The sequence below is a fragment of the Herpailurus yagouaroundi genome, unplaced genomic scaffold (genome assembly GCF_014898765.1).
Source record: "Herpailurus yagouaroundi ecotype Mexico unplaced genomic scaffold, PumYag 160, whole genome shotgun sequence".
In the NCBI taxonomy this organism is placed as follows: Eukaryota; Metazoa; Chordata; class Mammalia; order Carnivora; family Felidae; genus Herpailurus; species Herpailurus yagouaroundi.
The window spans coordinates 20,207,690-20,272,611 of NW_024412401.1; the positions used below are offsets into that span (position 1 = coordinate 20,207,690).

General features: G+C 44.4%; 2 protein-coding genes, 1 long non-coding RNA gene and 1 other non-coding gene across 11 annotated transcripts; 2 read left to right on the forward strand and 2 right to left on the reverse strand.

The window, feature by feature from the left end:
- The first annotated feature begins 17,600 nt into the window (after positions 1-17,600).
- PHF24 (PHD finger protein 24) lies at positions 17,601-43,265 on the forward strand. Of its 2 annotated transcripts, none has more exons than XM_040481561.1 (8): positions 17,601-17,801; positions 32,162-32,543; positions 33,207-33,392; positions 36,744-36,822; positions 37,137-37,342; positions 37,690-37,850; positions 38,365-38,460; positions 38,781-43,265. In XM_040481561.1, the coding sequence occupies exons 2-8, from the start codon at positions 32,166-32,168 to the stop codon at positions 38,875-38,877; spliced, it is 1,203 nt and encodes a 400-aa protein (XP_040337495.1). In that variant the 5' UTR covers positions 17,601-17,801; positions 32,162-32,165; the 3' UTR covers positions 38,878-43,265. The 2 variants fall into 2 exon arrangements, with proteins under 2 accessions (XP_040337495.1, XP_040337494.1); XM_040481560.1 differs by lacking the exon at positions 17,601-17,801 and adding an exon at positions 18,331-18,487.
- On the reverse strand, positions 34,105-35,604 carry LOC121034618 (uncharacterized). Its single transcript, XR_005792533.1, has 2 exons — positions 34,624-35,604; positions 34,105-34,233 (listed from the first exon to the last, which is right to left on the reverse strand). It is a non-coding gene; the product is annotated as an uncharacterized LOC121034618 (long non-coding RNA).
- A 2,251-nt stretch (positions 43,266-45,516) lies between the features above and the next one.
- LOC121035195 (U6 spliceosomal RNA) lies at positions 45,517-45,626 on the reverse strand. Its single transcript, XR_005792783.1, has one exon. It is a non-coding gene; the product is annotated as a U6 spliceosomal RNA (small nuclear RNA).
- Positions 45,627-50,619: 4,993 nt separating this feature from the next.
- DNAJB5 (DnaJ heat shock protein family (Hsp40) member B5) lies at positions 50,620-59,346 on the forward strand. 7 transcript variants are annotated; one of them, XM_040481554.1, is made up of 5 exons: positions 50,620-50,741; positions 51,613-51,754; positions 54,100-54,344; positions 57,201-57,802; positions 57,941-59,346. In XM_040481554.1, the coding sequence occupies exons 2-5, from the start codon at positions 51,687-51,689 to the stop codon at positions 58,172-58,174; spliced, it is 1,149 nt and encodes a 382-aa protein (XP_040337488.1). In that variant the 5' UTR covers positions 50,620-50,741; positions 51,613-51,686; the 3' UTR covers positions 58,175-59,346. The 7 variants fall into 7 exon arrangements, with proteins under 7 accessions (XP_040337488.1, XP_040337487.1, XP_040337491.1 ...); XM_040481553.1 differs by having other exon boundaries at positions 50,631-50,741; positions 51,610-51,754; XM_040481558.1 differs by lacking the exon at positions 51,613-51,754 and adding an exon at positions 51,299-51,553 and having other exon boundaries at positions 50,637-50,741.
- The last annotated feature ends 5,576 nt before the right edge of the window (positions 59,347-64,922 follow it).

Consider the following 64,922-nt stretch of genomic DNA (forward strand, 5'->3'; position numbering starts at 1 on the left):
CCTCAGCTGTAGCAATCTCTTACTCGACACATCCCCAAAGGCAAGGGAATTAAAAGCAAAAATGAACTACTGGGACCTCACGAAGATAAAAATCTTCTGCACAGCAAAGGAAACAACCAACAAAACTAAAAGACAACCAATGGAATGGGAAAGATATTTGCAAATGACCTATCAGACAAAGGGCTAGTATCCAAAATCTATAAAGAGCTCACCAAACTCCACACCCGAAAAACAAATAACCCAGTGAAGAAATGGGCAGAAAACATGAATAGACACTTCTCTCAAGAAGACATCCGGATGGCCAACAGGCACATGAAAAGATGCTCAACATCACTCCTCATCAGGGAAATACAAATCAAAACCACATTCAGATATCACCTCATGCCAGTCAGAGTGGCCAAAATGAACAAATCAGGAGACTATAGATGCTGGAGAGGATGTGGAGAAACGGGAACCCTCTTGCACTGTTGGTGGGAATGCAAATTGGTGCAGCCGCTCTGGAAAGCAGTGTGGAGGTTCCTCAGAAAATTAAAAATAGACCTACCCTATGACCCAGCAATAGCACTGCTAGGAATTTACCCAAGGGATACAGGAGTACTGATGCATAGGGGCACTTGTACCCCAATGTTTATAGCAGCACTCTCAACAATAGCCAAATTGTGGAAAGAGCCTAAATGTCCATCAACTGATGAATAAAGAAATTGTGGTTTATATACACAATGGAGTACTACATGGCAATGAGAAAGAACGAAATATGGCCCTTTGTAGCAACGTGGATGGAACTGGAGAGTGTGATGCTAAGTGAAATAACCCATACAGAGAAAGACAGATACCATATGTTTTCACTCTTATGTGGATCCTGAGAAACTTAACAGAAGCCCATGGGGGAGGGGAAGGAAAAAAAAAAGAGGTTAGAGTGGGAGAGAGCCAAAGCATAAGAGACTCTTAAAAACCAAGAACACTCTCTGTCCCCAAAATGAATAAACGTTGAAAAAAAAATTAAAAAAAAAAGGGGGGGGCGCCTGGGTGGCGCAGTCGGTTAGGCGTCTGACTTCAGCCAGGTCACGATCTCGCTGTCCGTGAGTTTGAGCCCCGCATCAGGCTCTAGGCTGATGGCTCAGAGCCTGGAGCCTGTTTCCGATTCTGTGTCTCCCTCTCTCTCTGCCCCTCGCCCGTTCATGCTCTGTCTCTCTCTGTCCCAAAAATGAATAAACGTTGAAAAAAAAAATTAAAAAAAAAAACAAAAAAACAAGAACAAACTGAGGATTGATGAGGGTTGATGGGGGATGGTTGATGGGTATTGAGGAGGGCACCTTTTGGGATGAGCACTGGGTGTTGTATGGAAACCAATTTGACAATAAATTTCATATATTTGAAAAAAAAAGAATATGTAATAACAATCTTTAACAAACCTTTCTGAAAACAGTAGAGGAAGGATCACTTCCCAACTTATTCTTTTAGGTAAATATTACCATGACATAAATACTGGACAAAGACATCAAAAGAATATAAACCATTTCCTTCATGAATATAGACACACAAAAGTGCTCAGAAAAATAATAGAAAGCTGAACCTAGCAAAATATAAAATGGATTAAGCAATATGATCAAGTGGAATTTATCCCAGGAATATGTCTGATTTAACATATAAAAATCAATTAATGTAATACACTATGGTAATAGAAAAAAGGACAGAAACTACATGGTCACCTTAATAGATGCAGAAAAAACATTCAACAGGCTCCAACAGCAATTTGTGGGGAAAAATCCTTTTTTTTTTAAATTAGAGTTTACTAAGCACATAAAAATAGTTTGCAACTGGGAGCTCTCAAACTAACAGTGGAGTGAGGGTCAAAGGTATATTGTTATAAGACAGCTTATATAGTGAGAATGCAGAGGTTGTTTATTATTTTTAATGACTGGTTATATCATTAGAGTTTTCCTAATTATTTAAAATTGGTTAAAAGTGAACATCTCAGGATGCAAAGGTGGCTCAGTTGGTTAAGCATCTGACGATCTCAGCTCAGGTCTTGAGATCAGGGTTCTGCACTGGGTATGAAGCCTTTTTTTTTTTTTTTTTTTTTTTAATTTTTTAAGTGAGCACCTCATGCCAATTTGGGCAAACGGCTTGAATTGCATCTATGAATTTTTTTAATGTTTTTATTTTTTGAGAGAGAGAGAGAGAGATAACATGTATGCAAGCATGGGGGAGGGGCAGCAAGAAAACAAAGGAGAGAGAATCCCAAGCAGGCTCTAATCTCAGCACACAGCCCAACATGGGGCTCGATCTCATGACCATAGGATGATGACCTGGGCTAAAATCAAGTCAGACACTTAACCAAATGAGCCACTCAGGTGCCCCTCATCTAGGACTTTCAAAGGCATATCCAAGAAGTGGTCCAAGTGAAAATTATCACCTGTTTTGCAGAATAAGATAAGTTTGGGTTCAGTAATTTTCCTAATAGCATAATCAAAAGTATCACTGCCATAATCTATTTCAAAATCTGTGTTATTATATGTAGAAGTCCAATCTTCATCATATGAGTCAAACCAAAGTGTATGATTACAGAGTGAGTTTAGAACATGCCCTATATTAGGTCCAGCACCATTAGGCTTTCTATGCATTGGGACAAATTGCCAACAATGAAGTTTGCAGGGGTTATGGGCCATCCTTTGGCTTCCAAACTTCGCCCAGTACCAGATTAACTGGCCATAAGTATTAGCTGAATGGCCAAGGGATGGACATCAAATCTTTTTGTAAAGCCATTTTCCTATCATCCAAGCACATATAGGAGCTGGTTCTAATATTTTCTAATTAAAAAAATTAACGTTTATTTATTTTTGAGAGACAGAGTGTGAGTGAGGGACGGGCAGACGGAGAGGGAGACACAGAATCCAAAGCAAGCTCCAGGCTCTGAGCTGTCAGCACAGAGCTCCATTCAGGGCTCAAGCTCATGAACTATTAGACCATGACCTGAGCCAAAGTCTTACCCTTAGCCAACTGAGCCAGGAACCCTCAAGCTGGTTCTAATATTAACTGAGAGTCTTCCTGAGCATTTAAGTGGCTACATAACCAATAATCATTTTGATTAGTAAAGGAGGGTATGCATTGAATAGGTCTTAGTGAGTAGATAAAATCTCTAACAGAAAAAGGAACATGAGTATGAATGTTTTGTGCTAGTTTGTAAAGCAGTAATATCATAATAATTGTTATAAAAATCAGTTCTAGTAAAAGACAGGGGATCTAGCAGAATTTTGTTCTGTGGTCTTGGGTGGAAGCTATCTACTTTGCCTTGTTGTCTGCTTCAAGGGAGTGTTGTTGTTTTTTTTTTTTGTTTTTGTTTTTGTTTTTTTCCTTTCCTGGAAATCCTCAATTTTAACTTAGTCATAGGTTGACAAGTACAAGATTTGAGGGCCAGGGGGATTCTCTTTAATTGACAGACATGACCCAAGGTTCAATAACCTGTAATTTAACTGCTGTGTGACAAAAATAGAACCTGATAAGAGCCCTGCTGTTGTGAAAAAAATTTCAAACAACTAGGAAGACAAGAGAATTTTCTCAACCTGATAAATGACATTTATGAAAAATCCATAGTTAACATCATACTTATGGAGATTGTGAAATATGGGGTGATTTCCCCCTAAAATTAAGAGCAAGGCAATGATGTCTGCTCCCACCACTGATATGTAACTTGTACTGAAGATTCTAGTCAGCAGAACTAGGCAAGAAAAGGAAATAAAAGGACATCCATATTGGAAGGGAAGAAGTAAAACTATCTTTATTCATAGATAATACGATCCTGTGTGTAAAACAACAACAACTAAGGAATAAAAAACAAACAAACAAGAAACTAGTAAAACTAATGAATGAATTCAGTAAGGTCATGAGATTGAAGATCAATGCAAAACTACATTCCTAAATACCACCAATGAGTGACCAAAAATCAAATTAAGAAAACAACTCTTAGAAATTAACAAAAAAATAAATAAAAACTATATACAGGAAACTCTGAACCATTGCTAAGAGAAAGTGCTAAATAGATTGAGAGAGATTTCATTTTCATAGATTAGAAAATATTATTAAATAGCAATTCTCTCCAAATCTATCTATAGATCCAGTGCAATCCCTATTAAAATAAAAGCTGTCATTGTTGCAGAAACTGACAAGCTGACTACTAAATTTCATGTGAAAATTCAAAGAACCCAAAATAGAAAAAAATGATTTTGAAGAACAAACTTGTATTTTCTGATTTCAAAACTATTTTGAAGCTATAGTAATCAAGATAGCATAATACTAGTAGAAGGACAGCCATATAGATCAATAAGCAGAACTGAGACTCCAGAAATAAATGGCCAAATAGCCAAAAACTTCATGAATTAATCCAAATGTCTATCCACTGGTGAATGGATAAACAAAAAACATGACATCCATACAATGGACTACTAGGAGGCAATAAAAAGGAAAGAAGTGATACATGCTACAACACAGATGGAACTCAGAAACATGTTAAAGTTGAAATTCCAAATGCAGGGATGCCTGGGTGGCTCAGTCAGCTGGCTGTGATCTCTTGATTTTGGCTCAGGTCATGATCCCAGCATCATGGGATCAAGCCCTGTGACATGCTCCTCACTGAGCATTGAGCCTGCTTGAGATCCATTCTCTCTCTCTCTCTCTTTCTATCTCTCTCTCCCTTCTCCTCCCCTCTCCCTTTCTCCCCCATTCACGCTCTTTCTCTCTCTAAAAGAAAAAATAAAAATTAAATTAAAAAATAAAAATCCAGATGCAAAAGGCCATATATTATACAACTCTATTTATATCAAATGTCCAGAAAAAGCAAATCTACACAGACAGAAAGTAGATTTATGGTTGACGGGGGTTAGGAACAAGGAGTAGCTGTATATAGCAAGAAGGATCTTTTAGTGATGGTAAAACTATTCTAAGACTGAAGAATTGTGGTGATGGTCACACAACTCTAGAAATGTACTCAAAATCACTGAATTGTTAAGTCAGGCAGAGAAAGACAGGTATCATTTGTTTTCACCCATATATAGTGAGATCTATGAAACTCAACAGAAGACCATGAGGCCGAGGAGAAGGGGTAAAAAAAAAAAAGTTACAGAGAGGGAAGGAGGCAAACCATAAGAGACTCTTAAATACTGAGAATAAACTGAGGGTTGATGGGGGGTCGGGGGGGGAAGTGGGTGATGGGCATTGAGGAGGGCACCTGTTGGGATGAGCACTGGGTGTTATATGGAAACCAATTTGACAATAAATTTCATATTTAAAAAAATCATTAAATTGTACACTTGAGTGGATTCTATGGTATGTAAATTATCAATAAAGATGTTAAAAATAATTGCTGAATCAATGAATAAGCAACATGAAGAGGAAGAGAGCTAAATCCATGAATCAATAACTATGCTAAATATAAATAGCATAAACACACGAATTAAACAATAGACATTGTTGGGGCACCTGGATGCTCAGTCAGTTAAGTGTCTGACTTCGGCTCAGGTTATGATCTCACAGCTTGTGAGTCTGAGCCCTGCATCAGGCTCTTTGCTGACAACTTGGAACCTGGAGCCTGCTTTGGATTCTAAGTCTCTGTCTCTCTCTGCTCCTCCCCCACTCGCACTCTGCCTCTCTCTCTCTCTCAAAAATAAATAATAAAACATTTAAAAAGTAATAGACATTGTCAGACTGAATAAAAATAATAATAACCAACTGTATACTATCTACAGGAAGTCCACCTTAAATAACAAAACATACATAAAGACTTAAAAGATGGAAAAAATAAGTACCAGTGGAAACTAATCAAAATAAATCTGGAGTGCCTACATTAAAATCAAAGTAGACTTCAGAGGGCCACCTGGGTGGCTCAGTTGGTTGACTGTTCAACTCTTGATTGTGACTCAGGGCATGATCCCAGGATCAAGCCCCACATTGGGCTCTGTGCTAGGGGTTGAGCCTACTTGGGATTCTCTCTTTCTCTCTCTCTCCCTCTGCCCCTCTTTTCTGCTCTCTCTCTCTCTCTCTCTCTCTCTATCTCTAAAATAAAAAAACCCCAACAACAAAAGTAAAAAAACAGCAAAAAACAAAGTAGACTTTAGAACAAGGACCATTACCGGGAAAAAGAGCCACATTATGTAATGATAAAAGGGTTAATTCACAAAGATAGCATCACAATCTTAAAGGTGTATGTACCTAATAACAGATGCTCAAAATACACAGAGCAAGAACTAGTATTACTACAAGTCAAATTCATAAGTATACTTGAAGGCTTAAACACCACTCTCTCAGTAATCAACAGAACAAGTAAATAGAAACTCAGTAAGGATATAGAAGACCTGAAGAGCACTATCAACCAACTTGACCCAATTGACATTTAGGGAGTACTCCAGCTAACAAAATTCTTTTAAAATAGTGGGTTTTTAAAAAATGTTTATTTTGATAGAGAGAGAGAGAGAGAGAGAGAGAGAAAGAGAGCGTGCGCGTGCGCGCACAGGGGAATGGGAGGGGCAGAGAGAGAAGGAGAGAGAGAGAGGGAGAGAGAAAATCCCAAGCAGGCTCCATGCTCAGAGAAGAGCCTGACTTGGGACTTAATCTCACAACCATGAAATCATGACCTGGGCCAAAAATCAAGAGTCGAAGGCTTAACTGACTGAGCCACCCAGATGCTCTCCTAACAAAATTATTTTAAAGAGCACTTGTTGGGGCTCCTGGATGGCTCAGTCAGTTAAGCCTCTGACTTCAGCTCAGGTCATGATTTCATGGTTCACAAGTTCAAGCCCCACATCAGACTCTGTGCTAACAGCTCAGAGCCTGGAGCCTGCTTTGGAATTCTGTGTCTCCCTCTTTTCTCTTCCCTTCCCTTGCTCACTCACTCTCTCTCTCTCAAAAATAAATTAAAACATTTAAAGTTTTTAAAAATAAATAAATAGCACTTGAAAGACTCACCAAGATAGACATATTTAATATTTCTAGGCCACAAAATAAACCATAATGAATTTAAAAGAACTGAAATCATACAGAGTCTGTTCTTGGACCATAATGAAATAAATGGAAATCAATGACAGAAAAGCATCTGGGAAAATCCTAAAATTGTACATTAAACTAGACACTACAAGTAACCAATGCACAGAGCATAAATCTCAAGGGAAACAAGAAAATATTTTTTAATTGAAGAAAATGAAAATACAACATATTAAAATTTGTATATATTTATATTAATAAGGAAGAATGTTCTGAAATTAAATACTGGTCACCAATGCACAACACTGTGAATATACTAATACTATTGAACTGCACTTTTTACAGGTGGGTTTTACGGTATACAGATTATATCTCAATTTAAAATCATAAAAGAAGGAAGAAATGTCTCAGAACAAAAATCTAAGCTTCCACCTTAAACTAAAAAAACAGAAGAGCATATTAAACCCAAAGAAAGCAAAAGAAAATAATAAAGAGCAATTTTATAATAAAATTACAAATAGAAAAATAGAGAAAAAACAATGAAAACAAAAGCTGATCTTTGAAATGATCAATAAAATTGACAAACCTCTAACCAGACTGACCAGGGTGGGGGAAAAGATACAAATTAATAATATCTGAAATAAAATAAGGGACACCATTACAGATCCTACAGATGTTAAAAGGATAATGAAGAAAAATTATTAACAAGTACGTGCCCATTGTATTAGTTTTCTACTGCTGCTTAAAAAACTACCGCAACCATAGTGGCTTAAAACAACACATTCATTACACATCTATTACCTCACACTTTCTGTGGGTGAAGAATTCATGCTTGGTTTAGCTGGATGCCATTCAGAGTCTCAAAAAGTTGCAATCAAGGTGTTGGCTGGGCTGTGTTCTCATGAGGGTTTGACTGGTGTGGTAGGCAGAATAATGGTTCTCCAAAGATGCCAACACCCTAGTCCCCAGAAACTCTGAATATGCTACCTTATATAGCAAATGGGCTTTATAGACATGACTTAATTAAAGTTATTATTACTTTTTTTTTTAGAGTGACAGAGATAGCAGGAGTAGGCCAGAGGGGCAGAGGGAGAAAGAATCCTAAGCAAGCTCCACATCCAGCACAGAACCCAATGCAGGGATTGATCCCATGACCCTGGGATCACAACCAAGGCCGAAATCAAGAGTCGGACGCCCAACTGACTGAGCCATAGAGGCTTAGATTAAGATTCTTTTTTTTTTAATTGTTTTAACGTTTATTTATTTTTGAGAGACAGAGAGAAACAGAGCATGAGCGGGGGAGGGGCAGAGAGGGAGACACAGAATTGGAAGCAGGCTCCAGGCTCTGAGCTATCAGCACAGAGCCCGACACGGGGGCTCAAACCCAAGAACTGTGAGATCATGACCTGAGCTGAAGTCAGAGGCTTAACCGATTGAGCCATCCAGGTGCCCCTTAGATTAAGATTCTTAAAAATTAAGATTCTTAAAATGGGGAGATTAGTCTGGATTATCTATGTGAGCCCAATGTAACTACAAGGATCCTTATAAGATAAACAGGCAGGCAGGCAAGTTAGAGAAAGAAATGTGACAATGGAAGAAGTCAAGGTGATATGATGTGAGAAAGATATGACCAGCCATTTCTGGCTTGGAAGACAGAGGAAGGGGCCACAAACCAGAGAATACAATGGCCTATAGAATCTGGAAAAAGCAACGAATGGACTCTTCCCCAGAACCTCCAGAAGGAATATAGCCTTGCTGCCACCTTGATGTTTAGTTCCCTAAGACTTATTTAGGGCTTCTGATCCTCAAAATTATGAAATAATAAATTTGTGTTGTTTAAGTTTGTGGGAATTTGTTACAGCAGCAATAGGAAATTAATATCATTAAGAAAGAATAAGCTTCCAAACTCACTCAGATGGTTGGCAGAATTATTTCCTGTGGCTAGAAAATTGAAGGCCCTAGATTCTTGCTGGCTATTGTTGGAGGCCATCCTCAGCCACTGTGGCCTCCCTGAAACTGAGAGAGAACTTTTATTTAAAAAAAACCTACAGCTAACATAACTTAATGTTGAAAACATGAATGCTTTTCCTGTAAGATTGGATGTCTGAGCTTACCACCCTTATTCAACATCATCCTAAAATCCTAGCCAGTACAATAATAAAAGAAAAAAAATTAAAAGCATACAGATTGAAAAGTAATACATAAAACTGTTTCTGTTCACAGACAATAAGATTGTCTACATGAAAAACCTCAAGGAATCTACAAAAAAATTCCTAGAAGGGCACCTGGGTGGCTCAGTCAGTTAAGCATCTGACTTCGGCTCAGGTCATGAACTCACAGTTCATGGGTTTGAGCCCTGCATCGGGTTCTGTGCTGACAGCTCAGAGCCTGGAGCCTGCTACAGATTCTGTGTGTGTGTCTCTCTCTCTGCCATTCCCCTTCTGGTACTCTGTCTCTCTCTCAAAAATAAATAAAAACATTTAAAAAAAAGTCCCTAGAACATATGAGTTTATCAAGGTCAGAGGATACAGAAACAATAAAAACCAATTGTATGTCCCTATGCTAGCAATGAGTAATCAAAAATTAAAATTCTGAAAACTGCACAAGAAATATGAAATATGTAAGTATAACAAATATGTGCAGGATCTATATATTGAAAACACAAAACACGAATAAAAGAAATCAGAGGAAACCTAAATAAATTAAGAGATATACCATGTTAATAGGTTTGTAAGAGTTAATGTTCACAATTTTCCCCAAACTGATCTAAAGATTTAACACAATTACATTTAAAATTCCAACAGTATTTTTTTTGTACAAATCAATAAGCTGACTCTAAAATGTATACAGAAAGGCAAAGGAACTAGAATATCCAAACCCATTTTGAAAAAGAATAAAGTTGGGGACTCACACTACCTGACTTTTAAGACTTACTATAAAGTTATACTAATAAAGATGACAACATGCTAAAGACAAAAGGATGAAGACATAGATCGATAAGGGAGAAGAGAGGGGCACCTGGGTGGCTCAGTCAGTTAAGCATCTGACTTCAGCTCAGGTCGTGATCTCACTGTTCCCGATTCCCAAGTTCAAGCCCCATGTTGGGCTCTGTGCTGGCAGCTCAGAGCCTGGAGCCTATTTCAGATTCTGTGTCTCCCTCTCTGTCTCTGCCTCTCCCCTATTCATGCTCTGTATCTCTCTCAAAAATAAATAAACACTTTAAAAATTTTTTTTAACTTTTTTTATAAATTTTTTTAATGTTTATTTATTTTTGAGAGAGATACAGAGCATGAGCAGGGGAGGAGAAGAGAGAGAGGGAGACACAGAATCTGAAGCAGGCTCCAGGCTCTGAGCTGTCAGCACAGATCCTGATGCAGGGCTTGAATTCACAGACCGCGAGATCATGACCTGAGCTGAAGTTGGACGCTTAACTGACTGAGCCACTCAGGCACCCCTAAAAATTTTTTTTAAATAAAAAATAAAGCAGAATAGAGAGTCCAGAAATTGACCCACATAAAAATGGCCAATTGAGTTCTGACAAAGTGAAAAGGTAATTCAAAGAAGAAAGCCTTTTCTATACAGGGTGCCAGAACAGTTAGACATCCATATATAAATGAATGAATGTCAAACCATTCCACATACGTTATACAAAAATTAATTCAAAATGGATGACAGACCTAAATGTAATCATAAAACTATAAACTTCTTTTCTTTCTTTCCTGTAAAACACAGGACAAACTCTTTTGTGATCTTGGGTTAGGCAAAAAGTTCTGAGATATGGCACCAAGAGTATACCTATAAAAGATAAAATTGATAAATTGGATTTTATCAAATTAAAAATTCTGCTCTGCAAAATACACTGTTGAGATAATGAAAGGATGAGCTATCAATTGGGAGATAATTTTTGTAAATCATTAACTAAAAAAGAACTTGTATCCAAAATATATAAAGAACTCTTGAAACTCAAACATAAGAAGACAACCCAATTTTTAAAACAGTCAAAAGACTTAAGCAGACACCTCATCAAAAATATTAAATGGATGGCAAATAAGCATAGGAAAAAAAACTCAGCATCACTAGTCAATGAGATACAGATACAAACTTATTATAATGGCCAAAAACAAAACAAAAAACTGACAATACCAAGTACTGGAGAGGATGTAGAACAACTGTAACACTCATACATTGCTGATGGGAATGCAAAAAGATATATCCGTTTTGGAAAACACTTTGTAAGTTCCTTATCAAGTCAAACATACACTTACCATAACACCCAGCAATCATACACCTAGGTATTTACCCAGGTGAAATGAAAACTTACTACAGAAAAACCTGTATGTAAATGTTTATAGTGACTTTATTCGTAGTCACCAAAAACTGGAAATAGCCAAACTGTTTTGGCTAGAAGCATGAGGAAAAGAAATGGAAAGAGAAGAACCAACATGCAGGAAGAGCAGGGACTGACCAACATAGCCCTGGGGCCCCAGCAGCAACAGTGGGTGAGTCTTCTCTTCAGGATGCCCACTAACTCTAGCAATTCCCAAGCTCTGTGCTGCATGGTTCTTTTGCTTTGTTTTTTGTTTTTGTTTTGTTTAATTGAGAGGAAATTCACATAACACAAATTTAAACATTTTAAGAGAACAATTCAGTGATTTACAGTATATTCACAATCTACAGAATGAGGCACGCCTGGGTGGCTAAGTCAGTTAAGCGACCAACTTCAGCTCAGGGCATGATCTCACAGTTCGTGAGTTGGGGCCCCATGTAGGGTTCTGTGCTGACAGCTCAGAGCCTGGAACCTGCTTTGGATTCTGCGTCTCCCTCTCTCTCTGCCCCTCCCCTCTCTCTCTCTCAAAAATAAACATTAAAAATTTTTTAAAAAAACAATCTACAGATTGAGAGAAATATTTACAAATCAAATGTATGATAACAATCTAGTATCCAGAATACATAAAGAGTTCTTAGAACTCATCAACAACAAAAAGCAAACAAAAACTGGGCAAATGACTTAAACAGGCATTTCTCTAAAGACAACATAAGAATAGCCAACAAGCACATGAAAAGATGCTCAGCACTACTTGTCATGAGGGAGATCAAAACCACCATGAGGCACCACTTATATCCACTACAATGTCTATAACAAGAAAAAAAAGATAGAAAAATAATAGGTGTTGTTAAGGGTATAGAAAAAAAGGGAATTCTCATACAATTCCAGTGGGAATGTAAAATGGTTCAGCCATTGTGGAAAACAGTTTGACAGTTCCTCAAAAAGTTAAACATAGAATTACCATGTGTTGCTTGGTTCTGAGTTTCAAATTCCTAGGATAGACTATAACAGCACCAAATTTAAGTTGGGTGTCTACTTCTGGATCAATTGGCAGCAGCAAGGTGATGAGGTGCCTAAGTCTGAAAAGGTGACTGGGATCTTATCTTTGTGTACTACAGGCACTCACAGCAAAGGGGAACTGTGTGCTAGGTAGTTGCCCCCAACAGATGTGTATTGTAAGCAAAAAGGGTGCACTGATTATCTTCCACTGGAGGTCACCCACCAGAATATGAAAAGGACAAAATAGGATTCAGTGGCATTCTGATTACTTCCCACCCCCCATAGTCTCCTCAATATCCCAACAGGGAGTTGTCTAAGGCCTAAGAGAAAATACACTCATTCTCATATTTATATTTTAAAATTTTGTTTGGGGGCGCCTGGGTGGCACAGTCGGTTAAGCGTCCGACTTCAGCCAGGTCACGATCTCGCGGTCCGTGAGTTCGAGCCCCACGTTAGGCTCTGGGCTGATGGCTCAGAGCCTGGAGCCTGTTTCCGATTCTGTGTCTCCCTCTCTCTCTGCCCCTCCCCCGTTCATGCTCTGTCTCTCTCTGTCCCAAAAATAAATAAACGTTGAAAAAAAAATTTTTTTTTAAATAAAATTTTGTTTGAACAGACAGAAAATCATATGCACTTTCATTCAGTCCTTTATCTAAAAGATAACACTTCTAAGTGTTTACGGTAGACTTCAACATACAACTACCTACCTGCTCAAAAACTTGAATGGGCTCCCTATCACCTACCCTATTAATACATCTAAGTATTTAGAGTTCTTTATCAAATAGCCTTTCTCTGCCTTTCCAAACTCCTTATTAAACATTTGTTGAATAGACAATGCTTTCTACTCTCCAGACACTAACATGGATATGCTGACCATTATTTGTCAATCTTACTGACAGGAACTTACGGGCATAATGGCATCTAATTTCTTTTTTTTTTTTTTTAACGTTTATTTATTTTTGAGACAGAGAGAGACAGAGCACGAACGGGGGAGGGGCAGAGAGAGAGGGAGGCACAGAATCGGAAGCAGGCTCCAGGCTCCGAGCCATCAGCCCAGAGCCCAACGCGGGGCCCGAACTCGTGGACCGCGAGATCGTGACCTGAGCTGAAGTCGGACACTTAACCGACTGAGCCAACCAGGCGCCCCAATGGCATCTAATTTCTAAACACAGACCATCCCAGAATATTTGTGGCATATGTTCGTCATAATTAAAAGATGAAGTAAAAAACAGCTGAAAACACAATCTCTATCTTGCAAGAGCAGTTCTGTGTTACAGGCCACTCTCCAGCAAACTTTGACTCTGTCTAGTCAGAGTCCTGGCTGCCCCCAGACTTACATTGTTCACTTCCACCCTGCTTTTTCTTTTTTAAAAATATATACTTATTACTGAAGTACTGTTGACATACAATGCTGTATTACCTTCAGGTGTACAATATAGTGATTTGACAATTGTATACATTATTCAATGCTCACCACAGTAAGTGTAGTCACCATCTGTCACCATATAATGTAATCACAATATTACTGACTATATTCCCCATGCTATAATTTTAATCTCCATGATTTATTTTATTACTGGAAGTGTGTACCTCTTAATCCTCTTCACCTATTTTACCATCTGCCCACCCACCTACCCCTCTGGTAACCACCAGTTTGTTCACTTCATTTACAAGTCTGTTATTTGTTTGTTTGTTGTTTATTCACTTATTTTGTTTTTTAGATTCCACATATAAGTGAAATCATATGGCATTTGTCTTTATCTGACTTATTTCACTTAGCATAATACCCTCTAGGTATATCCATGCTGTCTGTCACAAATGACAAGATTACATTCTTTTCTATGGCTGAGTAATACTGTAGTGTGTGCATATATGTGTGCGTGTGTGTGTGTGTATACACACACTACATCTTCTTTATCCATTCATCTACCAATGGGCACTTGGATTGCTTTCATATCTTGGCTATTATAAATAATGCTGCAATAAACATAGGTGTGCATATATCTTTTCAAATTAATGTTTTTGCTTTCTTTGGGTAAATACCTAGTAGTGGAATTACTGAATCATGTGGTATTTCTATTTTTAATTTTTTGAGGAGGCTCCATGCTGTTTTCCACAGTGGTTACACCAACACACATTCCCACTAACAATTTATTCAGGGTTCCCTTTTCTCTACATCCTTGCCAACACTTGTTGTTTCTTGTCTTTTGAATACTAGTCATTTTAAACCAATTTGACAATAAATTTCATATTAAAAAAAATTTTTTTTAATGAATACTAGTCATTTTAACCAGTCTGAGGTGCTATTTCAAAGAATGAAACTGGACCACTTTCTTGCACCATACACAAAACCAAATGCAAAATGTACTAAAGACCTAAATGTAAGACCTGAAACTATAAAAGTCCTAAAATAAAACATAGGGAGTAATCTCTGGGACATCGGTCTTAGCAACATACTTATGGATAAGTCTTCTCAGGCAAGGGAAACAAAGGCAAAAGTAAACTATTGGGACTATACCAAAATAAAAGTTTCTTCACAGAAAGGGATCCATCAACAAAATAAAAAGACAACCTACTGAATAGGAGAAGATATTTGCAAATGATATATCTAAAGGGGTTAATATCCAAAATATATAAAGAACTTATACAATCAACACCAAAGACAAACAAACAAGTAATCCAACTAAAAATGGCTAGAGTGCTGTGCCTGGCTGGCTCAGTCAGTAGAGCATGCAACTCTTGATCTCAGGTAGTGAGTTCAAGCCCTATGTTGGGTGTGGAGACCACTTAAAAATGGGCACAGGGGCGCCTGGGTGGCGCAGTCGGTTAAGCGTCCGACTTCAGCCAGGTCACGATCTCGTGGTCCGTGAGTTCGAGCCCCGCGTTTGGCTCTGAGCTGATGGCTCAGAGCCTGGAGCCTGTTTCCGATTCTGTGTCTCCCTCTCTCTCTGCCCCTCCCCCGTTCATGCTCTGTCTCTCTCTGTCCCAAAAATAAATAAACGTTGAAAAAAAAAATTTAAAAAAAAATGGGCAGAGGACCTGAACGGACATTTTTCCAAGGAAGACATACAGATGGCTGACATATGAAGTATTCATATGAAAAGATGTTTTAAAATCACTAATTGTCAGGGAAATGCAAACTACTTGCTGCTTCTTTTGCTATTCCATTGACCTTGAAATTTATCTTGTGCACCATAATTCTATTCTGTCCTCCTCACTAGAGGAGATAAGGCAAACCATCTTCAAAAAGTTTGCACTGACTGGGGGTGCCTGGGTGGCTCAGTAGGTTAAGTGGTGGACTCTTGGTTTCGGTTCAGATCATGATCTCATGGTTAGTGAGTTCAAGGCCCTCATTGGGCTGTGCACTGGAAGTACAGAGCCTGCTTAGAACTCTCTCTCTCTCTCTCTCTCTCTTTCCCTCTCTCTCTCTCTGATCCTCCCCTGATTGTGCTCTCATTCTCTCTCAAAATAAACTTAAAAAATAAAAAGTTTGCACTAACCTCTCCATACTCAAAACAATCCTTATAGTAAAAAGCTCTTTTCTGAAAATGAGAACCCTGCATGTAATTTTTAAAAAAATAAAGGAATTTAGGAGCGCCTGTGTAGCTCAGTGGCTTGAGCTTCTGACTGGCTGAGGTCATGATCTCACAGTTCAAGCTGTCAGTTCTGCGCTGAGAGCTCAGAGCCTGGAGCCTGTTTCAGATTCTGTGTCTCCCTCCCTCTCTCTCTCTCTGCCCCTCCCCAGCTTGTGCTCTCTCAAACATAAATAAACATTTAAAAGAAGAAATAAAGGAATTTGATAAATTTTTATCCTGTTTGTAATACTTAAATATCAACAATAAATTAAATGACAATCGTGTGGGGTACCTGGGTGGCTCAGTTGGGTGGTTAAGTGACCGACTCTTGATACCGGCTCAGGTCATGATCTCAGTTTGTGAAACTGAGTCCCGTGTTGGGCTCTGCACTAACAACATGGAGCCTGCTTAGGATTCTCTCTCTCCCTCGCTCTCTGCCCCTCCCCCACTCGCATGCTCTTTCTCTCTTTCAAAATAGATAAAAACTTTTAAAAATAAATGACAATCATGTGTTTTCCCTAACCCAAGCTCCTCCCTTCATGAAGTAATCGGTCTCCCTCTTCCTTGGAACTCCCATTGCATTTCATTCCTCTACTGAGCACAACTCATTCTGTTTTATATTATGGTTTTCTGTCAATGCTTGCTTCCTCTGTGAGATTACAACTTCTTGAAGGAACGTACTGTGTCTTAATCTTATTTGCACCCCTTCCGGTTCTCAGCTCAATGCCCGACATACTGTAGGAGCACAAAATACATTTTTTTGAATGAAGGAATTAACCACCAGACATTTCTATGGTGATATTATTACAGCCTCTTCTTCCATATAAGCCTGTCAAACAGCCTGGAAATAAAAGTTACTGAAAACAGTTCAGACAACCATATATGCGAAACTGTTAGTACGATGTAATTCTAAAGAAGGTTTGGGGCTTCCAGACTATATGGAAAGCTGTTTGTTCTTTTGTGTTACTTTCACAAGCAAAAAAGAATACTGGTTCCCCAGAAATAAGTACTAATTTTAGAATTCCATACATTAATGATTAGTATCCTTTCCCTTCTCATTGGCAGTACAGTAAAATAGTTAGAAACTTGGGGTCTGAAGTCAGAATTTAGAGACTTCAGTCTCATCTCCACTATATATAAGCTATGTGACCTTAGGCAAATTGTTTAATTTCTCTGTGCCTTATTCTCATCACCGGCAAAATGCAGAAACAACGTACAGTCCCTCAAAGGAATGGAATAAAAATTAATGACTTAATATAAAGTTTTTAGAATAGCATCTGGCACTTTGTTTAAAAGTGACAGCAATATATTGTACTTTATCGACCTTATATTCCCTTTTGGTAAGTGCCATGATCTTAAGGACAAAACGAGTCCCCCCCCCCTTTTTTTTAAATCCCCTATAGCACCTAGTACAGTGTAGGACAAATACTAGATGCTCAGAAAATGTGAATTGTATTTGAGATAGTATTTGAATGCACAAGAAAATGAAGGTATGTTAAAAATGTAAATGATGTTGGGATGAGCACTGGGTGTTGTATGGAAGCCAATTTGACAATAAAGTATATTTTTAAAAATGTAAATGAAATTACAGAGGGTTTTTGGCATATCATTTGCATAACTTCAATTATTTCTTTATAATTTGTTGCTAAGTGCTTTATGACTTGATCTTTTTCTTGCCCTCTTCAGAGTATACAGTTTGTTTGGTGTAATGCGTGTTATAGCTCTCAGGACTTCTGGCCTCCTGACAAGCTGGCTATTCTGATAGTCTGAGGGATGAGGCTTCTGCAGCAAAAAGTGGGTTACATTACAGTACTGCCTGCTGCTGGAGATGGAAGACCAATAACCTCTGAAAGCAGCACGCAGGAAGAGTGGGGGCAGCAGGGCGCTTTGTGAAGGCTCATTTAGACACTCCGCAGTGGGGTACTGCGAAGGTGAGTGCCCTAACGCGCGGGTCGTCCCCCCGGAGGCCTGACTGGGCAGCTGGGCTTGGCGAGAGAGGAGAGGGCCCCCGGCCGAGGCCGCTTGGATGAGTCATTCTCACCTCCCCAGGCAGGTGCGGGCTGCAGGACGCTTCGCCTCGGCGGGCGGGCAGGAGCCACGAGCCGCCGCGGAGCCCCCTTCCGAGACGCCTCCTCGGGCCGGCACTGACCTTGCCGTCGGCTGCCCGGCTGCCGAAGACCCGGCGCCGCAGAGCGGGGAGCTGGTCGGGGGCGCCCACTGGCACCCGGACCCACAGGTCGTCGGAGCCGGGCGCCGCCTTCCTGCGGTCCCTCAGCGCCTCATTCCTGCGCGAGGTCGCCAAGCTAAGCTGCGAGGGCCGCGCCTCGAGGCGCGGGAGGGCGGAGCGCGACGCGCGCCCACCGGCCCGCGGAGGTCTTCTGGCGCGGGCGCACGCGCCGCAGCGCATGGGGCGGGAGACAGGGAGGGTGGGTGTGCTTGGGGAGCGCGCGCCGCCGCCGCCGCCGCCGCCGCCGCCTCAGCCTGCTGCTCCGCCTGCGCCGCCTGCTCCCGGCGCTCGGCCCCAGCACGCCGGCTCCCGAGTGGCCATGGGCGGCGCGGGGTCCGCGGTGTAGAGTCCGCCGGCCCCGGACCCGCGTCCCGCACCCTGACGGTCCCGGTAAGCGGGGGCGGGGGCGGCGGGGACACGGCAGGCACCCTACGGGACGGGTCTGCGGGCCGCGGACAACCCTCCGGGGACTCTGAGGTGTTGTGTGGGAGCCGCCCCTAAGGGAGTCCCTGTGTAAGTAGATAACCCCCCGAGTGTCCCTGCCTCTGCCCCTTGGGAAAGTTCCGGAGGCGTGCAGGGAGCCGCCCCCATGGAGGACCCCTGTGTGAACGGAGACTCCCAGGGCTGTCTCTGCATTTGCTGCCATGGGGAGGCACAGCGTGGAGGCACTGTCTACCCACAGAGACCTTCTGTATAACTACCGGAGGGCAAGGGTGGTCTCTGGTGGTGTCTCAGTGGAAGACCGTTTGAGAAGACAGGGGAGCCTCAGGAGCCTGCGCGGTGGGGATGGACCCCACAGAGGACCGCTGTATAAAGGAATACCTTAGACTGTGCCCTGGAACTGCCTGGAATGAACCTCTGACTGGAAGGAGAGGACCCTGCTGCGGGATCTAGGCCAGGAGTAACTTCCCATATGCCCAAAGGACTTTAGCCTTGACCTTTTTAGGGCTCAGTGTGCCCTAAATTGTGCCCCTCCAAGGTGATCGAGAGGCTGGGGCCCTGTGGGGCTGCTGCCTTTGTCCATTCCTTCCCCGACCCCATTAGAAAATGTATTTTCCGTGGTAGCCCAGGTTGTCTCGAGGCTGGATATTTGTGGAGGCAGGAACTTCTATTAGAGCAAAGGACATAAGGGAAGGGAGGACAAGTGAGCCCTCTGAAGCTAAGATAGGAGACTTGGGGCCCTGGGCTTGACTATCCATAAGCAAGCAGTAAGATAGGTGGAATAATTGATGCTGGCAGGTCCTGGAAGAGAAAGTCCTTTGAAGGAAGGAAGAAAAGATATGTAGGATTATTGAGCACCCATATACCAAGTACAATGCCAGAGGTGTTTAACATCTCATATAATCCTTACAACAGCATTATGCAATTATCCCCTTTTCAACGTTAGGCACTTTAGACTCAGAGAGGTTTAGCAATTTGCCCAAGGTCACAAAGCTTGGAATCCTGAGATCGGTTTTCGAAATTTATTTGGGAAAAAGTGTCAAAGAGAGGCAGAGGCAAGAATGTATATTTGTTAAGTTGCATTAAGATACCAGGCATAGTATATGGTATATGCAATAGTAAAAAAAAAAAAAATATGCAATAGTATATGCAATATATATGCAATAGTACATGGTCAGTAAATGTGATGCCTAAATAAGTGAATGAGGAGTGTTTAATTGGGGATGAGACTGCTGCAGGAACTGATTTCCCCAGATTTCAGGGTGTGGCTTCCTTCACTGGCAACCCCACTGTAAGGAGGCCTCTGGTTGTCTCCGGACTTAATTGAGGCTGGGAAGAAGCCTCTGGGTGTGGTCTTTGATAGGATTTGGCTGGGGAACAAGAGGAATGCTTCAGAGGATGGTGTTCTAAGACTACCCTCCCAGCTTGCAGAATCCTTGGGGGAGAGGTGGGAGAGACAGGGTCACTTTTAGGAAACATGATTCATAGTGGCTTTGTGGCCCTCTGACTACATGCACCAACAGACTTTGGTCCACAGATAACATGCAGGACACTTTTTTCCCCAAAGTGCTTCTGCATGATGAGGAGGAGGGCAGAAAAGGTGCAGAGCCAAGCAAGGTTTATTGGGAGTCCATTTTCTGGGGAGGACAAAGGGTCTGCACCTAACACAGTGATGCATCCTCATCTCACCCCTTTGGCTGTGTTAGTGCTTTCATTCCACCTGAATCCTAAGGGTGCAAATTTGGGACCAAGGATAGAGTCTGGTTTCTTGTCCAAAAATGGGGTAGTGAGGGAAGTAAGCAATGTATTCATCAGAGAACCATTCTGAAAGAGTTTTCCTGTTCCCCTATTATCCTTCTTCCACATAGCCAAACCTAGTGACATCCTCCCTTAATAGAAGTGGCTGTCTTCGGCTCCTGGGGTTACTTAGGAAAGATCAGGCTTGTGAGAAAACAAAACAAGCTGATTTGCCAATTGTTAGCTTTTCTTTTTAAACTCAGTGGTTGCCTGATGCATGGGTGTGGCACCTCAGGCACAGCTCCCTCAATGGAGTAAATTCTGACAAAGGTTTACATTGGTTCATCACTTCTCCATTACAAAGTGTTTAAAATCCCCACTTCAGTTTACACCCCTCTCATCAGTTTAACACACCAAAATAAATAGGGTTGTGTGTGTGTGTGTGTGTGTGTGTGTATTTTTTTAATATTTATTTATTTTGGGGAGAGTGCAAGCTGGGGAGGGGGAGATAGAGGGGGACAGAGGATCCAAAGCTGGCTCAGAGCTGACAGCAGTGAGCCCGATGTGGGGCTTGAACTCATAAACTGTGAGATCAGGACCTGAGGTGAAGTCAGACACTCAACTGACTGACCCACCCAGATGCCCCATTTTTTTTTTTTAAGGAAAATCAGAAGGAGGGGCGCCTGGGTGGCTCATTCAGTTAAGCATCTGACTCTTGATTTCGGCCCAGGTCATGATCTCATTGTTCGTGAGTTCAAGGCCCTCATTGAGCTCTGCACTGATGGTGCTTGGGATTCTCTTTCCTCTCTCTGCCCTCCCCACATTCTCTTTCAAAATAAATACACTTAAAAAAAGAAGAAGAAGAGAAAGGAGCAAGCCTGCAAATCTGGAAATATGACCTTTGCTCTAATTCAGAATATGTCATTGGGTTTTTTTTCCTTACATTCTTCTTGGTATCACACCCTCTCATGTCCCTGGAAAAATTGCTATGTGGCTTCAGGTGCTCCCCAAATATTGCACTTTGAATATCATCTCCCTGATGTCCAGCATTGGGTAAACATAAAGATTACAAAAATCCTAAGAGTACTAACTCTCCGCTAAACACAACATGAGTAAAATCATTCCAGAATGGATGTGAAGGATGTCACCTGGTGGCCTTAATCTACTCATTAAAAAAATAAAAAAAAAAAAAAAAAAGCTCTCTCCAAAGGGAAATAAAATGGGAGAGAACTTCACGTGCATGTACTGATATACCTGGGTTTTACTTATGGACTTTAATCTTCCACATCTTCTCTGATCATATTCTTAGCCTTTAATCTTCCACATCTTCTCTGATCATGTTCTTAGTTTTCTTCTTCCTACATTTGCCATATTTTTGACAGTGCTTCCTTTTCCTCAAACATGAATGGGACTTTCCTCAGCCCATTTCCCATACCCCCTCTATTTTTTCCAGTACACCTGTTCCTAAGTGGATCATATTTATGCAAATAATTTCATTTGTCTTTAGTTACAGAATCTTTATCTTCTAGTCCCACCTGCTTTTCTCCAACAATGCTCTTGGTTTCTGCTGTCTTCATTTCCCAGATTGATTTATTCATTCCTGATGGGAATATCATTATCCATTCCACCCTGAGTCTTAATGACCAAGTTCTGACAGGAATTGCTTACCAGCTTTGGACCAAGAAACCAAGACCGTCAGTTTATAGATGGAGACATGATTACTTTTTCCATTATAACATCCCTCTCCAATTCCCTCAGAGATTCATATATATTTACTAAGTGCAACCTACTTGCCAGGCACTATGCTAGATATGTATGACAGTTGCTTGCCCTTGAGGAGTTACATAGAATCAGTCTGCATGTCTCTAATCATTTACTATAGAGTAAGAAAAGTAAGGGGAAATTATAGCTTTACAGAGTACCTATAGGTTATGTGCCTCCTCTGGCAGCTACACTGTTAACCCCCCTGACATTACCCTCCCCAAATTACTTTTGCCCATACGCTTTGAGTGAACTTCCCACACTCTTAGCTTCTTATGATAATGACAATACCTTATATTTGGATAACTTGTTATAGTTAGAGCCCTTTTACATACATGATTCTATTTGTTTTTGAGGAATGTTTCATCTTCCTGGGGTCTTCTTACTAAAGCAACAGTGTGTGGGGTGCCTGGCTCACTTTCTCTTTTTCCTGTTTGTTTTTTTTTTCCTTTTTGGAGTCTCCTAATCAAATTTATGGGTCTCCCAGAGGGAAAGCGCCAGTGATTCACTACAGTCACCACCTACCAGCTCTTAGGCTATGGAGAAGAGTTTCCTGATGGGTCCAAAAGCCAAGCAACATGCTCGCTGGTCAGTTCTGCAACTTAGCAGGGCTATCCTACCACCTGACCTCAGAAAATTAAATTATCTGGGTTTTTTGCCTCCTGAAATCCAAATACATATTCCCTTCTAAACAAATATTTTAAGCATACTGTCTCAAACAAGTTTTGTGGGGCTGATTCATATGTGAAGGCAGTTTTGCTTGCCTATTTCTATCCAGCAACCAGCTGGCTTCATACCTCCTGAGCTATGATGGAGTCCCCATATAGCAATCCATGCCTTGGCATGTGCTTTTACCTCTTCCTGGAATTCTTTTTTTTTTTTTTTTCCTTAGCCACTCGGGTAACTCCCACTCATATTTCAAAATTTAGCTCAAGCAACACCTTTTTTTTAAATCCTACACTCATGCCCCCTACACACACATATACACTGCATTCTCACAGGCTGAGTGAGATTCCGTTTGTTCATTCTACCAACAGTTATTAAGTGCCTGATTTGTGCCTGACACATACTAGGCTGCACTCAGCAAATATTTGTAGAATCGATAAACAAGTAAATATAATTAAGGTGTAATAAGTTTATTAAATGGGGTTGAATCTGTGCTTCAGGGGCCTACAGCAGAGAACAGGAGTTCCTCTCCATCTTGCTGAAAAGCTCTGCTTGCTAAGTGCAGTCACACCAGCCAGTCACTAATGATGTGCTATTTCTTAACTATTGCTCTGCTTCTGTGGGAAGCCAGCACTGTAGCTTTTCATGAAGACTCATCCCAAGCCCCCAGAGGCTAAGGATCATGCCATAATTGTGTTCTCATGTATATTAGAGCTTTGATGGCTTTTAGTAAATATTAAAAACAGGACCTCCTTCATGTATCACTCTCTTGAGCAGAGTTCAGGGAGACAGTTTTTATTCATTCTTTAGCCCTTCTGCTGCTCGGAAACCCCAAAGGAGCCCTGTGCAGTTGAGGCTGACTATGTCTCTCTGGACTGACTGAAGCCAGTGCTGCTGTGCTGGATAAATAGAATGAAAGAAGAGAGGGAGGTACCAGGTAGACCCTTTCAGAGTCTGCAGATATGAAAACTAAAAGTAATCTGTAAATTACCGCTAGTCAACAGGAATGGTTGATTATGAACAGGCTCCCAGAGCACTGTCATGAGACACTGCATTCCTAAAGCAAAACTCTTTGATGGCTTTTGTTTAAAGTCTTGAGATTGATGTTGATGTCTGCAGTGAGCTTAGAGTCTGTGCTGTGCATTTTGCATTTTTTTAGACCCTGGTTCTGCTGATTTTCCATACCCTTGTGGCTAATTACCTTCTACGTTAAGTATGTGACTTTCCCTGAGGCTCTCAATCCTTTAGGCACATGCTTCCTGGAACCAACTGTCAACCACCTTGAAATTTTTCACTCTCGGGACGCCTGGGTGGCGCAGTCGGTTAAGCGTCCGACTTCAGCCAGGTCACGATCTCGCGGTCCGTGAGTTCGAGCCCCGCGTCGGGCTCTGGGCTGATGGCTCAGAGCCTGGAGCCTGTTTCCGATTCTGTGTCTCCCTCTCTCTCTGCCCCTCGCCCGTTCATGCTCTGTCTCTCTCTGTCCCAAAAATAAATAAACGTTGGGAAAAAAAAATTAAAAAAAAAAAAAAAAAGAAATTTTTCACTCTCATGTGCAGATGCTGCACATGCTAAATTTCTCCAGCCCAAACCCAGTGGGGAAGATATAGATTTTCAAGCTTCCTACTTGTGCCCTTAGGGCAACAGCCCTGTGGGCCAGGCCACAGTGCCACAGGACACACCATAAATGCAGGAGACCATGATCTTGATAATATTCTCTCTTTTCTTACTGTGGTTATACAAACTGGCTAAATTCCAGAATTCTATAGCTATCCCCTGTGGTCAGAGAAATTACCCATAACTACTATATGGTTACTTGTTCTCATCCCTGCTAGCCCTGAACCACCACCATTCAGGGTCCACCTCTGGAGAAGCAGAGTAGATATGATGAGATGAGCGGATGACTCTGTAGTTTTTAGAACTGAGTTCTGAAGATTTAGTTGTCTCTCTGGACAATGTTGAGGAAGAGAAAGGGTACTGACACCATGATCTCAAATAAATTTCTTATGTTGTTCAGTCATCTCTGCAACATTTATTTAACAAAGATTTATAGAACCCATGCTCTGTGGAAGACCATGGGAAGCATATAAATTTTTTTCTCTTTTGATGTCACTGGAAACCTGAAATTCCTTTTTCCACCTGTTCAACCCACTTTCTGGTTATTTTCCTTTGTCCCTCCACTCAGAGGTTTTCTTTGCCTTGTTGCAACCTAGGAAAGCCCTCGTAACCTCTAAGCAATCACTTTTAGATGCTTTTGAGCCTTTTTCAAACAGTTGCCAGCCCTATATCAAGAATCAGATGAAAGAAATAAAAAGCATCCAGATTGGTAAAGAAGTAAAACTTTCAGTATTTGCACATGACATGATATTATATGTAGAAAACCCTGAAGAATCCACCAAAAAACTACAATAACTGATAAATGAATTCAGTAAAGTCACAGGATACAAAATTAATTTTAAAAAAAGAATCAGGGGCCCCTGGGTGGCTCAGTGGGTTAAGCGGCCGACTTCAGCTCAGGTCATGATCTCATGGTCTGTGAGTTCGAGCCCTGGATCGGGGCTTTGTGCTGACAGCTCACATCCTGGAGCCTGCTTCCAATTCTGTGTCTCCCTCTCTCTCTGCCCCTCCCCTGCGTGCGTGCTCTCTCTCTTTCCCTCTCTCAAAAATAATAAACATTAAAAAATTTTTCATAAAAATAAAAAAAGAATCCGATGAAAGCAAGTACAGTAAATGTACCTTACAGTTAGCATGCCAAATGAGGAGACTCCTGCCTGTTAGGAGGGCTATTTCCCAGTCTTCTCATAGGTACAAATCTTTATAGAGAGCTTGGGAAGAGGTTCCCTAGCTGCCTTCCCCTTCCTTACTTCTCCACCAGCTCCTTCTATGAAGCAACCCTTCCTCCTCTTACTCCCACTACTTTGCCCTTATAAATATTATCACTGTGTTCTAAGCATGTACTCTGCAGAGAATGGGTGTGTCTTGTACACACACCAAGCTCCTCACATATGTCTTACTGCCTGACAAATACATCTAGACCAACTTCTCTTACCCAAAGAAGGATTTTGGTTTTGTCATCTGTTTTCATTTCCTCCAGATCATATAGCCAAACAGCTCTATTCTACCTTCTTGTCCCTGTTATTCACCACCCCCCCTGCTCCTGCCCTCTGAGGTTATTTTCCAAGCCTTCCTTAGATACCACAAATTCTCTGGCAGTAACATCATTCTTGAGACAATGTCTTTTTATTTTTCTTTCATCTTTGTTAAGGAGGTGGAAAACCCAATTCCACCCATCAGCCAAAGAAGTAATCATTAGTTACCATTTGCGGAATCTTTACAACTTGATTTCCTTTTAACTCACTCTTCTTCCTAGGACTTCTTCCAGCACAGGAAGGGCCAGGTTTTTCTCAGCAGGCATTTGTTTTTACCCATCACTAATCACTACCACTTGTTTCTCTAGAAATTAGAGCTGATTTTGTTAATTTCTCAAACACCCAGGTGCACATCATGGATATTTCAACACACTTGCTTTTAATCAAGGTGTCTTTTGTATACAGGTTTGGTCCTCTCTGTTAAGCATTAAGGGTTTAAACCTCACTCTTTGAAGCCTACTTCTATTGTGTCCTCACAGTTTACTCTTAAAATCAAAGTCATGTTTATTCAAAATGACTTTGGGCCTTGTTTGGATTTTGGCAGTTTCTTTTTAATGGTTCTGCTCTACATTTTCCGCCCTTATGGACATAAAGTGGCCTAGAAAACTGAACCATCTCAGGTAAAAGCAATAGAAGTACTCCAGGATCCTGTGGTCAGGGATGGAAAGTGGTTTTTAATTTGTTTTTATGTTTGTTTTGCTGGTGGATGTCATCTTCAGTCTTCATTGAAGTTCCTTTAAAGATAAACTCCCCAAACCACTGCAGTGACATCATTAACAGTTGAGATAGCTTAATAGTGATTCTTGTTATCCTTACAGAGAATAATGGGTTGTAGCAGGACTGCAACATGTTGGGAGATGCCTGTGGTTAATTTGCTGATACACTATTAATGAGTCAGTTCACTTATAGAGCAACCCTCTTCATTGGCTGGCCTTTGTTGAGAACTCTTACTGCATTATCTGAAAAAGCCAGTGGGAACCAAATACATACCATTGATTTTCCTCCAATGAATCATTCTTAAAAAAATGACTTTCGTATAGTTATTTTAGGTCTCCAAATAAGCATTTCTCAACTTTGTTTCAACCTATACTTTCTTGCTAAGAAACTTAAATGTCTTGTAACTAATCCCTAAAATTTATAATACAACTTCTGGAAGGAGGCTGCCCCCAATAGTACTTTTTGTATCTCCCGAAGAACCAAGAGGACACTGTCAAGCTCTGCTGTTTTGTAGTCTATTTAAAAAAAAAAAAAAAAAAAAAAAAGTGATGACTTTAATATTTGCTTTACAGATATAAATATGTATTATAATTTATTCACTTCTTCTATCTTCTTTCCTCTTGGAGTTCAAATATATATCCCCCACCTGCCCCCAGGATCCAGCCAGTGAGAATCATTGCTCTGATCTTTGTGTTCCTATTGGATTAAATCAGTTTTTTCTCTTTATTTATGGCATGAATATATCACAGGTTTTTTAATAATCCTCCTATTGACATTATTTCCACCTTTTTATAATTGTAAAAAATTAGCCGGTAAATATTCTTTTACCTTTATGCACAAGTCAAAGAGAATCAGCCTCTCAGTAGGGTCTTCTTCAGTCAAAGATGTTAGTAGCTGTCCATCTCTGTTAGAACCACAGACTCTTTTATATCATTTTATTTTAACTCTAGTATACCAAACATAGTATTATATTAGTTTCAGGTGAACAATATAGTGATTTAACAATTCCATGCATCACCCAGTGCCCATCATGACATGTGCACTCTTTAATCCCCATCACCTATTTTGCCCATTTCCTCATCCACCTTCCCTCTGGCAACCATCAGTTTTAGAACCACAGACTTTTTTTTAAATAGGCTCCACACCCAATGTGGGGCTCAAACAACCCCGAGATCAAGAGTTGCATGCTCCACCAACTGAGCCAGCCAGGCACCCCCTAGAACCACAGACTCTTATGACAAGCTTGAGAATTCTGTTCTTGTACCACAGCAGTCACGGGGAAAGCTTACTACTCCACAATGTTGTCCTTGTCTTTTAGAAGTAACCATCTTTAAATCAAAAGACAAAAATGTGGTTCTCTAATCAAAAATGTAAAATTATTCAAAGGCTGTATTTTTCAAATCGCAGGTCCAGACTCATTGCGAAGTCATGAAATCATTTGGGAGAGTCACTATCAGGATTGTTTTAATGAAATAGGATAGAAAGGATAGAAAATATCAGGGGGCATCACATGTAGTATAAGTAGGATTGTTTCACAAAACTACAGGTTCAGTTCTAGATTTATGAATACATGTTTATAACCATATGTCTACAGAGTCACATCATAAACTATATTTCTTACTATGGGTCACAGTCAAAACTTTTGAAAAACATACCATGAAAGTTTTCTGAGGAAAACCCGGTAGCCTTGGAAATAATTGATTGTGAAGAAGGTCTGCAGTAAAGGGTTGTGTGTCAGTTTTACATTCTTCCTCTTGGTGTGGTGTGTCTGTACCTCTTGCTCTAAGTGGGAGACTTGCTTCCTACCTATCCATAGCACAGCTGGTGCTCTTGAGGCATGTGAACAGTGTCTGGAGACCATAGACCCAGCCTCTTCAAGAATACTCTGGATCCATAGCCTCAGCAAAAGCACTAACATACACACATTCTCCTCTCTACTCCTAGGCCCACCCAGACTAGATTCCTGTTTGGGTTACTTGTAAAAGAATATGATAAAAGAACATGAACATTATAAATGTTTAAGACTACATAATACAAACATGATCATTAACAGAGAGCTAAAGCCCAAGGCAGTAAAGGAAGGTGTCCTGGATCACAGCAGATCCAGAACTAGAACAAGTTATTTTGTTTCTTAAATTCCACTAGTTAGTTGATTTCAAACTGCCCTGTCAGTAAAAAACAAAAACAGAAAAACAAACAAACCCTCCTGCCCTCTCAGTAAATCAGTCAGAGAAAAGCTGAATAAAATACTGTATGATTTCACATACAGGGAATGTAAAAACACAGAATTCCTTGAACTCAGGGCACCTGAGTACAGTTGGTTAAGCATCCAACTCTTTTTTTTTTTTTTTTTTTTTTGCCAACTTAGCTAACATACAGTATGGTCTACTTCAGTAGTTTTCCATAACTAATCACTTACATACAACACCCAGTGCTCATCCCAACAAGTGCCCTCCTCAAGCCCATCACCCATTTTCCCTGTCCCCCCAACCGCCCACCCCCATCAACCCTCAGTTCTCTATATTTAAGAATCTCTTATGGTTTGCCTCCCTCTCTGTTTGTATCTTATTTTTCCTTCCATTCCCCTATGTTCATCTATTGTGTTTCTCAAATTTCACATATGAGTGAAATCATATGATATCTGTCTTTCTCTGACAGACTTATTTCCTTTAGGATAATACCCTCTAGTTCCATCCATGTTGTTGCAAAGATTTCATTCTTTTTCATCACCAAGTAGTATTCCATTGTATATGTATACCACATCTTCTTTATCCATTCAGTTGATGGATATTTGAGCTCTTTCCATAATTTGGCTATTGTTGATAGTGCCTCTATAAACATTCAGGTGCATGTGTCCCTTTGAATCAACATTCCTATATCCTTTGGATAAATTCCTAGTAGTGCAATTGCTGGATCTTAGGGTAATTCTATTTTTAATTTTTTGAGGAACCTCTATACTGTTTTCCAGAGTGGCTGCACCAGTTTGCATTCCCACCAGCAGTCAAGAGGGTTCCCCTTTCTCTACATCCTCGCCAACATCTGCTGTTTCCCAAGTTGTTAATTTTAGCCACTCTGACCAGTGTGAGGTGGTATCCCAATGTGGTTTTGATTTGCATTTCCCTGATGATGAGCAATGTTGAGCATCTTTTCATGTGTCTGTTTGCCATCTAAGCATCCGACTCTTGATTTCAGCTTAGGTCATGATATTGAGGTTCATGAGTTCAAACCCCACATCAGGCTCCATGCTAACAGTACAGAGCCTGCTTGAGATTCTCTCTCTCTCCCTCTCTCTCTCTCTCTGCCCCTCTCCTTCCCTCTCTGCCCCCCAAAATAAATAAATAAAACTTTAAAAATATTGAACTCATAGAAACAGAGTACAATTATGGTTGCCAAAGGCTGAGAATAGGGGGAAATGGGGAAACACTGGTCAAAGGGTACAAACATTCAGTTATAAAATAAGTAAGTTCTGGGGATCTCAGGTACAGCAAGGTGACCATAGTCAATACTATTTTGTATATTTGAAAGATGCTACAAGAGTAGAGCTATAATGTTCTTAATATAAGAATGACAAAATGGTAATTATGTGAGGTAAAGGATGTGTTAACTAGCCTTATTGTAAACATTTTTGCGATATATAAGTATCAAATCATCACGTTGTACACTTTAAATTCATATCGTGTTGTATGTCAATGATATCTCAATAAAGCTGGGAAATAAATGAACATAAAACTGTCCTCTCTCCCTTTACCCTTTATCTAGTCAGTTACCAATTTCTCTAATTTTGTTTCCAGGGTATCAAATAGACTCCGTCAGCATTATTCTTGCTGTCATCATTTCAGTTTAAATCCTCTACATCTTTCCTGGACTATTATAGTAGCCTTCTAATTGGCCCTAAACTTTCCTCCTACCCTTTGCCACCTCTTCACCCACACAAACTGAAAATAGCTTCCTACCCGTTCTTCAGGGTCCACTTTGACTCCCAGTAGTGTAGTCTTAACCTCCCTTTAGGCATTTCCAGTACTTTGTCTCACTCTTCTTTGAGTTCTGATATTAAGTAGCTTTAGTGGTGAGACTGTTCTCCTGTCTTCTATGTCTTATGATGAGTAGTTAGTGCTTTGCACATTGTGCTGTTCAATAAGCCTTGATTATTATGGATTGAGAAAAAGGCTAAAATGGACTCTCTTCTTCACTTTACTTAGAAGAAGCATTCCCCAGCTGAATTCCACTAAGACCTTTCAGGCTAGGAAATAGCAAACCAGCTTTGCAATGTGCCATGTCATGCCCTCACTTAACAGTGCTGTACCCTGGTACTGCAAAGGAAGAGCAGGGATAATGTTACTTCTTAATCTGTAAAGGTGTTATTGAACAGTTCAGTTCATTAAAAAAAAATAACACTAGGGGCCCCTGGGTGGCGTAGTCGGTTAAGCGTCCGACTTCAGCCAGGTCACGATCTCGCGGTCCGTGAGTTCGAGCCCTGCGTCAGGCTCTGGGCTGATGGCTCGGAGCCTGGAGCCTGTTTCCGATTCTGTGTCTCCCTCTCTCTCTGCCCCTCCCCCGTTCATGCTCTGTCTCTCTCTGTCCCAAAAATAAATAAACGTTGGAAAAAAAAAATTTTTTTTAAATAATAATAACACTAGTGGGGTGCCTGGGTGGCTCAATCGGTTCAAACCGGTCGGTTCAAATAGGTTCTAAGTGTCTGATGGGCTTAGATCTCGTGGTTTGTGGGTTCGAGCCCCGCATTGGGCTCTGTCCTAACAGCTTGGAGCCTGGACCCTGCGTCAGATTCTGTGTCTCCTTTTCTTTCTGCCCCTCCCCCACTCGTGCTCTGTCTCTCTTTCAAAAATAAACATTAAATTAAAAAAAAAACATTAGTGAAGTTTTAAAAATGTGAGCAGCACCTTAGGTCAGGTTGTCTATGAAAGAGAAACACACCCACAAAGAAGCATAGGTACCAATTAGAGGGGGCAAAGGATTGTTTGTGACCTTAACCATACGGATTGGGTGGTAGAGTTTCCTATCTAATTAGGAGTCCCCTAAAAATAGGAGATCATTCACTGTGACTGAAAAAATGAGCATTTTATGTGGATTATCCCTGGATGCACTGTGCACAGCACTTATTGGAGGAGTGTTTCTTGTCAGAAGTCTGAAATGTATTGCTGCAGTCTTGCTTTAAGCCTTGGGTCGTCTCATGGGGCAGAGGAAAGACTTGGGCTCTGAAGTTTCTAACTTTCTTAACAAAGGCGTGGGACCCCTAGACCTAATTGGCTTTGGGACACCAAGAAAGACAGAGATACAATTTCACATTTGTAGAATACTTCCCAGTCTACTAAGCACTTTTTAAGCTCATTTTTTAATGTTATCCTCATGACAGCCCTGTGAAGTGCACTGGGCAGATAGCTTCCATTTTTATAAACGAGAAAAACAAACTCACAGAGCTAGTTAAAAATAGCAGTCTTTTGACTCCTTAACAAGTGTTCTCTCCACCTCACCATGCCACTAAGCTCCAGAAAATCTTGCCATTTAGGTGAATGGTTGAAACTGATTGGCCCAACATGGCCATTGGTTGAGTCTGGGCCCCTCTGCTTTTGGTCCACAGAGCCATGGGGGTGTTGATGTCCAAGCGGCAGACAGTGGAGCAGGTGCAGAAGGTGAGCTTGGCTGTGTCTGCCTTCAAGGATGGGCTACGGGACAGGCCTTCCATCCGACGCACTGGTGAGCTTCCAGGGTCCCGCCGTGGCACCGTAGAGGGCTCTGTCCAGGAGGTACAGGAGGAGAAAGAAGCAGAGGCAAGCACTCCAGTGCTCCAAGAAGAGAGCAGTGTCAACCGTGCAGCCTGGGAGAGGCTCCGAGATGGGCGTGGAGTGGAGCCTGAGGAGTTTGACAGGACTAATCGTTTCACACCCCCTGCGTTCATCCGCCCTACCCGGAAGCTGGATGATGACAAGCCTCCTGATATCTGCTTGGAGCCCAGAGAACATGTGAGTATCCAGTTAAGGCACAATCCTCAAGTCTTAGACTTTCTGAGAATCAGAGAGCAGGATAGGACAGCCTGAGTATAGTTAAAATGAGACTCAAAAACAAAAGAACTCCAGAAAGGTGCAGTTGAGTCCAGAACAATCTTAAAGAATTTCTTCTACAAGAATAAAAATGTTACATCCTGGATTGGTTTTGTGAGAGACATGAGGCAGTGGTGATAAGGAATGACATGATAGCAGGGATAGTAGTATTCCCTGTAGGAGGCATTTAGAAATTTGTGGGCATTCAAGAAGGTCACAGTGAGTGGGAATTGCTACTGGTTTTTGATGCCAAGAAAACCAGGGATGCTATGTCCTGCATCCTGCAATTGCAGTGTCCTGCAATGCTTGGGACAGTCTTTCAGAACAGATTTTTTTCCCCAAAAATCCTAGTAGCATCCCTCTTCAGAAACATGATCACAGAAGCCTGAGCATATGGAAAAGCTTACTGATTCTTGTCTCTCCAAGAGAAAGCTCCATCACCTCAACACTGCCTTCAGTTGGAGCTGTTTCTCTGGGCTTCTCCAGGGACACTCAGCCCCGTGTAGGTAGCTCTGTGTTTGGTGGTCATAGGATCTTGCTGCCTACACTGGAATGAATACACTCCCTATTTATTCCTTTCCTCAGGTTGTCAATGATGAGATGTGTGATGTCTGTGAGGTCTGGACAGCTGAGAGCCTCTTCCCATGCAGGATCTGCACCAGGGTTTTCCATGATGGCTGCCTGCGCCGCATGGGCTACATCCAAGGAGATAGTGCAGCGGAGGTGACCGAGACAGCCCACACAGAAACCGGCTGGAGCTGCCACTACTGTGTGAGCCTGGACTACAGGGACAGTAGGCTGCCTCACTGCAGGGAACTTGGCACTTTTACTAGAGACCCAGTCTTGGAACACTGGTTTCTAGGCAGTGACCTAAAGAGGTTTCCAATAGTAGACACATGGATCCTCAAGCTTTCTCTTGAGGACAGGCTTTCTCTACCTCAGCATTATGACATTTTTGGACATAATTTTTTGTTGTGGGGAGTGTATACATTGTAGAATATTTAGCAGCATCCCTGGCCTCTACCCCCATTAGATGTCAGTGGCACCCAACCCCAGTTGTAACAACCAAAAATGTTTCCAGATACTCCCAAATGTGTCCTAGGGGAGAAAACTTATCCCCAGTTGAGAACCACTGAGCTAAAAGAATCAATGGGTAGGATGAGGCTTAATTACTAAAAAGTCTTTTGTTTGGAACATTGCTTTCTCTCTAAGTCTGTGGTTGTCATTCATTGTACTCATCTGAAAAACCAACCTGAAATCCTAACCAGCTTGCCTCCAATAGGTGTAGGCTCTAACATAGGAACACTTACTTCTTAGTCCTAAGATTGTCATTTGGTCTACCACCTAATTCTTAGGAGCATTTGTTCTTTATCTCTAATGTGATCATTATGTAAATTAAATAACAACGGTCTATTGATTCAGAACTTTGCAAATTCTATATAAATGCCTTCTAACTTTTAAAAAGACAAAAGCCAGATTCATATCCATTTCTCAGCACATCTGAATAGAGTTTAACTCTTGCTTTATTGATCTGTTATCCTGCAGGTGTCTTCATTATTCACGGATTTCAGAATAAGGAGCATCAGCAGATCCCCCCTCTTCTTCCTACTGCCTAGAATAAAGCAAAATTGAAGTATAGGACAGTTATTTCCAGCCACTTACACATCTTTTCCCCAGCTGAAGTATGTCATGGTAGACCCTGCTCTACACACCATCTTCTCTAGTCACCACCCCTCCAAACACCAGCCTTTTCACTCCCAGCAACTCTGCTCTGCAGTATTCTGATGTGGGACCAGGTTGAAGGTGTCTCTGTCCTAACCCCCACCCCCACCCCAGAATATATGGCCCCCTTCTTGGCTTTCTGTCATGGTCCTACCATCATTACTAACACTTTCCAGACTTTTTACAAAGGCTTCTTCCAAGCTCTTCCCCTTTATTTCCTTCCCTTCATAGCCAGGCTTCTTGAAAAGACTCCATTAGCTCCTTGTGGCTACTCACCCACCTATAATTCAGCTTCTGCATCCATCATTCTGCTGAATTGTTTCTTTCTTAAGTCACCAGTGACCTAACTGTCAAGTCTAGTGACTTTTTCTCAGGTATCTTCTTACTTGACCTCTCTGGGGTATGTAGCACTTCCTTATTGCCTCTTCTCTGTTGGAGGGATTTGAGTATTTATGAGAGTTATTATGTAAAATATGGAAACTAGAGAAAATAGAAAATCAGTAAAGTCCTATCATATTTGTATAACCACTGTTAATATAACCTTCTACATTGTGCAACTCTCTTTTCTTGGCTTCTCGTATCCTCTACTGATACTCTTCCTATCTTCTCTGACCATTCTGAATGACTTTAGTTAATTTCTTGCTGTAGTCCTAAATGCTTTCTTGGGGTTCTGTTGTTACATTTATCTTTTCTCATTGTACACACTCTCTGCCTGGGTTACTTCATCCACTTCAGTGGCTACAGCTACTGTCTAAACACTAATGATTCCCAAACCTGTGTGTCCAGACCTGAATTTCTTATCTCTTGGATTTACATCCATCTTGTTGCCTCACAGGTACTTCACATTCAGCATGCCCCAAAATGAACTCCCCTTTTCCCCAAAACCTGTTCTCCATCCATTTATTGTCTCTGTCAATAGTAATACCACCACCACCACTCCCCAGGTACCAACACCAACTCATTTCTCTCTTTCATCCTTCACATCCAGTAAGTGATTCTGTCTTCTAATACCTCCAATCTCTCCTCTCTTCTCCATCCTCAAGTCTTAGTTTAGCCACTCATCTTTTTTTACCTGCACTATAGTGACAGCCAACTAACTTCTCCATGCATCTAGACTTTGCCCCTCTAATTCATTCTCCATATAGCAAAGAGTTGACCATGGCACTCTGCCCTTAAAAACCATTTGGTGGGGCCCCTGGGTGGCTCAGTCGGTTAGGTGTCCGACTTCAGATCAGTCATTATCTCATGGTTTGTGAGTTCAAGCCCCACATCAGGCTCTCGGCTATCAGTGCAGAGCCTACTTTGGATCCTCTGTCCCCCTATCTCTGCCCCTTCCCTGCTTGTTCTCTGTCTCTTTCTCTCTAAAAAGTAAATGAACATTAAAAAAAAAAAAAAAAAACATTTGGTGACTCCTCTTTGCCCCAAAATAAAGGCTCATTTGAATAAAGGCTCAGAAATAAAGGGAATTTGAGGCCCTTAAATAAAGGGCATTTGAGGCACTTCACAGTCAGGCTTTGGCCTACCTGTCCCTTATCTTTTATCATTCCTCTTTATTTTCCTTACACACACACACATACACACACACCCTACACTCCTGCCCCACTGAACATCTCACAGTGTTACACCACATTTATTGAAAGAATTGTTTGAGTTCTTTATGAAATCCACAAATGAATACTCATGATATGTCTGTTCCTGTTCTTTGCTGGCATTTTAGGAGAGAAATAACCTACTATAGAGAATCTTTGATAATTTAAAGACTATAAAACTGTATATAAGTGTTAACAAAATAACATATCAGTGCTGTTTTAGAATTAAAGCTTCTATGGCACCACAAAAAAACTCATTTGGTTTTAGGGACTTTGTCATTATGTCATCTCTTTTAAAACCATTATGTATTATTTAAAGTAATACAGCCTACTAGGATCAGTTAGAATTAAACTTCTTTTTTAACTGAAATCCTCTTTGAGCACAGTCTAACACAGAAGCCAGGTACATAAAATGAATAAAGATGGAGCTGCTGCGGTTGATGGAGTTGGGGATTCACACCTTGCCCACTTACTAGTCCCCTTTTCCCTTGAAGCAGCTTCCTAAGGCACTTCCAAGGAATCCCTAGGGTATCTCAGAATAATTTTTAAACTCCTGTCTTCGTAAAAGGGACTCAGGTCTAGAATCAGGATACCAGGCTTCTGGGGAAGATTCTGCCACAGAGTTGGTCAACTCTGAGCAAGTCCTTTCCCCTTTCTAGAAACTCAGTCTCCTTGATTCTGATTAGAGGCTGGGATTAGATGATCCCAGAATTGCCTTCAAATTGAAATACCATTTCCATCCTTCTTGATCCTTGGCTTTTCTTTCTTGCTGGTCTATATGGCCACTGACTCAGCTCTTCTCTTTTTTCAGGACAACCTCAACTTGCTGCTAACTGAGGAGGAAATGTACAGCCTCACAGAGACCTTTCAGCAGTGTAAAGTCATCCCTGGTAAGGCTGCACAGGGCTGTCAGATGCAGAGGGGCTGGCACATTTTTCCTCCATACTTTCTAGGATGAACCATAAAAGGAGTATTCTGGAATTTGGAGGGTAGGGGTAAATAGGTCCCTGTTGGCCAGCAGGGGCACCCACACACCTACCCATTCCCCCCACCCACCACAGCCTCAGTTATCCTGGCTGTGGGAGAAAAAGACTCCACAAAAGCTATGGATGTAGGGGCTCTGGAGGGTAGCCTAGGGGTGAATGCAGATGCCCCAGAGGCTGAGGAAAGGGTGGGCATGGCTAGCATGGGGTGCCTCCCACAGATTGCTCCCTGACACTGGAGGACTTCCTGCGCTACCGCCACCAAGCAGCAAAGCGGGGGGACAGTGACAGGGCTCTAAGCGAGGAGCAAGAAGAGCAGGCAGCCCGCCAGTTTGCAGCCCTGGACCCTGAACATCGAGGACACATAGAGTGGCCTGACTTCTTGTCCCATGAGTCCCTCCTGCTTCTGCAGCAATTGCGTCCCCAGGTGAGGGCAGCTGGGGTGAATGTTGATGGGATACTGGGTGACAGAGACCTGGGAAGCATGCCAGGTAGGTTGGGGGAGCACTAGGTACTGTCTTAGCAGGGACCAGTACCAGGAAAGGGCTCACCTTCTACCCAGTAACAGGTGGTCCAGTGCCTAAGCTGGGGAAACTGCCCAAGGAAGATTGATTTGCATTGAACCCAACTGCAAATGTTAATGCTACCAGAAAGCCTCTGGGCAGCTTCAAAGGGAGGCTGCCAAGGTGGTAATGGAGGTAGGATTCTCTATGGCTTGACATTTTACAAAATATTTTCAGCTCCCAAGATCTTAACTTGTGTCTTCTTCCCCAGAACTCTCTGTTAAGGCTTCTGACAGTCAAGGAGCGGGAGCGAGCCCGGGCCATCTTCCTGGCACGGGGCAGTGGGAACACTATCAGTGAGGCAGAATGCCGCGGAGCCCAGCATTCTTGGTTCTGCAAACGCCTTGCAGAGGCTCCATCCTGCAGTGTCAGGTTTGCTCCCTGCCAATCCCTGCCCCCACTCACATGCCCTTATCCTTTTTCCATGCCAAATGGCCCTTGGCATAAAAGGTACCTCTCTGTTTCTTCTGTCAACGGATAGGAGAGGATCCTCCTGTGCATTAGACAGTGACTCCTGTTGGGCCAAGGCATAGGGCATCCCCTCCTCCAAACTGTGGCCCCATATCAGAAAAGCCTGGGGGCTCAAGCATCCGACTTGGGCTTAGGTCATGATCTCACTGTTTGTGAGTTCAAGCCCCACGTCCGACTCTGTGCTGACAGCTCAGAGCCTGGAGCCTGCTTCAGATTCTGTGGTCTCCCTCTCTCTGCCCCTCCCCCATTCATGCTGTCTGTCTGTCTCTCTCTGTCTCTCTCTCTTTCAAAACTAAATAAACATTAGAAAAGCCTGGACATGCATGTCCAGAGCCATGGATGGGTTCACCAGAGTTTGGGAGGAGCCAGACCTTTCACTTTCCCACTGCTAACCACATATCATTGTGTCCAACAGTATCAGCCATGTGGGTCCCATAGCAGATAGTAGCCCAGCCAGCAGCAGCAGCAAGAGTCAGGACAAGGCTCTGCTGCCAACAGAACAGGAGTCCAGGTGAGTAGAACCTCCTTAAGGGGCTGTCTGCACCCCTACCCTTTAACACACATAAGTGGGCATTACTAACTGCCACCCCAAAACAGCAAGTGCCTATCCCAGAAACCAGGCTCCAAGAATATACATTTGACTACAGATATATAGGATCAGTTGGCTGGTCTGTCAACTTGGAAGCACAGCCAGTCATACCTATGTCAGCCAAAAGCCAGGGCTTCTCTGAGTTTTGCTCAGCTCAAGCTGTACTGCCACTGGGACCAGGTCTCACGAGCCTTCAGGCTCTACAGCCAATCTCACAAACCTGTTCTTTGCTCCCACTCCAGATTTGTGGATTGGCCTACCTTCCTGCAGGAAAATGTTGTCTACATCTTGGCCGCTCGCCCCAACAGTGCAGCAATTCATCTGAAACCCCCAGGATAGCATGGAGCAGAGAAGCTGGGGGACAGTGATGTTCTCTCCCTCCTTTCCTTTTGCCCTTTCCCCCTTCCCCCCCACCATCCTCTGCCTGAGACTTACGGGGATGGAGCACTGCCAGCATCTCAATTTGCCACTAAGCTTTATGGAACTGAAATCACTCTTCCCCTCACAACAGAGGCAGTAAATGCATTGCCACCAGGAAAAGCCCTGGGAGCTGTGGCAGTATCCGCTCCTGGACCCACCCCCCTACCCTCACATCACAGACTGGACCTGCCACTGCACACATATGTGCATACACACACATATACCCATGCCTAGCTGTCCATGCCTTCAGAGACCTGGTTCTTCTTCATTGAAAAAGGATCAAAATTCCTTTGTGAAGCTCCTGGTTATAGATTGGAGGGTGGGGGGTCTCTGTTTACTCCTTCTATTGGCCGGTTCTGATTTCCTATAGACAAGTCTCTGGCCAAGTGATTCTTGATAATAGGGCACATCAGACTCACGTGTTGTCCTGGAGATGCTGACAGGTTCCCTCTTCCCCAAATGAAAATCCCTTCTGTGGTGAGCCACTGTTCTGGTAGGTGTGTGCTATGTCCCTCAGGTATGTTGGGGTGACAAAATTATTGAAAACCACCACTGGCACTTCAGCCCTTTATTTATTTCAATTCTAATTTCTAGAGACAGAGAAGGTAACTAGTCTTTGGAGTCCTAATTAGAAGAGGGGAAGGCAGCCCTTCCCAAGAACCCAGAATTCTAGGAACCTCTCACCACATCTTTCAAGTCCAAAAGTCTTTAGAACAGTTAAAAACCAAGATGAGCCACACTGGCCCCTGCTTTGCACATGGGAACACATGGCCTAGAGCCCAGGGGGCCTGAATAGAACAAGTATGATGGCAAGAACCACAGGCCTCTGTATTAGAGGCCTCATCCAAGTTGGCTACCACAGAGACCCGAAGCTTGATCTCCAGTGAGGACAAGGTCTGGATGGAAAAAGAAAAGAGAAGCCTTGTGCTTTTCCATCTTTCCACCTCAACTCACCTGTAGACCTGGAAAAAAAAAGTGTGCCATTGCATAAAGAACAAGAGCCAGCCTCTCCCACAGCCCAAGAAAGAGCAGTTCCACAGAAGCCCTCAGTGAGGACTCCTTTCAACCACCCTGACAATGAGGGTAAGAAGCTGGAGCTAAGAAGAAGATTTGCATCTCAGCTCTTGATCAGAGAAAGTCTGAGCAAGGCCTCACAGAAGAAGATTCATTCTTCTCCCCATCACTGAGATAGGGCCTGAGTTGCTGCTTCTCCCTACATTTCTGAGCCCCAGCTGTCCTTACTAAGTTCTCATTAAGTTCTCAAGTCACTGTATGTTGTGGGTCAGCCCTGGCCCTGGAGTCCAGGTTCTGTTTCCAGCCTGACAACTTAGGTTTAGCCAAATTTGAATACTAGAGAGGGGGTTGGCTTGATCATGTAGAAGCTAACATATCTCCATTGCTCAAGGCACTTGTACTAAATTGGGTGCTTACAGAAGAAGTAGCATACAGCTCAGTGTGGAGATGCTCAGAAAAAAGTGGGGACCTGCAACCAGGGTCATGGTAAGAGTACTATATGCTCTCCTGTAGAAACTGCCTGACCCAGAATCAGGGTGAGAAACTTCAAGGGTTGGATAATTCAGTACTGAAATGAAGGAGACAGAAGATCAATTTGGATTCATGTATATGGCTCTGAACATTTTAAAACCCACAACTTTTTGTAAATACTTCTTAGGCATACTCCCAAGATTGATCAGTTAGGAGGGGCCATTATTTAGTTTAGCCAGAAAAAATAAAAAGCAAAAGCACAGGACTCTTGGGTCCAAGGACTGCCTCTGAAGCAGCCAGACCTGGGGTTTTACACTGAGAAGATTAAAACACATTCAGCACAGGGACTCTTGCTTGCTGGTAAATCACCTTGTATGCCAATGGCCTTGGGCTGCTGGATTACAGACAGGGAATTTTGAGTAGAGACAAGCTCTGGGCTTTGAGAGTTGAACCGCTTTTTTCTCCTGCCTCAGCATCAGTTATAGAGACTGGAAATATATCTTCTTGTTCCCTGATCCTTCACAGACAAGGTGATGCCTACCTCTGTGGAACTGCAGCTTCTAGCTTTCTGTGGGTGAGTGGTGAAAGACCATGGTCATATCAGGCCAGGTACATCCCAGGGCCTAGCAAAGCAGGCCCTGAATTTCTTCCACAGTAGGATCAGGCCCATTTGGGACTATCTCTCTCCCTGTTCCAAGACAGCAAGTTTTCTTGGTAGGTGCATGCTATAGAGGGCCCAGAGGACCCCAGCATAGAGTTCCCAGTCCACAAGAGTCCTAAGAAGCAAAACATGGAGGAATAACTAGCCTCCTCTCCATTAGGCATGTAGCTTTTTACTAATGAAGAGGTTCCTTTGTTCCCAAAGACCAGAGTTGCAGAAGGCCCATCCCAACCCCCCTGTCTGGGATGACCCTTTCCAGTGTCCCAATCCATGGAGCTCCTATGCAATATATATGAAGATGTTCAAACTTTCATAAACCTAGTGAAACCGATTCCCTTTCCTTTTCCTCAAGCCTTTCCATCACTGTGACTATCTGAAATTCTGCCAAGTACAAAAATTAGTGTCTGACTCTAAGGGTTTGAGAAAATGTTCCTTCCAGTCATTTCTTCCTGGCTGCCCCAAATTGAGCTCAGTGCTTTTTACAAGCACCACCTGCTCCACCCACTACCAATGGAGGTTAAGATTATGTTTATGCTCCTCCGAAGACTACTTGCCCTAGGCCTATTTTTCACCAAACACTCCTTTTCCTTATGCTCAGATTTAAAGAAAGGGGCATATGAATGACACAGTGGAGCTGCAGGGACAGAGGGTAAGCTGAGGCAGTAGCTATGGCCACATAATCTCTCCAGGTCTGCTCTGTGGCTTCCTCTCCTGAGACAAGCCTTCTGCAACAATGGTAGGCTCTGTGCTTTGAGTAAAGGCCCCTTTGGATCCCAGAGATGGAGCAGTTCCTTTGCTCCCAGGTACTGGCCCACTCCCAAGTGCTTTTCTTCCTTTGAGAACAGCCAGAGCCATGAGCACATTGCCTCTTCCCACCTTCAGTCCAAGTGACTGGGCCTATAGCGCAGGCACTGGCCTTTTTGGCCCTGGTGCTCCCTATGGGATGTCACCCTGGCTTTGTTTGAGTGGCCAGATCTGGGAGTTTCAGCATTCCTATTACTAACATGGGAGGCACAGGATCAAACTCCCTGGGAAGAGGGCACCTCACTGGGGAGTGAGTCCAGAATTGTGCCTAGGCCTCTTAGTCTGAAGCACACCTTCAATCATTGCAGGTTTCATGGCTTCAGTAAGAGTGGTGCAAGGAAGCCCTAAAGCCAAGAGGCATAAGCTGTCTGGCAGGGGCCCAGGCTAGCCATGACCACCGCAGAGCCAAGAATAACCTCCAGGCAGGACTGGTAGCAGACTCTAGTGATCCTACAAGCATGACCCCTTCAAACTAGCAGAGTAAAGGCAGGAATATACTTGGCACTAAAAGGCAGACCAACTGGATGTCAGGACAACATCCTGTAGCACCTGTAACCATAACCCTTTTTACTCCTCAATTTACAGTAGAATAAAATTGCTACTTTCTCCATGCCACTTAGTTTGAATATGCCCAGGATCTCTCTCTGGGCTCCTGGCTACAGCTCAGAGAATAGAGATCTCCTGGCTGGAGAATGGAAAATATTAATGTATCATGCCTGTTCCCTATAGCTCAGTCCTGGAATGGGGTAGGACTGGGCATTTCCCCTGCTGTTGCTTTCCTGCTGCCACTGCTTTTGGCAACCTTGAAAGGAAAGAAAATAAACAGGTGACGGAATTCCACTAGACCCAACTAACACTAAGGAAAACCTTCCCTCTGAGCCACATGTCCTGATGACCAAGATTGTGGACAGGGTGTCACATCTGTCTGGGCCAGTGACTAAGAAGCCCAATCACATTCTAGTTTGGATAGCATGTGTTGGCATGACCATAGATGAGAACATCAAGGTATAAGCAGCAAGGCCTTCCCATATCCATGTGAAACAAAGGCCTTCAAGCTTAGCCTTCTTTAAGAGATGGCCTATGCTCTATCTGCCAGCCAAACACAGGATTGTGAGGGGGGGCTCAGAACAGTCAAGCAACTGTGGGGTCCAATGCCCTCTAGCCCCTTGTGCCCTTCCTATGTTCTTTTCTGAGGAAGGCAACTTGACAGTAAGCTGAGGGGAACATCCCCAAGCCCTGTCTTTCCCATCACTACAGCTGCATGCTCCTCCCTATGGCTCAGCCTTCACTCCTGAAGGAGCTGATGCTCCCAGAGGCTGGGCACAGTGAAAATCATAATAAAGAGATTGTGATGCTATTTTGGCTTCCTGTTTCCTGTTATTTGGGGCACCTGCTGAGTTTCTATGTGGTTTCCTATTATTGGCCAATTCTTGAATCTTAAGATGGGAACAACCATGGCCTCCAGGAAGAATGCAATACACTGTGGCTCTCTTTCTAGGGATTTCCTGGTGATGACCTTCCCAAGAATCAAGTGATTCCACTTGATTCACCATGGGCTCCACCATGGACACAGAGGGCAAATAAAAGCACTGAAAAGAGAAGCCAGAACTTTCTAAGAAACTGAGGAAGAGGTAAGGCCTCCAAGCCTGTATGCTATGTATCCTATCACCACCACCACCACCAAGGGCCAGTTTTAGACACATTTCTCTTCCCAATTCCTGCTGGGCTACAAAGTAAGAAAGCTAGTTGGCTATATTTTCTCCTAGTCTGAGTCCTTCTTGGTAGAGAGTTTCTTCCCCATTTTTGCAGTGTGTAAATTTTTTAAAAATGTTTATTATTTTGAGTGTGTGTGTGTGTGTGTGTGTGTGTGAGAGAGAGAGAGAGAGAGAGAGAGAGAGAGAGAGCGAGGGAGGGACAGAGAGGGAGGGAGACACAGAATCTGAAGCAGGATCCAGGCTCTGAGCTGTCAGCACAGAGGGCCATGAGATCATGACCTGAACCAAAGTCAGCTACTTAACTGACTGAGCCATCCAGGAGCCCCACAGTGTTTCAATGTGTTATGACAGAGTTGGGTAAACTAAGGTCTGGAGAAGCTTTCAGAGGACTGAAATCCCCTTTTGTCTCCTTTACCTGATAAGAACAGAACCAGTATGTATAGGCAGGAATGCATCTCTTGATTGTGGATTAGAGGCAGATACTCTACCTTTTAATCACAGGGGTCCCAAATACAAATAATTGCTAATATTTTCAAATACTTTTATGCACTGGTCAGTTCTTTTTTTTTAAGTTTTTACTTATTTATTTTGAAAGAGAGAGTGAGGGGTCAGAGAGAGAGGGAGAGAGAAAATCCCAAAAGAAGCCCTGCCATGGGGCTCGAACTCACAAACCATGAGATCATGATCTGAGCTGGAACCAAGAGTTGGACAGTTAACCGATTGAGCCACCCAGGTGCCCCTGCACTGGGAAGTTCTAAATGCTTTACATAAAACCATCTTCAAAACAACCCTCAGGTTTGTATTACAGATGAGAAAAGTAAGGAATAGAGGCTGAGAGTTTCTCAAGGTTACACAGTCACATAGTTAGGAAACAGGGGAACCAGGTTGTCTGGCTTCAGTGCCCATGTTCTTAACCACTTCATTGTGCTGCCTGTCAGAGTACACCTCAAGGAAACAGCTGCTGTGTGGTCTAGCTTATCCCCTTTCCACCCTAGAAACAGACACATAAGCAGCCGGTCCTGTAGCCATGTCACAGGATTTCTTACAACCTGCACAACTCACCCCATTCACTCACATTTCTCCCATACCTCTCCTCCCTGGAGTTTTCAAATGGAGGTCTATCAGGCTCAGAGACAGCTTGAGATTTTAAGGGTCCCTTCTTCTGTCTCAAGTTCAGTGAAGGCAAGCATTAGGACAGAAAAAGAGACATAAAATCAGGGCCTCTGTGGACCCTAATGAAAAGCAAGGTTTCCCCACCCTCAGTACAACAATCCTGATGAACTTTAGGCCCTCTAAGGACTGTTCCCCCTCCCAACTGCCACTTGTTCTCATGGCTTGCTGGACCCTTGGCTCCACACAAACTTCCACTCACTGCCCTGCTTTGGCTCAAGTGCACTCCTCTTATCTCTAAGAAAGTCATTCTTCAAAGGTGAAACAGTAGCTGCCAAATTTGCTAAGCATGGAATAGTGTTCTCTTTCCCACCCCACCTAAAGTGTTGCTTGGAGTTTGACCTTGCTGAACTTCAGTTTCCTTATCTGCAAAAGTCTGGGAAACAATTCCTGTCCTGTCTCCTGGGCTGATAGTTGAGTGAAGACAAGAATGAATTTGGTGAGAGGAAAGAGCTTTATACACCATAAGGCACTAAGTGAGCAGCAAGGATTTCTGGCCCCATCTAAAATCTGTGTGTGTATCATCTTCCACCCACCCACAATCACAGGCATAGCCAGGGGTACCGCTAATGGCCTCTGTCCACAGTGCTGAAGTCATAATCAAGCCAGCTGGGGATCTTCAGTCCCTCTTTTTTGTTGTTGTTGTTTCTTTTTTGGTAATATACTAATTTATTCATATATACATTCACTTTACATTATTACATTTCAACATTCATCAAAACCAAAAATATGGAAGCTTCATGAATTTGCATGTCATCTTTGTGCAGGGGCCATACTCATCTTCTCTGTATGGTTCCAATTTTAGCACATGTGCTGCTTCATGCAGCAAGCACTTCAGCCCCTCCTATACCATCTTTAAGTAAACATAAATGCAGAGATTTCCAAGCCTGAGGATTGTCCTAAAATGCAGAAGGTACTGAAAAAATGTTTGTTTCATTTATTTCAAGTATCTTTGTTTTTTAAAAATAAATGTAACACTCCTTTCAAAATTGTAACATTTGGGCAATCGTACAAATGGGCAAGATGTGATCCAGCAGCTCAGGAAGAGGAGGTTGTAGTCTTCACTTGATATGGGTGAACAGTATGAGGTAGCTACAGAAAAAAAAAACTGATGTAACATGAGGCTATGTAGAAAGAAGTTCAGAATCAGAAGTGGAAGGCAGGCTGGCTCATTTGTACACTGTACCAGCACTCCTGGAAAAAGCTAATCAGAGCCAGGCACTATGAACTGAAACCCAGCCAGGGGAGCATAGTTTTGGGAGCTGGAATGAAGCAAGACAGAAGAGGAAACCATGAAGGCCTGAGAGGTGTCTCACCCTGGAGAGAAACAGGGTTGAGGTAATGTAGATGGCTGATGTCTGGCAGGTGGGACTGATGAAGTCAATGTGACCTCAAGGACAAAGCTAAGACCAAAGGTGGAGGAGAGGCAGACTTCTCCTCAATAGCACCAAAAGGTAACTAGATACCAGGGAAGGTAGTGAAGCTGTATAAGCATATGACAAAACTGTTGAGTTGGGGGTGGGATACTTCCCAGGCATCCTGTCCTCTTGAGACTTGTGATGCCTACAAATGGTTAAGCACCTTCTGGTGAATGCCCAGCCCTAAGTCCAGCTGAGCTGGAGGCATATTCAAGATTGTAGAGACCCATATGACCATAGAACATTAGAATAACTGGGTCGGGAAACTTAATTTCTTTAGTTAACCTCATAGACCAACTGTTGTACCTACAACTCTCGGTCATGACCTGAGAGAAAAGAGTCAAGGTCTCAATACACCTGCTGTCCCTTTCCAGGATGAGGTCTGGAAAGCTTGCCTCTAGAACCTGATGTTGCATGCCCTCTGCTGGTCATTTCTAACACTATCCTCTCACTCCCAAGGCAAGAAATAACCCTTCTGAATAGTTAGGGTACTGGTCAGTGTAGGTTTAGAACAACCAGGTGAGGGGCAACTGGGTGGCTCAGTCAGTTGAGCATCCAATGGTTGATTTCATCTCAGGTCATGATCCTAGGGTCGTGAAATCAAGCCCTGCATAGGGCTTTGCTCTGAGCACGGAACCTGCTTAAGATTCTCTCTCTCTCTCTCTCTCTCTCTCTCTCTCTCTCTCTCCTCCCCCCTTCCTTCTGCCCCTCTCCCCCACTTGCACGCTCTCCCTCTAAACATAAAAAAGAAAAACCAGGTGAGTACCAGTGAGTAGATCACTGGTCAGTGTTCAATCAGCATACAGGATCAGAACTGAATCTGCAGCTGAGTTCTAGTACCTGTATCAAAATAAGGGCTCATCCATGTCTAGAAGGGCTTAAGCTAAGGCTGAGTTTGAGGAAATGTCTGGTCCAGGACTAAGACCAAGTCAGTGTCTCAGGCTGAAGTCAAAGTTGACAGTGTGGAACAGAAGTCTGGGTCCAAGTGTCAGCATGCAGTATGTATTCAGGTGAGATGCTAAGAGTCTGACCTCAGGTAGGAGTCAGTTGGCATCAAGGGGTCAATGTAGCATTCATATACAAGATGGAAGCATCAGGTAATAAGCACAGGAGAACTCAAACAAAAAATATTGCCAGGGGAAACATATAAGGGTTGGGGGACAGAATGAAGGAGTCACTAATTTCTAAGGACCTCTCAACCTTAAAGATGGTAATGGGCATGCTAGAGTCACGGTCTCTTCAGAAGGTAGATCCCAGTATTCCAGTTCCAACTTCCTGTGAAAGCTTCCTCACTAACAATAGAATTACCACATACAAATCATAGGTACAATCTAGGGACAGGAGAGGTCCAAGGACCAGTCCTGTCACTGCAGAGAGCTGGCAGCTGTGGGGGTAGTCTTGCTTTCCCCCGGATTCTCTGTTTCTACTGGCAACAGGGCCTGGCATCCTCCCACACCCAGATCTTAGCAACCATGGGAGCCCCTGGCAACGGCTGCCATGGCAACAAGACAGGGAACTAAGAATGGGCTAGGTGGGGGAGCACTTCCTCTGAAGTCTTCAGGATATGTGCAAGATAGGAGGCTCCCCTCCCATACACAGTCTGGGAGGGAACATGTGCTCCTGTCTAAACACCTCCTTAGTGGCACCCACCTCCACCCCAGCCCCCGGGGTTCCGGTTCCCTCAGGGTGAGAAAATGAGGGACACCTAGGGTTATGACGTCTCCATAAGGAGGGAGGGTGAATGCAAGTGTTCAGAACTGACACGATCACAGATTCATGCATACACTGGGCAGACATGATGTCAACATGTCAACATCCACGAAGCTGTTTGTCATGTCGACACAGACCTACACAGTCATTTAGTCACACATGTATACTAACACAAAATCACATACACAGCAAATAATACAGAATCAGGCACACTACCACACAAAAATATTGCACAGATATATTCTCACTTACAAATCACATTACAGATACAACAATAACTCCCAATCAGACTCAAACATCAAACAGATGCACTCACACATCCAGACATCTGTGAATATAGAGAGTAACAGTTAACTTTGCTGAGCATTAACTACATACCAAGCGCAGAACTAGATGCATATGTTACCTTAATTAACCTTCACAACAACTCAGTGAGGTACTATACCCGTTTTCTACACCCACTATACAAAGAAGGAAATGAGGCACAGATGTGGCAAGTCAACTCACAAGGTCAACATAGCCTACATTCTTACACTTATGGCACACGGTACACCCGGCTTCCTAACACACACCTGATACTTAGGGCAACAGGACACAGGGTGGCCATAGAGAACCCAGCAAACAATGGGGTCCATGTCATCAGCACCTGAAGGCATAGGTGCTACAACCCCCCCCCCACCCCGCCCCAAGGTCTAAGCCCACAACATAGCGTCAGCAGGGACCAGGTAAGGCCCAGTGACTAAACTCTGCCTCCGTGTTGGCACAGGCAAGGCTGGAGGAGGCAAAATAGAACTGGAATAAGAAGTAGAGCCACCCACAGCCCAGGCCCCCATGAGTCTAGAGGTGGGGGAGTAAGAGCCCCCAGATCTAAGGAGCCAGCACCAGTCCTGGGCCCCCTCACTGTACCATGCCCACCTCCTTGTCACACTGTTCCATTCCCTCATCATCCCATCTCCCCTCCCTTCTAGTCTTTGTTCCCCACTACTCCTTCCCTTCTCATCCCCCTTCCTTACCTCCCACCCTATCTCTCTTCCCCTCCTCTTCCCATCCCCCTCACCCCATCTTCCCTTCCTTCTCTCATTCCCCTCATGTCACCTCTTCTCCATCCTCCTCTTACCCCACTTCTTTTCTTTACTTCACAGCTCACACCCCTTTACACCTGGGACCGCCATGGCGAGTACTAGAAGGAAGGCAGATAATGGAGACTATGCAGACCTGACCTCAGGACCCCTTAGATCTCTCTCCTGCTCTGCTCTGGTACTGGTGTTCTCCAAGCCTCAGTTTCCAGCTCTATCCAGATTGTGTGAACTCATGGGTATCCGAACTGTTTCTGGGAAATGGCAAAGAAAATGAGGTGAGAGCTTCTGCCCTGGCCCTTCTTTTGTCCTCAAACCCCCCAAGAACTCCTTTCCCCTCTTCACCCCCGGATTACCCCCTCCCCACCCCCGCTCCCTGTAGCACAGATGGGCCTGGGAGACAGTGACGTGGGCGCTAGGCACCGTGTCTGCTCAAGCGTCGGCTTCCGCTGGCTACCGCCTCCGCAGCCCTGCCTGCTCTGAACAGCGGGGACACTAGGGCTGAGATTTAATGGGGGGAAGGAGGGGGTTGGTATTGAGGTGGGAGATTCTGAGTGTGTTAAGGAAATCATGTGGAGCTGAGATGAAGGGTTAAGGGGGGAGCCAGGATTGGGGAGATCATGGGAGTCGTAACAGATTAAGGCTACGATAAAACAGAAGATCATGGGGGGAAACAGGAGATATACCCAGCCAAGAAGAGGGGAAAGAAAGGGTGGGCTACAATTTGGGAACTCAAGAGGGAAGTGAGATGAAAGATTATAGAGAGAATGTTACTGAGGATTGTGGGGGTTGCTGGGGAGGGGCTCCTCATAAAGTAGGTGGTATTAGGGGATTATACAGAGGATGAAAAGGGGACTCACAACGGGAATCGGGAATCGTGGAGGCGCTAAAATTGGGAAGAACTACCAGGTTACCAAGGAGAGAGGGGAAGCATGCTTAAATTCTGCATGCCTACTGGGGTCTGTTTTGTTAGGTCACCTCAGGTCAGTGCCGGGTCAAGGTAAGGTAAAGCTAAATCAGGTCTGGTCGAGGTCAGTTTACAGTTCTTATGGAAGATAGGTAAGAAGGGGTGACCTTTTGACCCTGGTGGAGGGACTACACCTTCCAAAGTACACTATTCGCTCCCCGACCCTCCTAAATGAAGAAAAGAAAGAATGCCGAGAGTCACCGCCAACTGGTAAGCAGTTTTCCTTTAAGGCTGCCTTTGACATTACACAGGTTCCAGAAGGTTCTCCTGGGATTTGAGCGGTGGCCAGTACGTCCCACCTTCTCAAACCCGAGATTGGACTAATATAGTTGCCCCCAGTCTCGGGTCTGAGCCCCACAGACCAACCAATAAAATCAAAGGGCGCGTGGAGTTGCCGCCCTCTGTCCCTTTCACCAATGACACGACGAGCTAGCGAAGAGGTGTGGTTGACTGATCCCAGAGCGCACCAATCAGACCGACACCAATCACTGCCTGGAATGTGTGCGCGTGTGGCCGGGTGACAGGGGCGGAGAATGGGCGGCTATCACCAAGGCACTCGCTGAAGGCTGTCCAATTACAAGGGAAGCTGAGTTGAGTGATGGACAGACCGCGCAATGGGAGGCGCGGAGGCGGAGCCGTGGGGGCGGGTTCCCCGGCCCGCTGTCTGCGGCCGGCGGGCAGGCGACTCCTGTCCAGAGTGGAGGCGGCGGAGCCGGAGCCAGGGGAGGGGGCAGCGGCTGTCTGACGGACCGCGGTGGCGCCCGCAGCTCCTCACTGGTGAGGGCACCGAGCCAGGACTCCGGGGTCCCGGGAGCGGGGGCGTCGCGAAGCCAGTGGTCCTGGTGTCCGCCCCCCCCCCCCCCCCCCCCCGCGCCCGCGCGGGGGGCGCTGGGACACTGAAGGCCCATCGTTTCTTCTGCCGTGGTGGTGCGGGGACTGGGGTCTGCAAAGTGCTCGATGTCTGCGACCCTCTAACAGCGGGCAGCCAGAGCCTGAGCTGGGGGGAGGGTCGGGCCGGGTCGGATTGGGTTCCGTGGGCGGAGGCGTTTCTGGGCCAGCCCAGCCTGTCAGCGCCGGTGACATCACCGACCACCCTCCCCCGCCGGAGCCCCCTCCCCTCCCTTCCTCTCCGCTCCTCTCGGTTCCTCGCCGCGCCTTTTGTCCCGGCCGAGCTCTGCTCTGCCCCGCCCCTCCCCGCCTATCTGCGAGGGAGGAGACTCCGGGTCAGTGACTTCATTGAGTAGGTTCTTGGGGATTGGGGTCGGATCCTCCCCGGAGAGAGAGGCGAGAGGAACTCACTGCCTCTCAGCCCCTCACAACCACACCTGGCACAGGTACACACGCTGCCACTCACAAGAGCACGCTTCCACTGCCAGCCTTACCGTCACACTGCCGTACAGCCATTCAGACATTGCTGCACCTGAGAGCAGGTGGCCGCCGGACCCTATTCCTTCATTCTCCACACCTGGGGATCAGGTCTAGCTCCTGCTGCACCGGACAGGCCTTGCTGGGCTAGTGCCTCTGAGAACCCGAGGAGGTGTCTTCCAGAGCTGCAGCTTTCCAAGCAGGCTCCGGTGGAGCGATCAGAGGTGAGGGGCTGGGCTGGGCATGTTTAAGCGCACAGTGCTCTCCTGCCCATCCCCAGCAGCACCCCCACTACAGGCCCGAGGAGCTTTCCGGAGCTTCCCACACTTCTGGGGAGAAGACTTCTTAGCCAGCTTGATGTTTAAAATTCAGCTGGAGCCCTTAAAACTTCGAGCGTGGACGCTGAATGGGTTTGTAAAGTTCCGGTAAGTCCCTCTGGAGAAGGGCACTCATATCCCTACCACATCAAATTCTCCACATCTCATCCCCCTTCATTGCCCACCATCATCCTCACCCCATCTGCATTACATGTAAGACCCTCCTACCTCACCCTTACATTTGAATGAATGGTACCCCTTATCATTCATCTCCTATACCAAACCCTTCAGGCATCCATCCATTTTCCACAAATATCTCTTCCAATATTTCAACTCTCTTCATCTCTCTCTTTCAACCCATTGGTAACCCATTTTCCACCTCAGCCATTTCTATTTGTCATCCCTTGTCCCCTTCCACCAATACTTCATTTTCTGTATCAACCATCTCCCCTCCCTATACACTCCTTCTTGCTATTTCTCATTTTTCATTCCTGCCTCAACATTAACATCCTCTTCATTCTTCTCCATCAAAGGCAGTGCCATGCCATGGGGCTCCTTTGTCATTCCAACACGTGGCTTGTGGGTACGGGGAGGGAGGGAAAGAGGGAGGAAAGGAGAAGGAAAAAGGCAGTCCCCAAAAGAGCTTGCCCTGTGTCTGTGGAGGCAAGAGAATTATAGGTCCAGAACGGTTATCAGGTGAGTGCCAGGAAGGAAGTTGGCCTCATGAAGAGGTAATACAGGGACAGCAAGAGGAGGGTGAGAGCATTGGCAAGCCGCTCCACTTGCCCTCTGCCTAGAAGCTGCTATGGTTTTCTGGGGGCATCCTCTTGGTGTACTAGGGTTCCTTCCCAGTCCTAGGGTGGGCAGAGAAGGCATGGGCTGAGGCAGAGATGGCAGACCACCCCCAGTTCCCTCTCAGACGGCTTTTACCATTGCTTCCGAAAATGGCTGCCCACCCCCAGATGCTCTTCTCTCACTCTTCCAACCCCAGCTTCCCCCACCAGGCGTGACATGCTGGTAGGGGGAGAAGGGGGAGTACCCGCCTTTATGGAGCCTTCTCTTCGTCACAGTGAGGTGACTCCCAGAGCCATGAGTCAACTCAGCCACCTGCAACAGGCCCTGTGGGGGCAGGAGCTAAGGCCATTGTCCCTGCCTTCCTGGGGCCTTAAGTACAGCCCTCACTCCTGCCAGGAAGCCCTGTATACCTCACTGAAGCTGTGAGAGGCAGAAAAGCAGACTTCAGCTGTGGTTGCCAGCCCAGGACATTGCTAGAAAGACTCTGGTTTTCTGGGCTTGGTAGGGGTTGGCCAAGCCTCTGAAGGGCTAGAGAATGGCTTCTGGCCATCTCCCCAAATAGCCCAACTACAGGAAAGTCCCCTTCCCTTCATATCCACCACAGAGACAGTGGTGAAGGGAGATTAGAGTGAAAGAATTAGAGCCCTGTGTTCTCCCTAAAAAAAAAAAAAAAAAAAAAAAAAGCCCTGGTGTCTGGCTTAGAAGGGACTATCAGAGGAGTATGGACCTGGCCCTGGGTCAGATCCTGAACCACAGGGCAGGTGAGGAGGGACTGGTAGGGAAGGTATTAAGGAAATGGTGATTAGTGCCTAAGTGTTCTAACAACTAAGGTTTAAAAAGTCCCTACCCCCAGGATGGTTTTGTTCACTAACACTAGTGCTTAGGTGGCACAGACATGTCTTCATACACATTTTGTGTGCAGACACTGGGAAATGAGTAAAGGGAACTGTTGCCCTTGTTGGAGGAAGGACAGTGTCATCCCCCCCTGCTAATAAGAGAGCTAGAAATGGCAGTTTCCAAAGGCTGTGAGTCATTCTCTCATCTGTCACACGTGAGGCTTAGCATAGTCTGGGAAGCAGGGACAGGGAGGCCTGGGGTCTTCAATAGCAGAGAGGACTCCAGACACCTACACCCTGACTCAGCCTAGCTGGCCAGGACTACTGGCTAAAGACCTAGGACTGTCCCTAGTCCTGGGCCACTGCCCCAGCTGCCCTTAGCCTGGGCACCATGCCTGAGACATGGCGTAAAAGACCACGATGCTCAGGTGACCTCACCCAGTACACTGATCTTCGCCAGCTTCTGTGTGTGGGCCTGTCAGTCCATGGTGCCACCTCACACGGCAGGGCCTCTCAGGGGTCCTCAGTCTAGCCCAAGGACCTGGGCTTTAGCTGAGCCCCTAATAGGCCACAGCCCCCAGCTTCCTGCTGGGAAAATCTAGCTGCTGAGGAAAGAATCACAGAATCCTAGAATGTCAGAGCTGAAAGAGACCATCTAGTCCAAACCTTTCATTTTACTGATGGGGAGACAGGGGCCTACAGAACAGGCATGACCTGCTGAAAGTCACACAGTGAGTCACTTAGGGATTGCAGGATCGTCAGGAGCAGGGCTGGGTCAAAAGGGAATAGGAGCTTCAAGGACTGGCCCTGGGTTTCTTTCAGAAACAAGGAGACAAGTGCCGGTCCAGTGGCTGTGATGGGAAAGGATTATTACAAGATTCTTGGGATCCCATCGGGAGCCAACGAGGATGAGATCAAGAAAGCCTACCGGAAGATGGCCTTGAAGTACCACCCAGACAAGAACAAAGAACCCAATGCTGAGGAGAAGTTTAAGGAGATTGCAGAGGCCTACGACGTGCTGAGTGACCCTAAGAAACGAGGCCTGTATGACCAGTATGGGGAGGAAGGTAAGAGAGCAGTGCTCCAGGCTGACGCTGGCCCCCTGTCCTTGTGTGGGATGCTGTGTGACCCAGTTCTTGTAGCAGGGAACTGGAGGCTGAGGAGGGGTGATGGAGGCAAGTGTTCTCCGCACGGACACCCAGAAGAGAGTAGAGACCACCACTCCCCAGCCTTGGCTTACATAGTTCTCCCTGCCTCTCTCTGCCCCTCTCCCTCCTCAAATTCAGGCCCTAGGGACGTCTGAAGTCCGAACCAGAGGCTTTCCCCCTCCCTTTTTTCCCTCCCAGCCTTATTAGTCCTGCCTGAAGTCCCTGCTGCTTCATTGGCTGCTAGGGAAGGTTAGGGAAAAGGCATGTGTGCCTTGGCTCTCTGAGGAGAGAGCATTTACATTCATCAGCATAAAAGTTTGGCCCTTAAGCAGCCCGGGAATTAACCACTGGAGCTCTGATATAGAGAGATGATTCTCTCCTTCCCTGCCACGTCAGGCCAGCAGGACAGAGAGGGAGCTTTGCCTCCCTGAGGAAGTGGCAGGGATCCAAGGATGGAAGGGGAACTGCTGCTGGCATCTTGCCCCCTCCCTGACGTAGCTGGTGGCCAGGCACAGGGTGGCAGGAAAGGCCCAAATAAAGCCTCTGAGAGGGTGGCCCCTCCCAGTACATCCCACAGGCATGATGTAGCTGCTAATTCTGGGCCTGCCCCTCAGGGCCGCCTGCCACCCGCCAGCCACAGGCACCTGTCAGGCTATATTAAGAGACATTGTCACAGCTGAGGACTCTCCTTCCTAAGAGGAACTGCCCTTCCTGCCCAACAGCATCTACCTTTCTTCCACATTCTCCTCCTCCCTCTCCCCACTCTAGCCACAAAATTAGATAGTCTGATGATATGTGCATACCTGCTACAGAGTAGATAGGTGCTCAAAAGAATGTTCTTTTCCTCTCCTCCTTGCTTTGTATCCCATGCCCCTATCCTCTGCACACCCCAGTCCTCCCAAACCCCTCTTCTTATTCTCCATGCACTAATTCCTTCAGGTCTTCCCTGCTCACCTACTAGATTGCCAACTCCCAGATTCACAGGCATCTGCTAGAATCTTTGGTATTCTCTCAGCTAAGAAATTTGTCTCTCTGGGATGGAGGGGTGGGAACAGTAGGGCTGGGAAGAGGGAAGCAGTGCAGATACCATGCCCCCATGTGACCTGTCTAGGAATTGCACTCTTTTCTCCACTTGGCCTCACCTTTGTTAGCTGGAGAGCTACCCAGAAACTTCATCCCTCCTGCATGACCAAGCCCAAGTGAAGGACAAAGTTCAGCCTCTAAACCCAGACACTGGGTCCTAATGTCAATCTACATCCCAGGAGGTCTCCTAAGAATACAGCACAACCTTAAGGAGAAACCCAGGGCCTGGGGAAGGACAAGCGGCCTTGAAAATGTGGGTTATATTTCTGTCTGCCCTGCCCCTTCCCCAACAGCCAGCCAGAAGACTTGTGCACACACACTTTGTGCACAGCCCTGGCTAGGGACAAGTTGCTCCCAGCATGAAAAAGGGGGTGGTGGTGACACAACAGGAGTCCCTACAGAGAAATTACCCCCTCCTGTTGTTATCAGTCCAATATCCCTCTCTCACTGAGCTCTGCCAGGCTTCTTAAACTCACCTGGTAATCAGACCCTCAAGAAAAGAAAAGAACAGATCCTGAGTCTTAGGGGAGGGATGAAGAGGCAGCTGCCACAAGTCTCTGAACTGCCTGCCACTTGGCCTTTCTAATGAAACCCAAATCTGTTCTTGCAGTCCCAGGAAATAAGAAGCTAATTTAATTTAGGCTTAGACATCCACAGCCAATTGAAATTCTAGATAAAAAGCCTCAAAGAAAAGGGCCCCTTCCCCTAGCCTGGGCCCCACCCCAGAGTCTATATATTCTAGAGAATTTCTCAGTGTTAACCGCTTCCCTCTAACTCCTCCCCACACCCCCTAACACCACCACTACCATCTCCCCATGAAGGTTGCCTCCCACAATCTGAGCTCCTTAGACAGGACCTGGCTCCAGAGAGAGCAGCTACGGCCATTACCTGCAGTGGGCCTGCTCGTTCATGCATTTTGGTTGCTTTGACATTAGGTACGGGGTATAGGACTTGGTGTTAAGTCCAAGAAGCTCTGTTCCCATTGTGTTCTATGTCTGTCCGGTGTGTGAATGGCACCCCTGGAGTTGTACAATAGTGTGAGCTCTGAGTGTGGAAACAAAGCTCTTAAAAACTTTAATGAAATAGCTCCTCATCTCCAAGCTAATGAGCTTTCCTGCTTTTTGGGTCCCTCTTGATTTCCCATTTGGATAGGAGTCAGAAAAAAAAAAAAGGGGGAACTGTGGGTAGTAGCAGAATGAAAGCAGGCTTTCTCCTGGACTGTATCCCCACCTTATTTGGGACAGGTCACTTACTGGCTTCCTGTGTAGTCAAATCCTATCTGATTTTCCCTTGCTCTGTGTGTCTTTAGAGATAAACAAAGATTTGGGAGTCAAGTATGACTGTAGTGTGATCCCAAGCCGGCCACTCGAGGCTTTGTGAGACATCTTTGGGTCATGGGTACATGGAAGAGACTACAGGACTACAAATCCTGTTCTCCAAGTCTTCTACTTAGCTTTTCTATCTATTGTAACTCAGCCTCTTGAACCTCATGATGTGCTTTATTATTAAACATATAATTAAGAATAAAAATTAATCTTGTCAGAGGTTTTCTTACTCTATTAGGCAGTCCTCTCTGTGGAAGAGAGGTGGCTTCTTTCTCTAGGCCCATGAACTGGGGGCTAGAGGGCAGGGGGTGGAGATTGGAGTGGGGCCGGGACCAGCCACACTATCCCTAACTTCTCCTCCCTCCAGGCCTGAAGACCGGCGGTGGTTCATCAGGTGGCTCCAGTGGCTCCTTTCACTACACCTTTCACGGGGACCCTCATGCCACCTTTGCCTCCTTCTTTGGTGGCTCCAACCCCTTCGATATCTTCTTTGCCAGCAGCCGTTCCACTAGACCCTTCAGTGGCTTTGACCCAGATGACATGGATGTGGATGAAGATGAGGATCCATTTGGCGCCTTTGGCCGCTTTGGCTTCAATGGGCTGAGTAGGGGCCCAAGGCGGGCCCCCGAACCACTATACCCTCGGCGCAAGGTGCAGGACCCACCTGTGGTACATGAGCTGCGGGTGTCCCTGGAGGAGATCTACCACGGCTCCACCAAGCGCATGAAGATCACAAGGCGGCGCCTCAACCCTGATGGGCGAACTGTGCGTACCGAGGACAAGATCCTGCACATTGTCATCAAGCGTGGCTGGAAGGAAGGCACCAAGATCACCTTCCCCAAAGAAGGTGATGCCACACCTGACAACATCCCTGCTGACATCGTCTTTGTGCTCAAAGACAAGCCCCACGCACACTTCCGTCGAGATGGCACCAATGTGCTCTACAGTGCCCTGATCAGCCTCAAGGAGGTAGGGCCTGGGTCAGATTGTGTGTGTATGTGTTGGGGGCAGGGGAGAATAATGGGGACATTCTTTCCTCACTCCAATCTTTTCCTCCCTTCCCACTCAACCCCCCATTTTCCTCACTCTCTACCTCATTTTCCCTAGGCGCTGTGTGGCTGCACTGTGAACATTCCCACTATTGATGGCCGGGTGATCCCATTACCCTGCAATGACGTCATCAAGCCAGGCACCGTGAAGAGACTCCGTGGGGAGGGCCTTCCTTTCCCCAAGGTGCCCACCCAGCGAGGAGACCTCATTGTCGAGTTCAAAGTTCGCTTCCCGGACAGATTAACACCACAGACACGACAGATCCTTAAGCAGCACCTACCCTGTTCCTAGGCTCTGCCCCAGCCAGCCCAGAGTCTACCACAGCAATACCCCCTACACTCACCCACCCAATGTGCACCCAGCTTGATGTCCACTGGACACTGGCAACTTTTTCTAAAATGCAAAAAAAAAAAAAAAAAAAAAAAGCCACTGGATTTCAGGAAAATGTTCCTGTCCCTGACCCCTTTCAGAGCTGGGCTGCCTTGGGGAAGTGGGTGGGAGGTGGGGAGAGCTAGCCCAGGCCAGGGGTCAATTTTCATGTCACTAGTTTCGAATCCAGTTCCCACTCCAGTGGCTGGAGAGTGACCTGAGTGCTACTTGAAGATACAGAGATTCCTTGTCCATGCCTGTAAATAGCATGTCCTCTTACCCCTCTCAGCTTTGCTAATACCTCTCCTCTCCCTTCTCTCCAGCTTCCTCCCAGTGGCAGAGGAAGAAGATAGAAAGGACACTGCTTTCCCACCCCAGCCCCACCCCTAGGTCCACAGTGTCTAAGGTTAATGCACACACATTCACACACACGAAGCACTCACCTAGAGCTATCTGTGCCTCTACAGAGTTAAGAAGGGAAGGTCTGTAACCCATGAACCGGGCCACTGAGCACGAGACACTTTTCATTAGGGCCAGGAAGGTGAATGGGGGCTTGGCAGCCTCCCTGAGAGCCCCCCACACTACCCAGATCTCCCTGCTGCTCTCAGGAGTGTGCAGGGGTGGAGGGAGGGGAAGAGGGCCTGCTGTATTAAGGCTAAGAGGTAGGGGGCAGGGTCCATCCCCCAGCCTTCATCAGGAAGGGAAAGGGCTTTGGGGTCAGATGACAGCTATTCCCCACCAAGAGATTCAGGGTCACAGGTTTCTCCCCACACCTCTGAACTCAGGGCCTAGCCACCCTCAAACTTCCAAATCCCATTTTTGTGATACGTGAAGCTACTTATTTCTTACCCTTCATGGAGGCTGTGTGGGGAATTTCTAGCCCTTTAATGCCTGTGTGACCCCACCCCACTCCCACAATTGTATAAAGGTCAAGTAGTGAAGGAGCTAGGGGAAGACTGCTTCAGCCAGGTCCTGGGGTGGGGTCTTTAGGTTTTCTCACTTTGACAAGCCCCTGAATGTTTTTATAGTAGTTTTTTTGTATTTTTTTGTAATGACAGTATTATGGAAAAAAAAATAAAGTATTTTAAAAATAAGGCATCTGAGCAGGAGCAATGAACCTGGGATGGGGGCAGGTGTGAAGTGCCACTCAACTTCCCTCCAGGGCCCTGGTCACCTCTGAGAACTCCAGGTGGTTCTTCAATATAAGGTGGAGCTGACTCCTTCCTCTAAGCCTAGGCTCATGGGATTTCTATTTTTTTTTTAATTTTATTTATTTTTGAGAGACAGAATGTGAGAAGGGGAGGGGAGGAGAGAGAGGGAGACACAGAATCTGAAGCAGAGTCCAGGCTCAGAGCCTGATGTGGGGCTTGAACTCATGAATGGTGAGATCATGACCTGAGCTGGAGTTGGACACTTAACCAACTGAACCACCCAGGCTCCCCAAGGCTCGTGAGATTTCTAAAACATATACCCCAAACACAACAGAGACAGAAGATACCACTCAGCTATTAGCAGAAACACATCTATTTAGAATGAATAAATATCCTTTGTTGGATATTTGAAGGATATGCTAGCATGAGAACTAATAATTTTCTCTACATAGACTGGAATTTTCTTTTGAGAAAAATTGTCCTCCTGGGAGGCAATGGAGGGAAGACTTTCTGGCTAACTAGAAGAGATACATCCCCAAAGACAGAGCCTGGGGCAAAGAGTGGCTTGAGGTACTTGGCATCTTTGGCCCACGCTGACAGGGCCTGGCTGGGGATGCAGGCTTCCTGAAAGGCAGGAGCACTGTTGCTGATCCTTAAATCTTACAACTTTCTGGGGATATCTGTCCTTGTCTCTGAAATATCTATCCCTGCTGAGACAACTCTGATACTCAGGGCCTGCATGATGCATTTGTTACTTTCCTTGGACTGGGTAAGGAGGAGCCCTATAGTCACAGAAATGCCCATCTGTAGGCTATGCCTGGGCCTAGACTTTCTACTGGTGCTGACTTTCCTCCATGCCTGAGCCCCAGATCCTTCTCTAAGATCAAGCCCACAAGAACCATGCCCTCCTGAGCTTCAGTGTCCTCAGTGCCATGAAGGCATCTCTGCCTTCACCTGGGCCTGGGCTCCATACAGAGGCTAACACCAACTACGCTTTAAGAGGGAACTTCTGCCCTTGATTTTCTCCTGGGACAATACCAGTGAGGGAAAAAAGCTCCTCATCATTTTACTGAAAGTACTTTGGTGAGGAGCCTATTCCTTCCAGTGAAGAAATCAAGGGTTCTTGCTCACAAGAGTGTCTGCTAATTTCCTGGCCCCGGGTGGGAGATCCCCAATCCTGCATCTGCTATTCCTTGCTTTCTTGTTTTGGGTCCCATAGGTTGTCTTTCTCTTCACTTGGGGCTAAATTATTATCCTGGCCCTTTCCTCAGGCCTCAAGTTTTGGGATCCAGGTGTTCTCAGCCAGACTGCTTCCTTCCTCTGGCCTCAGTGTGTTCATAGAAGACTTGGGAAGCTGTCATATCTCCACTGAGCCCTCTCTGGGATGGGCCTATGAGTCCTTAGAAGCCAGGCTATGTGAGGCCAGGGTCATTTCAATGAGAAATCCCTGAAGCTGGCTCTGCAACTCTACTTGCAGTTGCACCTTTCCCTTCTTGGAGGCTGCATGAGGTATTTGTGGTACTTTAATGCCTGTATAATCCTCTACTCACACACACACAGACACCTATATAAAAGTCAAGGTAGTAAAGAAAGTAGGGGAAAAATTAGTCAGCCAGGTCCTGGGGAGGTGGGTCTTTACTGGGTCTTCTCACTTTGAGAAGCTTCTGAATCCTTTTAAAGTAGTGTGGGGGGTGTGTGTGTGTAATTTTGTAATGACAGTACTGTGACCTTACTTTGCTCATTTGTATGACAACAATATATTCTTTAAGGTTTGGCTATCCTGAATTTTGAGCAACCAGTACTCTTGGTGGTAGGGGCCATTCCTTGATCACTGGAGCTCTTTGACCACTCAGACATTTAGCTTCTGGGCATCTCCCAGCTCATTGACTCTCAGAACATCTTCAGATTGTGACTTAGCAGCTGGCATCTTATTGGACTTCACTATCTTCCTGGACTATCTGGCCCTTGAAGGAATCCCTAAATTAGTATCCAATATCCTTTCCCTAAAATAGAAACTCCAACAAGATGCTCTCTTTAGCGATGATCCCTTCCAGACACTCTTCTCTCTGTTCTCTACCTCTGGGGCACTGCTCCTCCACGGATGGAGTCTGTTGGTGTACAACTCCGCTCGGATCCCTTGGGTCATGTCCTGCCATCATTTGGAAGTGACTCGGGACTGCCTCTCTTGTTCCCCATACAGTTACATTGTGCCACGATTTGCCCATGATGATGGGCAAAAGTTTGTCTGCTCTTCTTCTTGGACTGGGGTCCTGTGTGAACCATGACCAACATCTCAGGGCCCTCTGGTTTCCTTGCTCTCAGCTGAGGGGGCAGGAAAAGGACTATCCAAGGTAGAAACTGAATTTTTTGTGATCAGCCTGTCCTCTGACTTGCACAATGGCTTCTTTCAAATTGCTATGCAACCTTGACTTAGCTATCCCCAAAACACGGGTGGCTGAGAGAGAAAAGTGGATCAGAGAAGAAACCATAATTGGGTCTTTATTAACTTAACAGTTATATGGATTCAAGGACCTGGTGAGGTAAGCACACCCAAAACTATAAAACCTGGGCTCCCTAGTGCTTATCTAATGCCTAGATCAAGGAAGGGAAGCTTCCAAGAGGTATTCAGGCAGTGTTCCTGATTCATTGAGGGTACTAAATTTCCAGTTCCCAAGTGACTTTAAAGACTTCCCAGGAGGGGACAGTGTATAATTGGCAGCAAGCCATGAGCAATACATACCTAGACACACAATGAAACCACTGTGATAGACCTGCCCCAGCTTTCTGTCCAAGTAAACGAAGGCATTTTCCAGTTGTTTCCAATCTAGGTTCTCTTTTGAACACATTGATAAGTCATTTTTTGACCATTTCTCATCAAGTCACTCTTTATCTCCTCTGCAGAATCAGCTCCCAAAGCCTTCATGGGGTAGCTTTCTGAATTCCTTGATAGGTAACAATTGGGGCCTTTCTTCAAACTATGCCTCAGACTCTTCCCTTGATCATTCCATAACTGGAACTTTACTGGGCCCCTCCCATAAAAACTTCCTGGGTGTCACAATCCAATCTTTCTTAGATCCTTGCTGCTTTGGCTCATAAAAGGGCTGTGAAAGCCTTATATTGTTCCTTAGCTGAGATTTGTCCATTGGTTGCCACAAGACTGCATCAATACCAGAGACTCTTGGATCTTGCAAGCCAAGACCCACCAGTACACACATGGGGCTCTTTCAAAGGTGGTGCTTTAGCTGGTTCCAAGTATTATTACTTACAGGACATTCTCTAGGAAGAATAGAAACTGGCACATAGGACTGGGAGGCCAGACTGTAGTGAAGAAGGTTAAAACTCACACATTTTCAAACTACTTCTGTAACAGGTATTCTATTTCAGTTGGGGTGAGATATTGTCCCTCATACTGGGTCCTATGAAAGGATACTCCAGATACCCTAATCTGGGGTGGAGAAGAAGGTAGTAGGAGTGGGAATAAGGATTAAAGTTTGGCCTGAGGTAGGGCTGGTAATGAAGCAGGATTCAGGACTGGGAAGCAGTAGGGAATCTTTTGCCTGAATTTGAACTGAGGGGCAGAGGAATGGGCATTAGAAACTATACTGCATAAAACAAAGGGAGACTCCAGTGGGGAACAACCACCAAAGACCAGGACAGTAGCCATAAGGGACTAACTGTGCAGAGAGGAGAAAGCCTAAGATAGCTGCCTCCATTTATGCTGCAATGATTCCCCACCAGATTTGAGAATGTGGGAGCTGCTGAAGACTGTGCAGTTGCTCTTGTTTATCTTCAGTGATCCACAATAGTTGGTAGCCTATGGTGTCCTGCATGTCAGCAAGTGACTCAAAAATAATCTCAGAAGAATATAAACATATATCCCCTTAGCAAAAACTAAGAGACTCATTGGTTCCAGTGATTTAATGAAACCCCTGTCCAATCATTGACTGACCACTAAGTTAACCAAGCAGAGACTTGAGTGATCACACATAAAACAAAAAGGGGCACTCAGTCGGTTGAGCATCTGACTTCAGATCAGGTCATGATCTCACAGCTCATGAGTTCAAGCCATGTGTCGGGCTCTGTGCTGACAGCTCAGAACCTGGAACCTGCTTCGGATTCTTTCTCTGCCCCACCTCCATTGCATGTGCACATACTTGTCTCTCTCTCTCTCTCTAAGGAAAAAAAAAAAAGTAACCCTGAGGAAGCCCAGACATCAAACTTACTAGACAAACACTAAATCAGCTGTTTAAAATAAGTTCAAAGAAAACTATGTCTTAAAAAAATGAATGGAAAGTATGAAAACAATGCCTCACCAAATAGATATTGTCAAGAAAGAGATAGAAATTACTTTTAAAAATATAACCAAATAGAAATTCTGGAGTTGAAAAGTACAATAACTGAAATGAAAATTTCAATAAAAGTTCAAGAGCAGATCTGAGAAGGTGGAAGAAAAACTAATGAATTTAAAGATAAATTGATTGGGATTATGCAATGTGAGCAGGAAAAAAAAAAAAGAATAAAAATGAAAAGAGCCTAGGAGACCTGTGGGACACCATCAAGAATAACAATATACAAATAACAGGAATCACAAAAAGAGGTGGGGCATGGGCGGAGGCAGAAATAATATCTGGAGAAACAATGGCCTGAAATCACCCACTTTGACTGAAAGACTAGTCTACATATCCAAGAAGCTCAACAAATTCCAAACAGGATGAACACAAAGAGATCCACACTTACACACATCATAATCAAACTGTCAAAAGACAAAACAAAAAGAGAATCTTGAAAGAGGCAAGAGAAAAGTGACTCATCATGCACAAGGAATCCTCAATAAGGTTTAACAGCTGATTTCTCATCAAAAGCCATGAAGGCCAGAAGGAATTTGTTGGCATACTCAAGTTCTGGAAGAAAAATTCCATACTCACCTAAACTATCCAACAAAAACGAAGGGGAAATCAAGACAAGATAAACAAAAACTGAGAATCCATTGCTAGAAAATCTTACCTACAAAAAATAGTAATGGGAGTCTGTCAGGCTAAAATAAAGGAAACTAGACAGTAATTCAAATCCACATAAAGAAATAAAAAGCACTGATAAAAGTAACAACAAAGGAAAATATGAAAGATACTATAAATGCATATTTATAACTCTTTTCTTCTTTGGATTTAAAAGATGCCTGCATAAAGCAATAATAAATCTGTGTTGATGATTGAGAGCACAAAGGAGGGAAAAGAAAATGAAACTAGGAGCAAAGCTTATAGAAGCAAACTATGTAGGAGCAACTAGATTGTCATAAATTAAGATTTATTAAGATAAAGATAAGAAAATAAGATGAAAGATAAGATTTATTAGGATAAATTAATAAATATAAATTATGATAATTTTTACACCCAGGGCAACCACTAAGAAAATAATTAAAAAAACATAGTAAAAGAAACAAGGTCATTAAAATGGCATACCAGAAGTATCAATTTACTTTTTTTTTTTTTTTATTTTTTTTTCAACGTTTATTTATTTTT

Excerpts from the sequence above, each read along its gene's own strand:
- PHF24 (XM_040481561.1), top strand. The coding sequence starts at position 32,166 with ATGGGGGTGTTGATGTCCAAGCGGCAGACAGTGGAGCAGGTGCAGAAG. Across the intron at positions 33,393-36,743 it reads GCTGGAGCTGCCACTACTGT|GACAACCTCAACTTGCTGCT; the intron begins GTGAGCCTGGAC and ends CTCTTTTTTCAG. Across the intron at positions 37,851-38,364 it reads GCTCCATCCTGCAGTGTCAG|TATCAGCCATGTGGGTCCCA; the intron begins GTTTGCTCCCTG and ends TGTGTCCAACAG.
- DNAJB5 (XM_040481555.1), top strand. The coding sequence starts at position 51,573 with ATGTTTAAGCGCACAGTGCTCTCCTGCCCATCCCCAGCAGCACCCCCA. Across the intron at positions 54,345-57,200 it reads TGACCAGTATGGGGAGGAAG|GCCTGAAGACCGGCGGTGGT; the intron begins GTAAGAGAGCAG and ends TCCTCCCTCCAG. Across the intron at positions 57,803-57,940 it reads CCCTGATCAGCCTCAAGGAG|GCGCTGTGTGGCTGCACTGT; the intron begins GTAGGGCCTGGG and ends CATTTTCCCTAG.